This window comes from Rutidosis leptorrhynchoides, chromosome 10, assembly GCF_046630445.1.
Source record: "Rutidosis leptorrhynchoides isolate AG116_Rl617_1_P2 chromosome 10, CSIRO_AGI_Rlap_v1, whole genome shotgun sequence".
Taxonomy (NCBI): domain Eukaryota; kingdom Viridiplantae; phylum Streptophyta; class Magnoliopsida; order Asterales; family Asteraceae; genus Rutidosis; species Rutidosis leptorrhynchoides.
The window spans coordinates 339,969,986-340,042,074 of NC_092342.1; the positions used below are offsets into that span (position 1 = coordinate 339,969,986).

At 34.2% G+C, this 72,089-nt stretch overlaps 3 protein-coding genes across 3 annotated transcripts; 2 read left to right on the forward strand and 1 right to left on the reverse strand.

Moving 5' to 3' along the window:
• The first annotated feature begins 23,329 nt into the window (after positions 1 to 23,329).
• LOC139871408 (protein ALP1-like) lies at positions 23,330 to 24,511 on the forward strand. The gene has a single exon (XM_071859124.1). The coding sequence runs from the start codon at positions 23,330 to 23,332 to the stop codon at positions 24,509 to 24,511; it is 1,182 nt and encodes a 393-aa protein (XP_071715225.1).
• A 25,913-nt stretch (positions 24,512 to 50,424) lies between these two features.
• On the forward strand, positions 50,425 to 52,862 carry LOC139873294 (protein LATERAL BRANCHING OXIDOREDUCTASE 1-like). Its single transcript, XM_071861227.1, has 3 exons — positions 50,425 to 51,061; positions 52,108 to 52,438; positions 52,532 to 52,862. Exons 1-3 carry the CDS (start codon positions 50,547 to 50,549, stop codon positions 52,766 to 52,768), a joined length of 1,083 nt encoding a protein of 360 aa, XP_071717328.1. The 5' UTR covers positions 50,425 to 50,546; the 3' UTR covers positions 52,769 to 52,862.
• A 470-nt stretch (positions 52,863 to 53,332) lies between these two features.
• On the reverse strand, positions 53,333 to 59,136 carry LOC139873219 (pyrophosphate-energized vacuolar membrane proton pump-like). Its single transcript, XM_071861152.1, has 8 exons — positions 58,800 to 59,136; positions 57,225 to 57,799; positions 56,251 to 56,630; positions 56,080 to 56,166; positions 55,440 to 55,770; positions 54,367 to 54,777; positions 54,224 to 54,283; positions 53,333 to 53,796 (listed from the first exon to the last, which is right to left on the reverse strand). The coding sequence occupies exons 1-8, from the start codon at positions 59,038 to 59,040 to the stop codon at positions 53,590 to 53,592; spliced, it is 2,292 nt and encodes a 763-aa protein (XP_071717253.1). The 5' UTR covers positions 59,041 to 59,136; the 3' UTR covers positions 53,333 to 53,589.
• Between the last annotated feature and the right edge of the window lie 12,953 nt (positions 59,137 to 72,089).

Below are 72,089 nucleotides of genomic sequence, written 5' to 3' on the forward strand. Positions count from 1 at the left end.
GGTTTTGCTCGTGAGTCAAACTAGTGTTTATCATCTCTGTTGCTTCTACGTACTTTTCTACAATATTGAATCACAATATTGATACGTAAGCATTTATATCTTATCTATTATATATTAATAGTGTATCCCTGACTAGTGCTCGAGTATATAGGATTATGCATGCTAGTACGATTAATTTTGTCATTAAATAGTTTATAATAGATCACGAATTTAATACATATATTACTGATATAAGGTATATGATATGTATGTTTTTGGAAAGCTGACGAAAAATCAATAACTTTTCATTTAGAGATCGCGTAATTTCGATGAACGAATTAAAAGATATGGACAATTGAATTATGATTAACATTAATTGAAATTGCTTTTGAATCTGCAATTGATATTTAAACAACTTGTTTATAAGATTGATAATTTGGATTTTCAAATATTACTAATCGAGTAAATGAATTTCTATATAAGGCACGTCTCGATTTGTTGAACAATTGTCAAAATTGACCGTTTTATCATATTTTAAAGCTTTATAAAACTATAGTCTAATTATTCAAGAATTGGGAAACCATGTGAAATGTTAAACTATTTTCAATTACCATGATCATTCAAACTGTAGTATAGATTTTAAAAGATCATATTGGGTTAGGTTGACTTTTTGAAATGACTTTTGATAACTTTTGTATGTCAATATCGAGCATTAGGATTGTGATACACTATGACCCAACCTAGCTTATTAGACATGTATTGATCAACATATATTCTATAGGTTGAGATCTACGGTTAATTTTGCATTCCGAGTTTCGGTCACTTTTTGGTAAATGACCTTATGTGCTGCTAAGGTGAGTTTCATATGATCCCTTTTTACTCATTACATTTTTGGGCTGAGAATACATGCAAATGCTTTATTAACTGATTTACAATACTTATATGCGTGAGTTTCATATGATCCCTTTTTACTCATTACATTTTTGGGCTGAGAATACATGCAAATGCTTTATTAACTGATTTACAATACTTATATGCGTGAGTTTCATTGATCCCTTTTTAATTGCTTTTGCAATCTATATTTTTGGGCTGAGAATACATGCACTTTATTTTAAACGCAATGGATACAAGTACATACTAAATTCTACACTGAGTTTGAACCGAAAATCCCTTAGCTTTGGTAACTGTTAACTGCCAGTTATAAGAACTGGTGGGCGCGAGTAGTAGTGTATGGATCCATAGGGCTTGATATCCCCGTCCGAGCTAGAGCGCTAGCCTTTTAACGGACGTATGCTATTTGAGAAGCGTACACGTTGGTTTGTGTGTATTATTAAGATGATTATACAAAGGGTATAAATTATATATACGTTAAAGTTTAGTTACCAAGGTGCTCAATTTCGTAGAATATTTTGATAAACGTTTCTGGATGAAACAACTGAAATCTTGTGATCCACCTTTATATACAGATTATATGAAACATTAAAACTATGAACTCACCAACCTTTGTGTTGACACTTGTTAGCATGTTTATTCTCAGGTTCCCTAGAAGTCTTCCGCTGTTTGCTTATATGATAGACAAGCTATGTGCATGGAGTCTTATATGGCATATTTTTCAAGAAAACGTTGCATTCACCAATTCATCATCATGTACCTTATTTTGACTGCATTGTCAACGGAAGTACTATTGTAAACTATTATATACGATGATTGTCTATATGTAGAAATCATCAGATGTCGAAAACCTTTGATTTAAATATTCATTTATGGTATGCCTTTTCAAAAGAATGCAATGTTTACAAAACGTATCATATAGAGGTCAAATACCTCGCAATGAAATCAATGAATGACGTGTTCGTCCATATGGATTTGGAGCGATCGTCACAGTTGGTATCAGAGCGTTGGTCCTAGCGAACCAGGTCTTGCATGAATGTGTCTAACTGATAGTTGTTAAGATGCATTAGTAAGTCTGGACTTCGACTGTGTCTGCATGTCAAAAGTTTTGCTTATCATTTCTTATCGGAAATTACATGTCTATCATCTTAAGTCTAAACGCGTCTTATTGCATTGATTGCATAGATAGTGTATAGACCAAATTTCATATCTTAGCATATCTGTTACTGTCAACTTTACCTGACAGCTTTCAAAAATTTCTCCGTAATTTGCGGGATCCCTTGTACTATATATTGGTATTCTATGTAATTAGAATATCATCCGATACCCAAAAATCATTTCATACCAAAAATCCTTTATCTAATCGTGTAAGATGAATCCCGTATCTAGTTCAAATTCCTTAAACTCCGACAGCTATTCCGATATGGATATTTACCTGAATTCCGAAGACAGTGTAACCGGAATAGATCAACCAATTAGCCATCATCTATTCTGGATGAATTGGGGATGGGTTCGTAGCTTACTTAATTATTGGAGACAAGAAGAAGGCGATCCCTTCCATCCACCACATTGCCCTCTTGGTGAAGAACCTGAAGCACTTACCGGCGAACCTGTTCGAGACACCATTTTCTCTCTCATCTCCAGAATATCTCGTCATGATCATATACTCTCTCAAATTCTGGATCTTATTCATCCGCTCGTCCGATCCACCAATCATCCCGGTGTAGTAGAAGAAGTCAACGAGCTTCGCGCTCGGGTAGTGGCTTTGGAGAATACGGTGCAAAGGTTACAAGCACCAACATCATCATCGGCATCAACAGTAACATCGACAACAACACCAACAGTACCATTACCACCACCAGCAACATCCGCATCGCAAACCTTAACTTCACAATCTATTCCACGAGCATCAACATCATACGCACAGTAGTTACCAAGAAATACCAGCAACAATAACCGATGAAGTATTAACTCATTTTCCCTGAAGAAATTTTATGTATATTTAATATATATGAAATTTGAAATCAAAATAAATCTTTTCGTACTAAGCTATTACGCGTGAATCTTAACTGGTAGGTACTACTCGGTTAGTTCATATTACTAATATGCAATGATGTACATCCTTCCTTAACAACTTAACCATTGTTAACTACAATCTCTATTTCAACTTAATGAATTCCATTTCATAATAAACCAAGTGTATTATTCAATTACATAATTGATTTTACATTTTCATTTTCGATGTACTCAAAACATTCCAGAAAACATCATCTGTGCCTTGTAAGGTTCACAAAAAAAAATAAAAAATTCCACGAGCATCAACATCCTTCACCGAGGAATAAGAATAAATAATGAAGTATTGATTACATTAGCGAAATACTCCACAAAGATGATGTAATCTTTAATGTTTTAGAGATTAATCATTTCTAAGTCAAGCCGAAAATTAAATGAGCTTAATATGATATTAACTCGTTAAATCTGTGTTACATCTGAAGAAAATATACATACATATATTTTCATAAAGACGGTAATAAAAATTCTGTTGTACAAAGTATTAATTGTGAAATCTTTAACGGGTAGGTAATACCCGGGAAATATTTAAGTTCGCAATTAATATGTTACAATGTACATTCTTCAACTTTGATTCAAAAATTATTAACAATGCTCACAAAGATATACAATCATCTTCATACAAATTCAATTACATATTCTGATATTGACGGATCAGAATCCAAGTCATAACTCTGAATCAGTGACATCATCCATAGATCTCTACATCTTTCAAAGCTATACTTTGACTTCAAAACTGTGCAAGATCTTTTAGCGTTGTTAATATCAAAAATAATCTTGCCATCCTTTTCAAAGTATCCAGTTTTATCACACTTTCAACCAGTCAACTTTGACTTTTCAGATTAACCTTATTGTAACCTTGACATATACGTTTTTGTTACCGGGGAACCTTTTATGTTCCACCACATTAGCAGTAAATTTACCAACAACTTCATTAATCCTTGACCTTCTGAAAAATCATTATACTCATTAAAACCCTATCATGTACTCATCCACATCTTGTAACAATAATTGCCATAACAACTACCGGGAATTAGCAACCAGTATTTTGAATTTCGCAGCAATTCTACGCCAACAGTTATATATATATACATATAATGTCTATCTTCTAGACTTACATACTTCGAATGTGAAGTTTCTGAAAAACACCCCAAACTGCGAAACTAGTTCTCCGAATTTTGGAAAAATGCTGATGAAATAGCAAAAACTGTAAACGACCTTAACAGTCAAAAGTTTGATGATAAAGAATAGTATGGTGGTAAAGCTGAGAAAAATAGAAGGTTTGGAACTGGAAAACGGATTGAGCAAAGTATGAAGGAGGCTGTGGATAAATCACAAAGAATAAACCTGCCTTAAAAGAATCCAAATGATTCAGTATCTGCTGAAGCCATTAACGAATACCTTGCCTCCGAATCTAAACCCTTGCGGACAATATTCTTCATCATCCTCTGATATTAGAAATTCTAAGATATCATCGTATCTTTCATTATAAATATCCTCCATATTTCTGGAGATAATTCCATAGTCATTCTTATCGGAAATCAATTTTCTCCTTGCGATATCTGTGTAACATCATAAAAGAAACTATTTTAGTTTCTAAATTTTGAAACCTTCGAGTTTAAAATATGAATATTTTTGAAGTGGTGTTGGGAGCTGAAGCATGAGTTAGTATAATATAATGACACTTGATCAACGTGATTATATTACAGTAAGTCATGCTGAGTTTCTAATGAAACGTGATAAAGGTTCACAGATCTCACCCTCATCATAAACCATGTTACATAACTCTTTCATTCTGTATAATCTCTAAATATATCAAGAAAATATATTTCTTGATGATTCGGTCTTTTCCGGATATTCTGGTAATTTAACAAATCAAGATCGTGCCATTACGATTACCTTCTCAGAACATTAACTATGTTCATCCAAAACTCCATGCCTACGAATTCTGGACCATTATTCGCTTGACTTAAGGTCAGGAAGAGAAAACGAAAGCATGAAGCTCCGAAATATAATGGAGAATATAAAGCCCGATAACAACCCCGAAATTACAAACCGTGTATATCAATGCGTATAGCAATATAAAGACACGGGAGAATGAAAAACACTATAACCCCAAGGTAATGGTAGAAGAAAATAACTTCCTCTGGTGTTAGATGAAAAAGAAGAATGACAGATATAAAAGTTAGGAGTATATCAAGAATCAGAACTGGATTAAGCATTTCACAATCTTTTGGAAGTATGAAATAAGGAAGAAGATGTAGGAGTGGTGAAAATAATGAAACGGAAGTGGTTAATTTATAGCGAAATATCAGACATAGCAATCGAGGCAGATTACGCATTTAATCAAAGGAAATCTTAATTTCCGCAATTACCGAAGAATCAAATCTTATTTAGATTATGAAGATTTTCTATTCTTTAAATTTCGGAAATCAATCGTTACTACGTCAAGAGATAAGACGCATATCTATTCTCCATTTCACTCTTTTACGATAACTTCCCTCATACGCTTCGAGTAATTGGATTGTTTTATCCATATTATTCAACGGTGATAGAAATTCTATTTATCAACTCATATTCGTCATAAAAACATTTTTATTGTTAACCATGACGACCTCACTCAAATTTCGGGACGAAATTTCTTTAACGGGGAGGTACTGTGATGACCCGAAAAATTTCGACTTATTTAAACCAATTCTCTATATGATTTAATATTTTCGACATGATAAGCAATGAATTTTGACAAGTTTTAAAACTTTTAAAAATGATTTTTTTATATATAACGGTTGACCACCCTGTTTGTCCAACGATTCACGAACATCATAACATGTATTATATACATATTTTAATAAATATAAGGGTTTTCGATATATACGGAATCATGCGAATAATATTTATATACGAAATGATTAAAAATTTACTATTAAACGATGCTATTTCAAATTAAAAATTTTACGTATTAAGTCATTTTATTTTTATGATATAATTTTTGTAATTTTTTTTTAAGAAACGAAGGTAAATTAATAATGTACAATTTGTAAAGCACAACGTACAATGTGTAGCTTAAATAGTTGAATTTAAATTAATTCATTTACTATTCACATGAAAACGACATGATAGAAATTATTAATTATAAGTTACATAGAATACCCCTGAAGTATTTAATAAATACGACTTTTTAAAATTTTAATATTCGAATTTACGTAATATTTAAATATGTCGACGAAGATAAAAACAAACGAATGTGACCTGTAAAAAGGGACCATGCGATCGCATGGTTTCCCCTCACAACTTCCATGCGATCGCATGGCTAAGGGGGACAGGCCAAAGTCTATAAATTTCGACGTTTTGGTTCATTTGTGGCACATTTCCTCTTCTGATAATATATTACTTCGTATTTATGTTATTTAATTATTATTATAATTATTATTATTATTATTATTATTATTATTATTAAGATTAATATTATTATTAATCTTAATATTATTAGTAGTATTATTATTAATTAGTATTATATATAAAATACTACGACGAGGTCATGAGCGTGTTACTTTCAAAATGGGTTTTCAAGCGGGATAGAGCTAACGAAAATATGGGTTATTACTAAGGAGGTTATGGGTATTGTTCGAGGGTTTTGCTCGTGAGTCAAACTAGTGTTTATCATCTCTGTTGCTTCTACGTACTTTTCTACAATATTGAATCACAATATTGATACGTAAGCATTTATATCTTATCTATTATATATTAATAGTGTATCCCTGACTAGTGCTCGAGTATATAGGATTATGCATGCTAGTACGATTAATTTTGTCATTAAATAGTTTATAATAGATCACGAATTTAATACATATATTACTGATATAAGGTATATGATATGCATGTTTTTGGAAAGCTGGCGAAAAATCAATAACTTTTCATTTAGAGATCGCGTAATTTCGATGAACGAATTAAAAGATATGGACAATTGAATTATGATTAACATTAATTGAAATTGCTTTTGAATCTGCAATTGATATTTAAACAACTTGTTTATAAGATTGATAATTTGGATTTTCAAATATTACTAATCGAGTAAATGAATTTCTATATAAGGCACGTCTCGATTTGTTGAACAATTGTCAAAATTGACCGTTTTATCATATTTTAAAGCTTTATAAAACTATAGTCTAATTATTCAAGAATTGGGAAACCATGTGAAATGTTAAACTATTTTCAATTACCATGATCATTCAAACTGTAGTATAGATTTTAAAAGATCATATTGGGTTAGGTTGACTTTTTGAAATGACTTTTGATAACTTTTGTATGTCAATATCGAGCATTAGGATTGTGATACACTATGACCCAACCTAGCTTATTAGACATGTATTGATCAACATATATTCTATAGGTTGAGATCTACGGTTAATTTTGCATTCCGAGTTTCGGTCACTTTTTGGTAAATGACCTTATGTGCTGCTAAGGTGAGTTTCATATGATCCCTTTTTACTCATTACATTTTTGGGCTGAGAATACATGCAAATGCTTTATTAACTGATTTACAATACTTATATGCGTGAGTTTCATATGATCCCTTTTTACTCATTACATTTTTGGACTGAGAATACATGCAAATGCTTTATTAACCGATTTACAATACTTATATGCGTGAGTTTCATTGATCCCTTTTTAATTGCTTTTGCAATCTATATTTTTGGGCTGAGAATACATGCACTTTATTTTAAACGCAATGGATACAAGTACATACTAAATTCTACACTGAGTTTGAACCGAAAATCCCTTAGCTTTGGTAACTGTTAACTGCCAGTTATAAGAACTGGTGGGCGCGAGTAGTAGTGTATGGATCCATAGGGCTTGATATCCCCGTCCGAGCTAGAGCGCTAGCCTTTTAACGGACGTATGCTATTTGAGAAGCGTACACGTTGGTTTGTGTGTATTATTAAGATGATTATACAAAGGGTATAAATTATATATACGTTAAAGTTTAGTTACCAAGGTGCTCAATTTCGTAGAATATTTTGATAAACGTTTCTGGATGAAACAACTGAAATCTTGTGATCCACCTTTATATACAGATTATATGAAACATTAAAACTATGAACTCACCAACCTTTGTGTTGACACTTGTTAGCATGTTTATTCTCAGGTTCCCTAGAAGTCTTCCGCTGTTTGCTTATATGATAGACAAGCTATGTGCATGGAGTCTTATATGGCATATTTTTCAAGAAAACGTTGCATTCACCAATTCATCGTCATGTACCTTATTTTGACTGCATTGTCAACGGAAGTACTATTGTAAACTATTATATACGATGATTGTCTATATGTAGAAATCATCAGATGTCGAAAACCTTTGATTTAAATATTCATTTATGGTATGCCTTTTCAAAAGAATGCAATGTTTACAAAACGTATCATATAGAGGTCAAATACCTCGCAATGAAATCAATGAATGACGTGTTCGTCCATATGGATTTGGAGCGATCGTCACAGGATGGCAGATTTATTTCAAGATTCTGGCAGACATTACAGCAAGCATTAGGAACTCATCTAGACATGAGTACTGCCTATCATCCACAAACTGATGGGCAGAGCGAAAGGACGATACAAACGCTTGAAGACATGCTACGAGCATGTGTTATTGATTTCGGAAACAGTTGGGATCGACATCTACCGTTAGCAGAATTTTCCTACAACAACAGCTACCATTCAAGCATTGAGATGGCGCCGTTTGAAGCACTTTATGGTAGAAAGTGCAGGTCTCCGATTTGTTGGAGTGAAGTGGGGGATAGACAGATTACGGGTCCGGAGATTATACAAGAAACTACCAAGAAGATCATCCAAATTCAACAACGGTTGAAAACCGCCCAAAGTCGACAAAAGAGCTACGTTGACATTAAAAGAAAAGATATAGAATTTGAAATTGGAGAGATGGTCATGCTTAAAGTTGCACCTTGGAAAGGCGTTGTTCGATTTGGTAAATGAGGGAAATTAAATCCAAGGTATATTGGACCATTCAAGATTATTGATCGTGTCGGACTAGTAGCTTACCGACTTGAGTTACCTCAACAACTCGCGGCTGTACATAACACTTTCCACGTCTCGAATTTGAAGAAATGTTTTGCTAAAGAAGATCTCACTATTCCGTTAGATGAAATCCAAATCAACGAAAAACTTCAATTCATCGAAGAACCCGTCGAAATAATGGATCATGAGGTTAAAAGACTTAAGCAAAACAAGATACCAATTGTTAAGGTTCGATGGAATGCTCGTAGAGGACCCGAGTTCACCTGGGAGCGTGAAGATCAGATGAAGAAGAAATACCTGCATCTATTTCCAGAAGATTCGTCAACACCTTCAACAGCTTAAAATTTCGGGACGAAATTTATTTAACGGGTAGGTACTGTAGTGACCCGAACTTTTCCATGTTTATATATATTAATTGAGATTGATATTTACATGATTAAATGTTTCCAACATGTTAAGCAATCAAACTTGTTAAGACTTGATTAATTGAAATATGTTTCATATAGACAATTGACCACCCAAGTTGACCGGTGATTCACGAACGTTAAAACTTGTAAAAACTATATGATGACATATATATGGATATTTATATAGTTAACATGATACTGTGATAAGTAAACATATCATTAAGTATATTAACAATGAACTACATATGTAAAAACAAGACTACTAACTTAATGATTTTTAAACGAGACATATATGTAACGATTATCGTTGTAAAGACATTTAATGTATATATATCATATTAAGAGATATTCATACATGATAATATCGTGATAATATAATAATTTAAAATCTTATTTGATATTATAAACATTGGGTTAACAATATTTAACAAGATCGTTAACCTAAAGGTTTCAAAACAAACACTTACATGTAGCGACTAACGATGACTTAACGACTCAGTTAAAATGTATATACATGTAGTGTTTTAATATGTATTTATACACTTTTGAAAGACTTCAATACACTTATCAAAATACTTCTACTTAACAAAAATGCTTACAATTACATCCTCGTTCAGTTTCATCAACAATTCTACTCGTATGCACCCGTATTCGTACTCGTACAATACACAGCTTTTAGATGTATGTACTATTGGTATATACACTCCAATGATCAACTCTTAGCAGCCCATGTGAGTCACCTAACACATGTGGGAACCATCATTTGGCAACTAGCATGAAATATCTCATAAAATTACAAAAATATGAGTAATCATTCATGACTTATTTACATGAAAACAAAATTACATATCCTTTATATCTAATCCATACACCAACGATCAAAAACACCTACAAACACTTTCATTCTTCAATTTTCTTCATCTAATTGATCTCTCTCAAGTTCTATCTTCAAGTTCTAAGTGTTCTTCATATATTCTACAAGTTCTAGTTACATAAAATCAAGAATACTTTCAAGTTTGCTAGCTCACTTCCAATCTTGTAAGGTGATCATCCAACCTCAAGAAATCTTTGTTTCTTACAGTAGGTTATCATTCTAATACAAGGTAATAATCATATTCAAACTTTGGTTCAATTTCTATAACTATAACAATCTTATTTCAAGTGATGATCTTACTTGAACTTGTTTTCGTGTCATGATTCTGCTTCAAGAACTTCGAGCCATCCAAGGATCCGTTGAAGCTAGATCCATTTTTATATTTTCCAGTAGGTTTATCCAAGGAACTTAAGGTAGTAATGATGTTCATAACATCATTCGATTCATACATATAAAGCTATCTTATTCGAAGGTTTAAACTTGTAATCACTAGAACATAGTTTAGTTAATTCTAAACTTGTTCGCAAACAAAAGTTAATCCTTCTAACTTGAATTTTAAAATCAACTAAACACATGTTCTATATCTATATGATATGCTAACTTAATGATTTAAAACCTGGAGACACGAAAAACACCGTAAAACCGGATTTACGCCGTCATAGTAACACCGCGGGCTGTTTTGGGTTAGTTAATTAAAAACTATGATAAACTTTGATTTAAAAGTTGTTATTCTGAGAAAATGATTTTTATTATGAACATGAAACTATATCCAAAAATTATGGTTAAACTCAAAGTGGAAGTATGTTTTCTAAAATGGTCATCTAGACGTCGTTCTTTCGACTGAAATGACTACCTTTACAAAAACGACTTGTAACTTATTTTTCCGACTATAAACCTATATTTTTTCTGTTTAGATTCATAAAATAGAGTTCAATATGAACCCATAGCAATTTGATTCACTCAAAACGGATTTAAAATGAAGAAGTTATGGGTAAAACAAGATTGGATAATTTTTCTCATTTTAGCTACGTGAAAATTGGTAACAAATCTATTCCAACCATAACTTAATCAACTTGTATTGTATATTATGTAATCTTGAGATACCATAGACACGTATACAATGTTTCGACCTATCATGTCGACACATCTATATATATTTCGGAACAACCATAGACACTCTATATGTGAATGTTGGAGTTAGCTATACAGGGTTGAGGTTGATTCCAAAATATATGTCGTTTGAGTTGTGATCAATACTGAGATACGTATACACTGGGTCGTGGATTGATTCAAGATAATATTTATCGATTTATTTCTGTACATCTAACTGTGGACAACTAGTTGTAGGTTACTAACGAGGACAGCTGACTTAATAAACTTAAAACATCAAAATATATTAAAAGTGTTGTAAATATATTTTGAACATACTTTGATATAGATGTATATATTGTTATAGGTTCGTGAATCAACCAGTGGCCAAGTCTTACTTCCCGACGAAGTAAAAATATGTGAAAGTGAGTTATAGTCTCACTTTTAAAATCTAATATTTTTGGGATGAGAATACATGCAGGTTTTATAAATGATTTACAAAATAGACACAAGTACGTGAAACTACATTCTATGGTTGAATTATCGAAATCGAATATGCCCCTTTTTATTAAGTCTGGTAATCTAAGAATTAGGGAACATACACCCTAATTGACGCGAATCCTAAAGATAGATCTATTATGCCTAACAAACCCCATTCAAAGTACTGGATGCTTTAGTACTTCGAAATTTATATCATATCCGAAGGGTGTCCCAGAATGATGGGGATATTCTTATATATGCATCTTGTTAATGTCGGTTACCAGGTGTTCACCATATGAATGATTTTTATCTCTATGTATGGGATGTGTATTGAAATATGAAATCTTGTGGTCTATTATTATGATTTGATATATATAGGTTAAACCTATAACTCACCAACATTTTTGTTGACATTTTAAGCATGTTTATTCTCAGGTGATTATTAAGAGCTTCCGCTGTCGCATACTTAAATAAGGACGAGATTTGGAGTCCATGCTTGTATGATATTGTGTAAAAACTGCATTCAAGAAACTTATTTTGTTGTAACATATTTGTATTGTAAACCATTATGTAATGGTCGTGTGTAAACAGGATATTTTAGATTATCATTATTTGATAATCTACGTAAAGCTTTTTAAACCTTTATTGATGAAATAAAGGTTATGGTTTGTTTTAAAATGAATGCGGTCTTTGAAAAACGTCTCATATAGAGGTCAAAACCTCGCAACGAAATCAATTAATATGGAACGTTTTTAATCAATAAGAACGGGACATTTCAGGGATAGTTGTTTCGATTGAGGTTGTAATTGTTATTGTTGTTGTACTGGTGATTCTTGTCACTGTTTTCCTCCCACTTCCTCTTGAGTTGTTTCGTGTTGGCTTCTTCGGTCGCCTGCTCTTTAATTCTTCCCTCAATCTGATTTATGAGTTTATGAGCCATTCGACTTGCCTTTTGTATGGAAGCGGGCTCATGTGAACTCACATCTTCTTGAATCCTTACTGATAACCCTTTTATAAACGAGTCGATCTTCTCTTCTTCATCTTCGAACGTTCCCAGACACAATAGGCACAACTCTGTGAATCGTTGTTCATATGTGGTAATGTCGAACCCTTGTGTTCGTAACTCTCTAAGCTCTACCTTGAGCTTATTGACTTCGTTTCTAGGACGGTACTGCTCGTTCATCAATTGCTTGAATGCCGACCACGGTAGTGCGTAAGCAGCATTTTGTCCTACCTGTTCAAGATAGGTGTTCCACCACGTTAACGTAGTACCTGTGAAGGTATACGTAGCGTACATAACTTTGTCCTCTTCAGTACACTTAATTATGGCAAACATCGATTTGACTTTCTCGGTCCACCGTTTCAATCCAATTGGTCCTTCGGTTCCATCAAATTCCAAAGGTTTGCAGGCAGTGAATTCTTTGTAGGAGCATCCAACACGATTTCTTGTGGAATTAGTTCCACTGCTAGATCCAGGGTTACTGTTATTTTGCATCGCAACCTGTACTGCGGCTATGTTTGCTGCAAGGAAAACACGGAAGTCTTCCTCACTCATGTTCAAATTCTGACGAGTCGTCGGTGCCATTTCCTTCAAAAATAGCCCAAAAGAATTAAGTTAATCATATAGAATTTTAAGAGTAGTCAATAGTATTTCGTAGCATAGTAAGAACTCATTTATAAAAGCTTTTTCTTCATATTAGCATTTTATAGTTTAATTCGGGTAGTACCTACCCATTAAGTTCATAATTAGTAGCTAATATACAATTCAACTACTATAATTCTATATGAAAAAACTGATTATACTAATATTTCGCATTCGAACTTTTATACAAAGATTTACAAACTTACAATACCGCTATTATACATATAACACGAGATATAGCACACAATCACTATGATACAAAATAGTTGTGACAACAATCCTAGTTCATACGCAAGTTGTTCAGCAAAGGTAATAAAAACACGTAATTCATAAGCCCAGAAATAAGTCATGCATTCTGGTTTTACTAAGACGACTTCCCATCCTTGGTCTTGTGGAAAGTAACTTTTATGACCATTGGCTAGGCAGCATGTTGTAATGTCGTCAAAAGGACGAGGGTTTCGTAATGTCCAACAGCCCCGTAATAATCTAAAAACCTTGTTTCTCACCCCAACTACTGAATCCGTCACTTGTGGGAAGGTTTTATTTAAAAGTTGTAATCCGATGTTCTTTTTCTCACTTTGGTAAGAAGTGAACATCACTTGTAGTGACCCGAACTTTTCCATGTTTATATATATTAATTTAGATTGATATTTACATGATTAAATGTTTCCAACATGTTAAGCAATCAAACTTGTTAAGACTTGATTAATTGAAACATGTTTCATATAGACAATTGACCACCCAAGTTGACCGGTGATTCACGAACGTTAAAACTTGTAAAAACTATATGATGACATATATATGGATATATATATATAGTTAACATGATACTATGATAAGTAAACATATCATTAAGTATATTAACAATGAACTACATATGTAAAAACAAGACTACTAACTTAATGATTTTTAAACGAGACATATATGTAACGATTATCGTTGTAAAGACATTTAATGTATATATATCATATTAAGAGATATTCATACATGATAATATCATGATAATATAATAATTTAAAATCTCATTTGATATTATAAACATTTGGTTAACAACATTTAACAAGATCGTTAACGTAAAGGTTTCAAAACAACATTTACATGTAACGACTAACGATGACTTAACGACTCAGTTAAAATGTATATACATGTAGTGTTTTAATATGTATTTATACACTTTTGAAAGACTTCAATACACTTATCAAAATACTTCTACTTAACAAAAATGCTTACAATTACATCCTCGTTCAGTTTCATCAACAATTCTACTCGTATGCACCCGTATTCATACTCGTACAATACACAGATTTTAGATGTATGTACTATTGGTATATACACTCTAATGATCAGCTCTTAGCAGCCCATGTGAGTCACCTAACACATGTGGGAACCATCATTTGGCAACTAGCATGAAATATCTCATAAAATTACAAAAATATGAGTAATCATTCATGACTTATTTACATGAAAACAAAATTACATATCCTTTATATCTAATCCATACACCAACGACCAAAAACACCTACAAACACTTTCATTATTCAATTTTCTTCATCTAATTGATCTCTCTCAAGTTCTATCTTCAAGTTCTAAGTGTTCTTCATAAATTCTACAAGTTCTAGTTACATAAAATCAAGAATACTTTCAAATTTGCTAGCTCACTTCCAATCTTGTAAGGTGATCATCCAACCTTAAGAAATCTTTATTTCTTATAGTTGGTTATCATTCTAATACAAGGTAATAATCATATTCAAACTTTGGTTCAATTTCTATAACTATAACAATCTTATTTCAAGTGATGATCTTACTTGAACTTGTTTTGGTGTCATGATTCTGCTTCAAGAACTTCGAGCCATCCAAGGATCCGTTGAAGCTAGATCCATTTTTCTCTTTTCTAGTAGGTTTATCCAAGGAACTTAAGGTAGTAATGATGTTCATAACATCATTCGATTCATACATATAAAGCTATCTTATTCGAAGGTTTAAACTTGTAATCACTAGAACATAGTTTAGTTAATTCTAAACTTGTTCACAAACAAAAGTTAATCCTTCTAACTTGACTTTTAAAATCAACTAAACACATGTTCTATATCTATATTATATGCTAACTTTATGATTTAAAACCTGGAAACACGAAAAACACCGTAAAACCGGATTTACGCCGTCGTAGTAACACCGCGGGCTGTTTTGGGTTAGTTAATTAAAAACTATGATAAACTTTGATTTAAAAGTTGTTATTCTGAGAAAATGATTTTTATTATGAACATGAAACTATATCCAAAAATTATGGTTAAACTCAAAGTGGAAGTATGTTTTCTAAAATGGTCATCTAGACGTCGTTCTTTCGACTGAAATGACTACCTTTACAAAAATGACTTGTAACTTATTTTTCCGACTATAAACCTATATTTTTTCTGTTTAGATTCATAAAATAGAGTTCAATATGAACCCATAGCAATTTGATTCACTCAAAACGGATTTAAAATGAAGAAGTTATGGGTAAAACAAGATTGGATAGTTTTTCTCATTTTAGCTACGTGAAAATTGGTAACAAATCTATTCCAACCATAACTTAATCAACTTGTATTGTATATTATGTAATCTTGAGATACCATAGACACGTATACAATGTTTCGACCTATCATGTCGACACATCTATATATATTTCGGAACAACCATAGACACTCTATATGTGAATGTTGGAGTTAGCTATACAGGGTTGAGGTTGATTCCAAAATATATATAGTTTGAGTTGTGATCAATACTGAGATACATATACACTGGGTCGTGGATTGATTCAAGATAATATTTATCGATTTATTTCTGTACATCTAACTGTGGACAACTAGTTGTAGGTTACTAACGAGGACAGCTGACTTAATAAACTTAAAACATCAAAATATATTAAAAGTGTTGGAAATATATTTTGAACATACTTTGATATATATGTATATATTGTTATAGGTTCGTGAATCAACCAGTGGCCAAGTCTTACTTCCCGACGAAGTAAAAATCTGTAAAAGTGAGTTATAGTCCCCCTTTTAAAATCTAATATTTTTGGGATGAGAATACATGCAGGTTTTATAAATGATTTACAAAATAGACACAAGTACGTGAAACTACATTCTATGGTTGAATTATCGAAATCGAATATGTCCCTTTTTATTAAGTCTGGTAATCTAAGAATTAGGGAACAGACACCCTAATTGACGCGAATCCTAAAGATAGATCTATTGGGCCTAACAAACCCCATCCAAATTACCGGATGCTTTAGTACTTCGAAATTTATATCATATCCGAAGGGTGTCCCGGAATGATGGGGATATTCTTATATATGCATCTTGTTAATGTCGGTTACTAGGTGTTCACCATATGAATGATTTTTATCTCTATGTATGGGATGTGTATTGAAATATGAAATCTTGTGGTCTATTGTTACGATTTGATATATATAGGTTAAACCTATAACTCACCAACATTTTTGTTGACCTTTAAAGCATGTTTATTCTCAGGTGAATACTAAGAGCTTCCACTGTTGCATACTAAAATAAGGACAAGATTTGGAGTCCATGTTTGTATGATATTGTGTAAAAACTGCATTCAAGAAACTGATTTCGATGTAACATATTTGTATTGTAAACCATTATGTAATGGTCGTGTGTAAACATGATATTTTAGATTATCATTATTTGATAATCTACATAAAGCTTTTTAAACCTTTATTTATGAAATAAAGGTTATGGTTTGTTTTAAAATGAATGCAGTCTTTGAAAAACGTCTCATATAGAGGTCAAAACCTCGCAACGAAATCAATTAATATGGAACGTTTTTAATCAATAAGAACGGGACATTTCATCACTAACCCGTAAGCATAACATTCTTCTTTATGTTGCATGTTAGAAGCTCTTTCTAACTCACGAAATCCTATGTTGGGATATGTTGAGTCAAAATAGGTTCTTAACCCGTAGCGTAAAATTGCATTTGGGTTCCCCGCATTTAACGCTTTAAAGAAAACACGGCGTAACTTACGGTCTCCCCAATGTGATATACCCCACCTATCAAAGGAAAGCCTTTTATAAACTAAGGCATTTTTGGAAAGTATTTCAAATGTTTGACAAGTTAATTTCATCATAACTAATTGTGCTGATGAATTCTGACCGACTCTAGACAAGATTTCCTCAATCATATCCTATGGTAGGTCTTCTAAAATATTCGGTTGTCTACCCTTAACGTCCATTTTGTTTTTATACTGTAAAATAGACAAGGATTAGATTCGTAAAAGATAATTAACAAACAATACAAGTAATTTTTACATAGAACATAAAAGTACAAGCACACTATAATACATATAATACATAACATGATTACAACCCTCTAATCTGAATCACTGGTTTCTTATTCTTCGGACTTGGTTCGTTTTCCTAATTTTCTAGGGATATATGGTGTTCCTCTAATACGAGCCGTCGCTTTCCACAATGGTTTAGAAAAACCTGGTGGTTTAGAGGTTTCCGGGTTATTGTTACATTTTAGGAAATACGGATGTTGCCGATACATATAAAGTTCATCGGGGTTGGAATCAGGTTTCTCTATTTTTATAACTTTTCCCTTATTATTTTCTTTTGCTTTATTAAATTGGGTCGAGGTAATTTCTATAACATCATCGGAATCCTCATCGGGATCCGATTCATCAGAAAATTGGTAATCTTCCCAATATTTTGCTTCCTCGGAGGAAACATCATTGACCATTTTTAACTTTGGTCCGTTGGTTGAGGATTTTCTTTTTTTAATCGATTTACTGTAGGTATCAATATTTCTTCCTCCGGAACCTCTTCTTCTTCCGGTTCTTCCTCTTCCGGTTCCTCTTCTTCCGGTTCCTCCTCTTCCGGTTCCTCTTCATCCGGTTCCTCTTCGAAAATTTGTGAATCTTTCCAAAATATATTCGACTCTTCATTATTATTAGGTGAGTCTATGGGATTTGTACTATAGGTAGACATCTATCACACAATATCAAACACGTTAAGAGATTAATATATCACATAATATTTACATGTTACAATTTGTAGTTTCCAACAAAAAATATTAAGCAATCATTTTTAAAGAAACACGGTCGAAGTCCAGACTCACTAATGCATCCTAACAAACTCGATAAGACACACTAATGCAAATTTTCTGGTTCTCTAAGACCAACACTCTGATACCAACTGAAATATCCCGTTCATATTGATTATAAACGTTCCATATTAATTGATTTCGTTGCGAGGTTTTGACCTCTATATGAGACGTTTTTCAAAGACTGCATTCGTTTTTAAAACAAACCATAACCTTTATTTTATCGACAAGGTTAAAAGGACACCACCTAGATTATCCAGAAATGATAATCTAAAAATATCACACTTACACACTACCAATACATATTGGTTTACAATATTAATATGTTACAACAAAGTAAATCAAGAATGCAGTTTTAAACAATATTATACAAGCATGCTGACACCAAATCTTGTCCATATTTTATTATGCAACAGCGGAAGATCTTAATAATCACCTGAGAATAAACATGCTTTAAACGTTAACAAAAATGTTGGTGAGTTATAGGTTTAACCTATATATTTATCAAATTGTAATAATAGACCACAAGATTTCATATTTCAATATACACCCCATACATAGAGATAAAAATCATTCATATGGTGAACACCTGGTAACCGACATTAACAAGATGCATATAAGAATATCCCTTATTATTCCGGGAAATCCTTCGGACATGATAAAAACGAATTCGAAGTACTAAAGCATCAGGTACTTTGGATGGGGTTCGTTAGGCCCAATAGATCTATCTTTAGGATTCGCATCAATTAGTAGATCGGTTTACTAATTCTTAGACTACCAAGCAAAAGGGGCATATTCGGCTTCGATCATTCACCCATATACTGTAGTTTCATTTACTTGTGTCTATTTCGTAAAACATTTATAAAACTGCATGTATTCTCATCCCAAAATATTAGATTTTAAAAGTGGGACTATAACTCACTTTCACAGATTTTTACTTCGTCGAGAAGTAAGACTTGGTCACTGGTCGATTCACGAACCTATAACAAATATGTACATATATATCAAAGTATGTTCAAAATATATTTACAATATTTTTAATACGTTTTAATGTTTTAAGTTTATTAAGTCAGCTGTCCTCGTTAGTAACCTACAACTAGTTGTCCACAGTTAGATGTACAGAAATAAATCGATATATATTATCTTGAATCAATCCATGACCCAGTATATACACGTCTCAGGCTAGATCACAACTCAAAGTATATATATTTTTGGAATCAACCTCAACTCTGTATAGCTAACTCAAACATTACTGCATATAGAGTGTCTATGGTTGTTCCAAATAATATATATACATGGGTCGATATGATATGTCAAAACATTTACATACGTGTCTATGGTATCCCAAGATTACACAATATATTAGAATACATGTATAATACAATATAAGTTAGCTAGGATATGATTAATATAGATTTGTTACCAATTTTCACGTAGCTACAACAAGCAAAATTATCCAATCTTGTTTTACCCATAACTTCTTCGTTTTAAATCCGTTTTGAGTGATTCAAGTTGCTATGGTTTCATATTGAAATTAAGTTTATGAATCTAAACAGAAAAAGTATAAGTTTATAGTCGGAAATACAGATTACAAGTCATTTTTGTAAAGGTAGTCATTTCAGTCGAAAGAACGACGTCTAGATGACCATTTTGGAAAAAATACTTCCACTTTGAGTTTAACCATGATTTTTGGATATAGTTTCATGTTCATAAGAAAAATCATTTTTCCAGAAGAACAACTTTTAAATCAAAGTTTATCATAGTTTTTAATTAACTAACCCAAAACAGCCCGCGGTGTTACTACGAGCGCGTATATCCGGTTTTACGGTGTCTTTCGTGTTTTTAGGTTTTAAATCATTAAGTTAGCATATCATATAGATATAGAACATGTGTTTAGTTGATTTTAAAAGTCAAGTTAGAAGGATTAACTTTTGTTTGCGAACAAATTTAGAAATTAACTAAACTATGTTCTAGTGATTACAAGTTTAAACCTTCGAATAAGGTAGTTTTATATATATGAATCGAATGATGTTATGAACATCATTACTACCTCTTGTTTTGTAGATAAACCTACTGGAAATGAGAAAAATAGATCTAGCTTCAAAGGATCCTTGGATGGCTTGAAAGTTCTTGAAGTAGAATCATGACACGAAAACAAGTTCAAGTAAGATTTCCACTCGAAATAAGATTGTTAAAGTTATAAAAATTGAATCAAAGTTTGAATATGAGTATTACATTGTATTAGAAAGATATCTTACTGTAAATAAGAAAGATTTCTTGAGGTTGGATGATCACTCAAAGTGGATTTGCAAGATTGGAAGTAAGCTAGCAAACTTGAAAGTGTTGTTGGTGTGTTCTTGAGTAGTTGTTTTATAACTTGGTTTATGTATGGATTTATGAACTAGATTGAGCTAGATTTTAATGAAGATGATGAAGAACACTTAGAACAATGGAAGAACACTTGAGAGAGAGTAGTTTGATGCATGTAAGTTGCAAAATGAAAGTGTTTGTGTACACCAACATTCACGTGAATTATGATTAATCATATAGGCTCCATTAGTTTGTTATTTTGTGAGATATTTCATGCTAGATGTTAAATAATGGCTCCTACATGGTTAGGTGACTCACATGGGCTGCTAAGAGCTGATCATTGGAGTGTATATACCAATAGTAAATACATTTAGAAGCTGTGTATTGTACGAGTACAAATACGAGTGCATACGAGTAGAATTGCTGATGAAAATGAATGAGGATGTAATTGTAAGCATTTTTGTTAAGTAGAAGTACTTTGATAAGTGTCTTGAAGTCTTTCAAAAGTGTATGAATACATATTAAAACACTACATGTATATACATTTTAACTGAGTCGTTAAATCATCGTTAGTCGTTACATGTAAATGTTGTTTTGAAACCTTTAGGTTAACGATCTTGTTAAATGTTGTTAACCCATTGTTTATTATATCTAAAGAGATGTTAAATTATTACATTATCATGATATTATGATATATTAATATATCTTAGTATGATATATATACAGTTAAATGTTGTTACAACGATAATCGTTACATATATGTCTCATTTCGAAATCATTAAGTTAGTAGTCTTGTTTTTACATATGTAGTTCATTGTTAATACACTTAATGACATGTTTACTTATCATTTATCATGATTAAACATAGTGTATCAATATCTTAATATGATTCATATGTATTTAGTAAGACGTTGTTATAACGATAATCGTTATATATATCGTTTTCGAGTTTCTTAATTCAATAGTCTCATTTTTATTATATCACTCATTGTTAAAATACCTAATGAGATACTTACTTATCATAATATCATGTTAACTATATATATATATATCCATATATATATGTCATCATATAGTTTTTACAAGTTTTAACGTTCGTGAATCACCGGTCAACTTGGGTGGTCAATTGTCTATATGAAACGTATTTCAATTAATCAAGTCTTAACAAGTTTGATTGCTTAACATGTTGGAAACACTTAATCATGTAAATACAATTTCATTTAATATATATAAACATGGAAAAGTTCGGGTCACTACACGAGAAAGCGCCGAAAACGCGCCTCGAAAAAGGAGCGTCGAAAACGCGCGTCGAAATCACGTGTCGAATTCGAATCCCTTTTAAGTAAACCCATTTAGGTCTTCAAGTAATTTTCTATTATGTGATTGACCCATTTGGTCTTCAAGTAATTTTTATATTATGTGTTTGGACCCATTTGGGTCTTTAAGTAAACCCAATGGGCCCATTTTTGAAACTTTGAGTCTTGTTTGTCAGGTCTAGGTAAAAACCCCTAGGGTAAGGTTCAAATGCAAAACGTACGCAACTTCCGAGGCTCATGGAGTGGGCAGGTAACAAACAATATTTATTTTTGAATCAATATCGAGATGAAAGATGTAATTTGGGTAAATCTAAAACCCGTAAAAACTTCAACCTGGGTTACTATCAGTCCATGCACAAACTATTGTTGCAAGACGACCACACCAGCAATTCACCATCGCAATTTAGGGTTTGTGACCATATTCAGCTACAGGTATCGACAGAAAATAAAAAGGGAGAAAAAAGAGAGTGAAAAACGATTTGGGGATATAAGAAACCCTAAATAGTGGAGGGAAAAAGGTAATAAATGAAGCAAATAATTTTAACGGATGATTTTACCCATCACGTGTTTGGCACGTGATTACACTTGACGGTTGAAATAAACGTCCGTCAGAATTGGGGACCATTTACACCGGCTGTGTAAACCACAAGGACCACGAACGACGAAAATGAACATCAGGGACCATTTACCCCTTTTCATGTAAACCACATGGACCATTTATCCAATTTTCTCTAAATTAAATTTTATCAAGTTCCATCAGGTAGGAAAAATAGAAGTCACTTAGACCATTTTTAACGCGGCGTCAGAGGGGTCCCGTCAGACGCGCTGGCAGTGGGTGACGCCCCCTGACGCCCCTAGTGGGGCGTTACGGCTGATGCGGGAGGGGCGTCAGTGAAGTTTTTCACGCGTGGGTGAGGCAGCGTCAGGAGGACGTGGCGGCTTCTGATTGGCTGGAAATTTAAGCCGTTGGGTAACGGCTATATTTGATTTTTTTTTCATTTTTTTTTAAATTCTATTTATTTTTATCTATATAAACCCATCCATTCTACACTTTTAACACACAATTTTTCTTTATTTTTCTTTGAATTCTATCAATTAAATCATACAATTTTCTCTCATCATCAATTATTTTTCTTTCATGGCATCGTATTTACTTAGTTTCGATTCCGATTCGGAAGACGAGCGTATTATTGCACTAATTCAACATTTAGAAGATGCTGATGACGAAGTCGAATCCGATCGTGTTCCAAGATCACGAATTTATATTCCAAGAAATCGTGAAGAAGCTGCAGAAAACTTATGGAAGGATTATTTTAGTGACACACCCGTGTTTTCGCCATTTAAATTTAAAAGGCGTTTTCGTATGCGGATTGAACTATTTCTCCGAATATCGCAAGGTATTTCTAATTTCGATTCTCATGATACTCCCGAGCATTTTAGATTTTTTAGGGAACGTTTTGATGCTATCGGTCGGCCGACTTCTACAATATTGCAAAAAATGACTTCGGCTCTACGCCAATTGGCGTATGGAACTGCCGCCGATATGTTTGATGAATATTTAAAAATGAGTGAGCAAACCTCAATACTTTGTTTAGATAACTTTTGTAAATGTATTATTACATTATACAAAGAACATTACATGAGATCTCCCAATGCATACGATGTTCAACGTTTATATAGTAAGCATGAAGAGAAACATGGTTTTAAGGGTATGCTCGGGAGTATTGATTGTATGCATTGGGAGTGGAAGAATTGTCCCGTTGCTTTGAAGGGACAATACACTAGGGGTGACCACAAGAAACCTACCATTATACTTGAAGCAGTTGCTTCGTATGACTTGTGGATTTGGCATGCATTTTTTGGAATGGCGGGTTCCAACAATGATATAAATGTTTTGAATCAATCCTATGTTTTTGATAAACTTAAAAAGGGAACATCTCCACTAGCACCATTTGAGGTAAACGGTAATCAGTACACAAAAGGCTATTACTCAGCTGACGGTATATATCCTGACTGGGCTACTCTAGTCAAAGGTTTTGCGAGTCCGACAGATGATCCAAGGATTAAGTTTACTAGGTTTCAAGCTAGTGTCCGAAAGGATGTAGAGAGGGCATTTGGGGTTCTTCAAGGTCGATTTCATATTTTAAGGTTAGCAGCACGCACTATGTCGGTAAACAAGATGCGGAGAGTTATGGACTGTTGTATCATATTACATAATATGATTTTGGAGGATCAAGGATTTGCGTTAAGTGATTGGGAGGAAGAGTTCATTACCGAAGATATGGAGAATCGTCCGGAACGGATACCGAATAGAGGATGAGATCAAGACGTTATCATCCGAGAAATAAGAGATAGGACGGTGCACGACCAACTAACCGATGATCTAGTTGAGCATATTTGGAACCTTCCGTCCGCATTTCGCACCATGAATGGTTAAATTTATGTAATGGTTAAATTTTATGTAATGGTTAATTTTTATGTGTTTTTTAATTATATGTAATATAATTTGTACGCATAATAAAATAAAAAAGAAAAAATAAAAATAAAACTGGTGGGACCTATTTGACACTGGAGGGGCGTCAGGGTTATTTTGGTGTCAGAGGGTGACACTGCCACGTCAGAGGCAGATTGCACTTTTTGGCCAAAAAGTGAACAATCTGCCTGTGACGTCACAGGCAGGGTTAAAAATGGTCTTAGTGCACTGCCAATTTTTCACAATACCAAGGTGGATCATGGTCATCCCTCTGAAACAAACATTACTAATTATGATAAATTCCACACGAATAAATATGATCTTGCATGAAGTGGTAAATGCAATTTATTTTTTGTAACATACCTTGATGGGTAGTAAACTTTAACGTCATCCATACTGAAAAATTTAGCATAGAATCATTAAAATTTCTCAACTTTGAAAACAATACCAATCACTTACTTCAAAAAGTGATGTAAAATCAAGGGTAAACAGATTATAGACTGACTTGCTGGACAGATTTGTTAATTTAATATCAGAAACAAAAACACGAATAAAAACAGGAAACAAATTGAAGTATCCGCCACTTTAATCTATAAAGGATGTTAATTCACCACAATTAAAGATAAAGGAAACACTTCAAACCACCAAGATCATAAAACCTTTTAAAAAAATGAAGGTTTAAGGTAAATAGAGCTTGACTCCATTAGAATTCATTTTCATCAAAAACGGAGTTTCACACATTACAGCAATCTCTCTTTTATAGAGCACTCATAGTTCTAAATCCTTCTATTCCCTAGACGAAAATAAAATAAGAGCTGGAAATTACAAGAGGTTGTTACATAGTACAACCATCTTTAATCAGTAGAATATTTTCTGGGACCACTTCATGCTGCTGCTGCTCCTGATGTTGTCTCTATCTTCCTTTTTATTTTTTTGCATTCTAAGCTCATTATATTATATTATATTATATTATATTATATTATATTATATTATACTATACTATACTATACTACACTATTTACTAATTAGTGTAAATGGGTACCAATCATATCTCGTCACCTCGCAAATAAACACTGTTGTACTGTAGCAATCACTGTAGCAATGTAACTGTGGTATTTTTTTTTATTTTTTTTTTGGAAACACCTAATTTGTGACTGGTTTGTTTTTAATAATAACAATCTGAATTTTTTATAATAAAATCCTTAAATTAGTTGTAACCAATTTTGCAAAAAAACACTATTGTACTGTAGCAATCACTGTAGCAATGTTACTGTGACATTTTTTTTTTTTTTTTTTTTTGGAAACACCTAATTTGTGACTGGTTTGTTTTTAATAATAACAATCTGAATTTTTTATAATAAAATCCTTAAATTAGTTGTAACCACATAATTATACTAATTGGATAGTAATATTTTTTAAAGTGACTGATGCTATCTTGATGAAAAAAGAATAGAATAAGTTTGGTCCAGTTCAAAATAAAATAAAAATATAAACTAATACATAGTTGGAGTTTTAGACAACAACAAAAAAAAGATAAGGGTGGCGGTGTCGGAAGAGTGCGACGGCTGGCGATTTGCTGGTGGTAAGCGGCGGTTGTGTATGCAATTTAAAATAATGGTAAAAAAGTTATGCAAATTCGATTGCACTACAAATTTCATAGTCATTTTTCGAAATGGCATTGTAATTATATGAAATCGTAAACAAAATTTTTTTTGCACACCGCCGCGAAGCGCGGTCCACTTTACTAGTTACCAACTAAAATAAAACTACTACAATCAGTCAGTCAGTCACACATATATGTTGCATATCCAATACAAACATAAAACATGTGATCTGATTTGAAAGCATGTGTAATAGGAGTGGTAATGGCCCTAAGCCATCCATTTAAGTAAGGTGTAACCTTGATTGAATTTAGGTTCACCAAACAACCCATCAAAATTGAGACATTACAGGTATCACAACCATAGCTTGACTTGTATACATCAATAAAACATGCTGTGTAATTATATTATTCTCGTCTGATAATAGATTCTTATCAAAAAGGCTCATCATCATCTACGGGCTAACGGACAATGGCTATTAAATATACGATCGTACAGAAGTGAGCTATTGTGAAATCAAATGCTGAAAGAGGCACATCCATACATAACAGAATTGACTTACAGGTGTAGAACCCAATTTCGTTGAAACGGCTGCAATATGTATCCCCTGCTCGAGTGAAATCCAAATGCAAATTATCTTTCTTCAACTATTAATCCATAGCCATGAGTGAAATCCAAATAATTCAACACGGTATCATGGGTATCATACACATTTACCAGCTTCTTGCAAGATGATTGACAAAGCTTATTATAAAAAAAGATATTTAATCACGTATCTATTTATGTTCAATTTAAAAAGCTTATAAACACTTTCTTCCATATCAAAAGTTAGAAAACATATTTGTAAACGCACGTTACCATTCGTCAACTATCAATCCATAACCATCAGAGAAATCCAAACAATTCAACAAGGAATCACGGGATTCATACATATTCATCTAGTTTCTGGCAAAATATTATGAAAATATTTGTATAGCAAAAGAAATCGGATCACGTATCTGTTTCACGTACCACAAACCTATACTACCAACATCCATGTTCAAATTGTTAAAGCTTTATAAGCATTATCCCTGTGACAGAAACACTACTGAAGCATGACTGATTCCATACGAGAACACTATTAAAGTATGACAGAAACACTACTAAAGCATGACTAATTCCATACAAAAACATACAATCTTCGATGAAGTAGTAAATGCGATTTATTTTCTTGTGACATACGTCGAGGGGTAGTAGACTTTCACGCCATTCTTATTGAATAATTTATCAAAAGAATCTAATATCTCGCATCATAAATCCTCACTTTTACGCATATGCTAAAAGGCACGCATCCAAAACGAAAGTTTTAGGCATATAGATACATAATAGAATTGACTTATAGGTGTAGGACCCAATTTTGTTGAAGTTTAGTCTTAAGGTGAAAGTGTCCTGTAACATAGAAAAAAAATAAAAAATCTTGCGGTGAAGTGTTATTGCGTTTTGAAAGTCATAAACTTCACGATACCACTTCTGCTGAGTCTAACGAGGCTCAGGTGCGGAGCCTTCCACTGTCACTGTGGACCGAGACTACGCAAAGGTAGAACATCACCCACACACAAAAACCTAATTATCAGTAACGTGAAAACACAATAAATAAAAAACCTAATTATCAGGTTTCCTCGTGAGGGGCAGTAGAACTGTAATAATTCGACCAAGGAAATGATCACGTGAGTGGGTTCCGACATCGTGTTCGGTCCCCCGTAAGTGACTCCTAACCGCTGTTAAAAAAAATAAAAATAAAATAAAAGATGAAAGAAGTTAATTGTTTCTTACTTGAAGAAATAGTCCCGTTTATTTCCAAAAGAACGGAGAGAAGAGGTGCAATAAAGGAAACTCTTTTATCCCTATTCGAAGTGGTCAACCAATGAAACTGCTGCAATATTTTCGCTGCCTAGACCATCCCCTGCTCGAAATATGACTATTTGACATGCATATACCTTCAAATTCACATTTTGTATGACCTTAAAGAGTTAAATGTGCACCAACTCGTTCAAAATGGTTCTCATTTATTTTGTGCAAATGATATTCGAATCACTACTTTTAATGCAGTCCTAATCCTCATATACCACCGCCAATAATTGTAACATCCCGCGTTTTTCCGTTAAATTATTTTTAACGCCGTCTTTTTTTTTTATTTTATATCCTCGGTATCTCAATTCGTATCCTCCATTAGCTACATTCTTACAATATTTTCGTTATTGGATTATAACATCTCCCGTACTCTCGTGTAACTTAAAATAATTCGTTTGGTTAATTCCCGCACCCGATTACAAACTAGAGGGACTAGACTTGTCAAAAGACCAAACCTTTGACTAGGTCAAAGTGGTCAAACCACCTCCTCCATTCATTATCCTCTCCATTTTCTCTTTTTCTTTAATACTTCCCTATTTTTCTTAAATTCTCCCTTACAAAGATTCATCATCCATTCATGATCTAGCAAACTTCAATCAAAACAAAATACATATTTGGAATCCTCTCTTCATCCTCTTCAATTTGATACCAACTTCATCTCATTTGGGTAACTTTCTAAAATCACTAATTTTATGTGTTCTTGAGATTTTTGAGTTATAAAGTTGTTAATTAGTGTCTATGGCTCATTGTGATGTCGTGTATGTAATTTGTATGCTCGATTTGTTGTTTTTGGTGTAACTAGCTTGAATAGGAAAAATGCTTGCTTAATCTTGTGTTTTGGATGCTCATATGTTGTTAGATTGTTAAAGTCCATGTTTTAATTGTGTTACTAGTATCATTAGCTTCGTTTTGGTGTATAGGTTGATTAAGAAAACTTCAAGAACATGATTAGTGATTTTGTGAACTTGGATTAGGAATTGATAAGCTTTATATGAACTTTTGGTGCATCAAATGCTATGAATTGTTGTTGATAAGTGTTTGGTTGCAATGTGTGCTTGATTACCTTCAAAACGGCATATCATACATGTAAATTGGTTGCCCGAATCATGAAATGCATTTTTAGAACTTGAAACTTTGATTATGAACGTTTAATGCGGTTTTGGGTTGTTGTAAGTGTTGAATTGCTTGATGAAATGTGTCTAGGTGTTTTCCTCGTCAAATTACCTTTCCGATGATATAAGATACATGTTCTAATTGTTTGCGGATCATAAGATGTGGTTATTTGGTTTTAGCTCGTGCATACTTGTGAAAAACAGAAAAGCGTCTGCCCAGATGGTGGCGCGGCGCGCGGATTAGCCTGGCCAGATTCTGCTTCATTTGGCACATTTCACGCGAAATGTTTGACTAGCTATCGACCTCCGATTCACATGAAACTTGTTCTAATATACTTATATATGAATAATTAGCATAGAAAAATAGTCCGGGACCCGACCCGAACATGTTGACTTTTTCGTTGACTTTGACCGACCAAGTTTGACTTTTTGTCAAACTTAACCAATTGATTATGCAATCTTTCTAACTTGTTTCTATACATGTATCTTGCATGAAACTTGACTATTTGCTTCACATGCTTCATAATCGAGTCGTGTTGAGCCATAGGACTAATTGAGCAACTTTGACCCTTCGTGACTATCGTTATTGATACAACCTATTTGTTTAGGTCGAGGCTAGCGTTGTCCTTTGCGCACATTACTTGTTGAAGTACTTATTTACTCTTGCAATCAAAGGTGAGATCATAGTCCCACTTTTTTTTTTTTAAATCACTTTTATTCTTTACATCGTGGGCTGAGAAACACATACATTTCATACTTATATACTTTTCATGCTTTTACATTGTGAACAAATACGAATACAAAGATGCATACGAGTTTGAACAAAAGTCCTCAATCCAATTATCATTAGTTCCACTTGCAGGGTGTAAGTGTAAGCGTGTAATTATGTTGTGTGGCCATACGGGTTTAACAAACCCTCATTCAGACGGTTCGCTACCGTTAGTGAATGAAATATAATTTCAACAATGTATAGTGTAAGTTCTAACACTAAATTCAAAAATTCAGAGGGAAGATTCAGTTAAGCCTTGATAATTGGGTGCTCGTGATACAAATACTATTTTGGAATGTGAACGATGTTGGTTAAGCAATTCATAAAGAATCTTGTGGTCCAATACATTTTACTTACTAAACCTATGATTTCACCAACGTTTTCGTTGACAGATTCTTCTATGTTTTTCTCAGGTTTTGAATGCTTAAGTGATACATGCTTCCGCACTCTTTTGCTACTTGCTTGGATGTCGAGTATACATGCATATTTGGAGCATCTTTTTGGCTACTTTTAAATTGTGTCGCATAGGTTTCAATTGTACGTTTAACTTTGTAATGTAACTAGCCGTCGAACTTCTTTTGTAAACTTGAAACACCCTTTTACATTGAAATGAATGCGACATATTTTGGTCAAACGTTGTCTTAAAGACTTATGACCATGTAATGGGACCTACGTAGTCGACGCCGTCACTTGACGATTTGTCGGGGTCGCTACAATAATGGATGATGTTGAAGATCATGTTTGGATTCAATGTCAAATCAAGAAGAAGCACCAAATGTACGTTTTAGGGCTGAAATCAAAAGGCTTTCCATGTTAAGACATTCTGCACAAAAATTATGCCCCTTTAACTTGAATACATTGACTCATGATAAGCATAGGGGTTGTACGTGCATTGGGTGCTACCTAAACAACAGATATTGTGATAAAATCTAAAAAAAAAAAAAAAAAAAAAAAAAAAAAAAAAGAATTGAGTTTAGCCAAGTCCCAAGAGAATAGTAGTGATCACATTGAGGTTATATGTACATGATTTGAAATATCCTCATATCTACACTAGATTGAAATGTGCTATAAGGAAATTGTGGGATTACATACCAAAACTTCGGCCGCATCATATTTTCAAAGGCAGGTTATGTCCGTGAAATATCATATTCTCCCTGTGAGCAATGTTTTGACCCAAAGTAGTTCGCCACCAACTGTACCATAACAACAACAACAACAACAACAACAACAACAACATAACCCAATCCCACATAAGTGGGATATGAGGGAGGTAAGATGTAGACAATCTTTTTCATATTCTAGAATAAAGACTAGTCATTTCTCTACCCAGAGTGAAATACCGCAAGAGTAGAGCCTCTCAATATTCTAAGGATAGAGAGATTGCTTCTGAAAGGACATTCGATCAATAAGTAGGTTAACAAAGTTGAAGACGCCATGAAAATGGTAGCATCAAATTTTAATGGATTTTAAACCTTCCTGAAGTTCAATTTAGGCTCTAAGCGACAATTAAGACGCCAATAAATTGACGCTTGCTGTTGACTCGATTAAATATTGCATGTCATTAAATTAACGCCAATAAATATTGCTGTTGACGCCAATAAGAGAGATTTGATTAGCTTACATGTCATTAGCTCCTTAAATATTGCATATTAAGCCAAATGTAATTTTCACATGCCACAATTATTCATATATACCCTTATCAACCTTTAAAATCACATATTTACCCAAGTAAATAACATAATATCATATAGTGGTAGGATCAAGAGGGAAGTAACCAATCGGGTGGAAGCGGGGGGAAGCAAAAACTTTTTTTTTTGGTTTTTGAAAAAACTTTGTTCACGAACATTATAGATGGGATGAAAATATGAACATTTAGTAGAGACACTTTGTGATAAATGTTTTTATTTTGGCGGAAAAACGCTCGAAGAACTAATATATAACAATTATCGTGTTTTTCGAGCGTATGTTGAGGTTTTAGCTATTGGGGTTTAGATATTAGGGTTTAGATATTAGGGTTTATATGGTTTAGATATTAGGGTTTAGAAATTTAGGGTTTAGGCTTTAGATTTAGGGTTTAGATTTAGGATTTAGATTGAGTTTTTAACACGAACGGTTTAGAGTTTAGGGTTTAGGGTTTAGGGTTTGGTGTTTTGGGTATAAACCCAAAACACCAAACCCTAAACCCTAAACCCTAAACTCTAAATCGGGCTAAATTTTACTTCACAAAACATGGAAAAAAAACGTTCATATTCTTCACGAACAATATTATCTTGAATGTTATTTTTGTCGATCGTTTTCCCGCCTAAATAATAACAGTCATCACGAAGTGTCTCTTCTAAATGTTCATATTTTCGTGTGATCTTGATGCCGGGAAAAAAAAATTCCAAAAAAACGAAAAAAAAAAAATTTGCTTCCCCCCGCTTCCTCCCGATTGGTTACTTCCCCATTGATCATGCCCCATATCATATATACCCAATTTAAATATTAAAACTACCATATGTACCCATTTAATTTAAAAAATTCACTAAACCCAATTTTACACAATTTACTTCTTATTTCATCCCTACTCCTATATATACTACTACAATCTTCAGAAAAACTACAGACATTTGTTCATACACACATGTCATAAGAAAAATCATAAAAAAAACTACCAAACAGTTTTTAATACTAATTTTGAGGGAATAGTAACGTATTACTCCTATTAGTAAAATTATGCCATTACATAATTATATTCAACTGATTTCTTAAATCTGATAGAACTCGAGCAATTTTTTGTTGTTGCAACTACACGCAATATGAAACATATATGTATTTTATAGTCCCGTTTTGCCAACGAAACATACTAACATACCAGAAATGCGTAATTTTTTAACAACTTTGACTTATTGAAAATAGAGTAGGGCTCAAATTAACCACACTTAAGCTATTGGGTCGACATACCCCCTTAAACGCAACCACAAATTGCTTGAAAATGTAGATCAAACGTCATAAAATTAAAATAAGTGACTTATTTAAAGCGGATTTTGAGTAGTCGTGCAACGCACAGGCTCAAAACCTAATATATATAAACCTATATATATATATATATATATATATATATATATATATATATATATATATATATATATATATATATATATATATATATATATATATATATATATATACACACACATTATTATAAAGCGCGTGCTTTATATCCTACGTGTCAATTTCTGGTTAAATTATGACACATGTCAGCTCCACATTTTACTCTGCCACATGTCACTACATCATTAAATAATAAGATATTGATAAGATTTGTTAAGTTTTAAGTTTTGATTGATATCAATTCCTAATATATAGCCTATATTGTATGTAAATAAAATTTTTAATATATTTATCTTTCATAATTATAACTAAATCTAATTCCGTATATATCCACAGTTATATCGATATTTATTACAAAACATCCATAATAAAATTTAATTACAATATATTAAATATTTCATATATTTATATATACATTATTATAAAGCGCGTGCTTTATATCCTACGTGTCAACTTCTGGTTAAATTATGACACATGTCAGCTCCACATTGTACTCTGCCACATGTCACTACATCATTAAATAATAAGACATTGATAAGATTTGTTAAGTTTTAAGTTTTGATTGATATCAATTCCTAATATATAGCCTATATTGTATGTAAATAGAATTTTTAATATATTTATCTTTCATAATTATAACTAAATCTAATTCCGTATATATCCACAGTTATATCGATATTTATTACAAAACATCCATAATAAAATTTAATTACAATATATTAAATATTTCATATATTCCATATATAATAAACAATATATATGGAGTAAAATATCTCTATCTTCACGTATATGCATATTCCGTCCCATAAACTTTCCTTATATATTTTAACGACTCACGAAATAATAGTAACAATGAAAAAAATTAACAAGAATAAAATATTAGTAAATTTAAAATTAATATTACTAATATCCCATTATTGAAATCTTAATTTATTAAAATACTTTATTATATGTAATCTTAATTATTAAAATATATTTGCGAAACTTAAATCAAAATGTGAAACAAATAAATGTTAAAATATTGCAATCTGTTATAAAATATCTAGATTGTGTTATAAAATATCTAGATTGGATGTTAATTTTATTATTATTATATTTCTTGCATAGTAATATTTTATACTATAAATAGACATGTATGGTAACCATTTAAGGTGTACCATTTCTCTTGAAATATCAATATCAATATTTCTTCTCTCCTTCTTCTCTCTTTTTCTCTCTTTGTTCTTATAACCATTAAAGGTAGTTATAAACCTACTGAATTATAACACGTTATCAGCACGAAAAGCTTAGTGTAATTAAAAGATATCTCAAACGATCACGAATCACTAATCAAGGTATGAAATTATTAATAATTTTCAGACTCGAATATATCAAATTTTGGACTACTAACATTTATATTTATGTTATTTAAGTTATATATGGTCGGTTATACCACCTGAATTATATTTTCTGTAATCTAACTCTTATTAACTTCACTAACATTTATATTTATGTTAATAAGACCTCATGATTGTACGCAACACGTCATTTGACAACACGGTACTTTATGTACGCAACACGTCATTTGACAACACGGTACCATGGGTCGAGATTAATTCCGATCAATACGAATACGACGGGGTCTTTATATGTTATCTAACATTTATGATTACTTATGCAATTAATCATTATTTATTTCATGCATACTAATGTTTATTCTTAAATTTATAATTTTAAAAGTTAAAATAAAAAATAGTTTGTATTTTTATTAAAAGTAAATTTTAAAAGTTAAAATAAGAAAAAGTAGTTTGTACTTTTATTAAAAGTAAATCTTAAAAGTTAAAATACAAAAAGTAGTTTGTACTTTTATTAAAAGTAAATCTTAAAAGTTAAAATAAGAAAAAGTAGTTTGTATTTTTATTAAAAGTATATCTTAAAAGTTAAAGTAAGAAAAAAAAAGGGGATGGCAAAATGGAATAGTTTTTTGTCAAAAATGAAGTATTGAAAATGAAGTGGTCTCCTTCTATAACTAAAAAAAAATATATACTTTTATCAAATGAATTTTTTTTTGTGGCCGACAATTTCAAACACGAGTCCGTGTTTAGTTTATCAAGAATATCTCTTGCTTTGGTGAAAGGTCACGATCACGATATCAGGTGTTGTGAAAGAATTAAAAAATTGGTCAAGTGGCCTTTTAAAAACTAGAAAAAAAATTTAAACAAAAAGTTTTTTTTATATATTTATAATTTACGGGTAACGTAAAAAAAAGGAAGTTTTTTTTTTTAAAAAAAAAAAAAAAAAACAAAGAAAGTGTTTAAATGAGTTTTACAGAAAGGGAGAAAGCAAAGTAAAAAAAAAAACTTTTTTCCAAACAAAGGTAAATGAAAGTAGGACTTAATACAAGAAAAAAGTAAACATCTCCTAGACGTGATAAAATCTATCAATGATAAGTATTAGACTTGATGAGCTAAATGTGACAAAAATGTTTCAACATGTCTTATGTTAATTTTCTAAAATAAGTTATTATTATTCCGAGTTTAACACATATACATATGTTAATTAAAAACAACCTTTTTGTTCTTATGTAGTGTTGGGTTGCAATTTTGGTTGTATGCCATAATTCCATCCAGTAGAGTGACAATAGAAAACTTTTGATGATAATCAATAAAAAACTTTTTTCCAAACTTGTCAAATGTTTTGTTAAAAACGTGACCGTTGAAAAAAGGAGGTTGAATAATAAAACTTAAAAAACAAATTATTTTTTTAAGAGTGTGCATCAAAATGGCCCGTTTAATAATGGAGAGTAAAAATATAGTCAAATTGTTTCAACGAACAAGGGTTTAATTGGATGTCTCTTAAAAAAAATCCGCGGGTACGGGTGATGGATCCAATGGATCCGCATCCACGACCCGCGGGTGCTATCCCTAATTGTGACAAGTACAAATCAACTAAAAGTCTAAAAAATAAATGCTCTTATAGGGACCAAATGTTCACAATAATTGCCTAAGCTAGATATGAAACAAATAGTTCATAAAAAAAAAAAAAAAAAAAGGTCGTTGTGCGTTTTCGGGATGATAGCCGAAATACACTTACAAAAGTAGGTCAGCCGTCAATTCTTTATGGCCATATCAACGTAGATCAATAAAATCATTTATGATTTTGATAAAAGATTAATTAAAAATTAATTATTTTTTGGTCTTGGATTCTCGGTAACAAAAGCAAAGGTTATTTTTGGTTGCCACAACAAACAAGACAGAGGTTGTTGACTTTTGTTGTTAAACATGACACAAGTGAACAATAACAATAGATTATTGTTTTTGAAAAGAATAATGATGCGTTAATTTTATTGTATAAAATAAAATTAAAGAAAATGGTTTTCATTGATGACTATGAACAAACGCAAACAAAGTGTTTGTGGTATTTGGTGATTAAAAAAAAAGTGCATCTAAAGCTTCTACTGAAAATAATATGCATCTAAAGCTTCTACTGAAAATTAATATGCAAGGTACAACGTATAACTATATGGTCAAATTCATTTGAGCCTTCGGAGTCACAAGTATATGATGTACATATATATTACTCAATTAACAAAATAGTAAATCTAAATTAATTCATATGAATAGTAAAACGAAATTAATTAATTTACTATTCACATAAAAAAGCGCATATGATAAAAAGCGCATCGCATATGATAAGCGCATATGATAAAAAGCGAATATGATGAAAAGCACAACGCATATGATGAAAATCGCATATGATTAAAAGCGCATATGGTGAAAAACACAGCGCATATGATTAAAAGCGTATATGGTGAAAAGGATATATGATTAAAAAAAACACATATGGTGATTTATAAAAAAAAAAAAAAAAAAAAAAAAACACATATGGTGATTAATGGAAAGCACATATGGTGATTAATGAAAAGTATATTGTGAAAAAGAATCACAAATGTTTCTTGAAAGAATTCAAGGTAAGATATATGAACCAATTCATCCATCATGTGAACCATTTTGATATTTCATGGTTCTAATAGACGCATCTAGCGGATGGTCTCATATTTGTATGTTATCAAGCCGTAATATGGCATTTGCAAAGTTTCTTGCACAAATTATTAAATTGAGAATACATTATTCTAATTACACCATTAAAAGGATGAGACTTGATAATGCTGGTGAGTTAACATCTCAAGCATTTAATGATCATTATATATCTACAGGGATTGTTGTTGAACATCCAGTTGCTCATGTGCATACACAAAATTGGTTTAGCTGAATCAATAGATAAACGCTTACAGCTAATAACTAGACAATTGATAATGAGTACAAATCTCTCAATATTTATATGTGGACATGTAAATTTACATGCTGCGACATTAATTCGCATTATACCATGTGGAAGTCGTAAATATTTTCACTTAATACTTGATTTTGGCCAAGAGCCAAATATTTTCTACCTTAAAACATTGGTTGTGCAGTGTATGTTCCAATTGTATCACCACAACACAATAAAATGGTTCTTCAAAGAAAGATGATAATATATTTTGGATATAAAACATCTTCAATCATAAGATATATTGAACCCATGATGGGTGATGTTTTTACAGCACGTTTTGCTGATTGTCATTTTAATAAAACATTGTTCCCTAGATTAGGGGGAGAAATAAAAATAAAAAATAAAATGATGCTTCATGATGTGAACATCAATTAAGGTATATTGAACTCGCACAAAAGAATGTGAAACGAAAGTTCAAAAATAATGCATATGCAAGAACTTGCAAATTAATTACTTTATGCATTTACAGATATAAAAAAGTGACTAAATCATATATACCAGCGATAAATGCTCCAGCTCGAACTGAAATTTCAAAAGCTGGCAATAATGTCACTGTTGAGTCTTTGCCACGCATCAAACGTGGAAGATCAATTGGTTCCGAAGATAAAAATCCTCGAAAAAGAAAATCAGCTGATAATGAGGTAAGAGAAAGTGTTCAAGAAGAACCACAAATCAATATTCCTTCTGCAGAGGATATTGATAAATGTAAATACTAAAATTGCGATAAATTATGCAATATTATGGAACCGAAATGAAACTAAAATCTCTATGAGATATTTTCATATAATGTTACAATGACATCATGAATAAAGATGATGATCTGGAACTAAAATCTGTCATTGAATATACAAAATGGACATGATTGAGCTCAATGGAAAGGAGCAATAAGAGCTGAATTAGAATCGCTCGATAAAAGAAAAGTTTTCGGATCAATCGTTATCACTTTTAAAGATGTGAAACTTATGGGATACAAATGAATTTTTATCCGAAAAGAAATGTGCAAATGAAGTTACAAGGCAAAACTAGACTTGTAACTCAATATTTCCCACAAAGACCAGAAATGAATTAGGAGGAAAAATTATCCTCCTGTAATGGATACAATTACTTATTAGATACTTAATTAACCTGGTAGTTATTTAAATGCATCTCATGAATGTTGTTACTACTTATCTGTATGGATCACTTAATAGTGATATATATGAATATACCTAAAGGGTTAAGGTATCATAAGCATCTAATGTAAAACCCAAGGGAATATATTCCATTAAATCACAAAGATTTCTAAGTGGGTTTATACAAACGAGACATATGTGGTATAACCGATTAAATGACTACTTGATAAAAAAAAGGGTATAAATATAAACTTATTTTGCACGTATGTTTTATAAAAACAATGTTCGGATATGAGATCGTAGTTGTTTATGTCAATGTTCTTAACATCATATGAACAAATAAAGAGATCTATGAAATCATTCAACTTCTAAAGAATTATTTTGAAATGAAAGATCTTGAAAAAATCAAGTATTACCTTGGATTGTAAATTGAGCATATGCCTAATGGTTTACTTGTACATCAAACAACTTATACCGAAAAGATTTTAAAACATTTTTTTTAAAGACAAACTCATTGTTGTTAGATCACTCAATATTGACACTGATCTATTTCATCCCTGCGAAGATCATGAAAATTTTAACAGATCGGAAGTTCTATATTTTAGTGCAATTGAGGTTCTTATGTATCTTATAGATTATACAAGATCTGACATTTCTTTTGCAGTTAATTTGTTGACAAGGTTCAGCTCAGCCCCTACCAAAAGACATTGGAATGGGATCAAACAAATAGTTTGATACCTTCGGGGAACTACTGATTTATAATTATTTTATTCTAACAATTCGAAACAAGATTTGTTTGGTTATACAGATGCAGATTATTTATCCGATCTACATAAAGCTAAATCTCAAACTGGATATGTATTCCTAAATGGAGGCACCGCAATGTAACACCCCGCTTTTCCGTACACGCTTAAAGGGTCGTGCGAGACTTAAGGTTGGAGTTTAGGCGTGTATTAGAGTGAGCGTTTGGGTTGTATAGTTGTGGAAACCTCGGAATTGTGTTAACTAGTCGAAGGGGCCTGTTGCAGCCCAATGTCGCGCCGCGACAAGTGGGTCCGCGCCGCGGCCCACAAAGCAACTCCAGATCAGAAATCAACTTAAACAGGATGATTTTCCTAGTGCATCGTCGCGCCGCGACGAGTAGTGCCGCGCCGCGGCAGACCTGCAGGTCAGGTCCCGGATTTTATTTAAATTAAAGGATTTTGAGGGGCAAAATAGTAAATGGACGTATAGATCAGATGGGTGCATTAAATCTGGTCCACTAGTTCATTTATTCATTTTCCTTTTTCATTTTCTTTCAATTTCTCTCCCAAAACTCTAACACCCATTTGGATTCAAGGTGAGATTGGGAGAGGAAGGATTGAGGGTTGATCTTTGGAGCAAGTGTTAAAGTTGTTCCTTGTGACTCTAGCTACGTGGTGATAGTCTCGGTAAGTTCTAACTCTAAGTTTCGAGTTTTAATTGATTATGGCTAGGGTTTTGGTTAATAGAAGCTTGTATGACCCATTTGGGAGTAAAATGGGTGAATTTGGGTTAGGTTGTTGTAATGAAACCCTAATGGCCATAACCTAGGGTTTTGGTCTTGTAATTGTGAGTTTGAAAGTGTTAATGATATTGTAAGCATTAAACACTTGTTAGAATTGAAAGAGATGTCATTTGGGTCAAGAATGTGCTAGTTGACCTAGTTTGGGTAAAATGGGTGTAAATTACCCTAGGTGGATGTCAATTGAGGCTAGTAGACTTCAATGCACTAATGTTGGTAATTAAAGTCGAGTCTTGGCCATTAAGAGGGCGGTTGTGGTGTGGTTGGGTCATTTAATGCGAAATTGAGTCATTAAATGCCCAAGTAAATGTAATGTGGTTAATTCCACTAGTTTATGTATTGAATTGGTACTTAATGTATTAGGTACTTGGCTTTGAAGTTTGGAAGCGATTATTCATCATCCTTGCGTCAAGGTGAGTGGAATAATTATGCGTGAACGTATATAATGTATTTATTTGTGTGGTGTGAATGTGGAAGTGTCGCGGTGTTCAAGACACCACATTCTAGGTAACGAGTAGTATTGTCGCGGTGTTTAAGACACTACTCATTGTGTGATTGACTTGTGGTATTGTCGCGGTGTTTAAGACACCACAAGGTCATGAGAGTGGAAGTGTCGCGGTGTTCAAGACACCACTCATTGTATTGAACGAAGTGTGGATTCGTCGCGGTGTTTAAGACGCCACATTGTTGTAAGGGTGAGTTAGTCGCGGTGTTTAAGACATCACCCGGGGGACTAGTGATTACGCGGTGTATAAGTAACACTAGTGGATGTTATGAACTCCAACGGACTTACATGTACCGTTCTCTTGTAAACTTGGTTAACCATGGTTGTGCGAATTGTGCTTAGCATATTATATTGTGAACTATATGCTATTAGTGTTGCTAGCTTAATGTGGAACGTGGGTAGTAGTTTATGCATGATCGATTGCATGTTGTTGAATTGCTAGCTTGTATGTGGTATTGTGTAATTGTATGCAAGTAAGTAGATTATATATGATCATGTATAATTATTGCATTCACTAAGCGTTAGCTTACCCCTCGCGTTGTTTATCTTTTTAGTTGCAGGTGAGGATAAAGGGAAGGGGATTGTTGGACACTAGATGTCTTTGACGATGTGCTTGTAGGAGCTTTTGTAAGTTGACCACCTTTTGGGTAGTTTAGTCCCAAACCATGCTCGTTGGGTCGTTTGGTTTATAAACTATCATTGTATTCGGTCAAACTTGTATTAAATTAATTAATGGCCTTTGTGCCTTTTGTAAACATTGGAAATGGTTGTACGTTTTAATGGAACTTGTGATTTGGTCTACATATTTAATTGGCGCATAAATGTGTATATATATATAAAAAAAAAAATTTATCGTACGGAGTACGGGTTGGGTTGTTTCAAGTGGTATCAGAGCGTGGTCTAAGGGATTTAGGTGACTTGAGATAGGCGCCTAGACTTAGACTTTTGTGTGTGCATTGTGCGGGACTTGTAGGACTTTGGGTCGGACCGGGACTTGGTTAGTACATAGGTTCATGTGAACTAATCATGTGTTATTTGTTCATGTTGTGTAGCAAGCATCGAGCGAAATGAACGTTGTACTAGCGAGTTAACGCGACGTGCTCGCGTAGTAATGATTAGCTACCCTTACTACAGGTGCAAATCGTGTCAAACAAGCGATGTACGACGATTGTCGAGCGAGATGGAGTGGTATGGTGTATAGGTATATATGTGTCATGTCTTTAGTTTCGTTGTTTAATCTTTTCCGTTTTATAGAATGAAGATGAGAAACGGACACGACACCGATATTGGGGGCACGAGCGAGGACCCCGAGTTCACGGCCAAGGTTGAGGCCATCTTTCAACGCCAAAAGGCGGAGTTTCGCGAAGATGTTAAGAAGATGTTTATCGAGACGATTGACGAACAAGTCGTCGCTTTGGTTAAGGAGCAAATTAAGATTGCTCTTCAAGAAGAAAATGGGGGAAGGCGTGACTTTTTCTTCAAGAACTTTAGGGATGCTCAACCTCCTACTTTTGAGGGCGATCGGGACCCACTCAAGAGTGCCCGATTCATCTCTGATATGGAGGGGGCCTTCCGTACTTGTGAGTGTCCACCCGACAAGAAGACTAGGTATGGTTGTAGCATGTTAAGGGGTGACGCGAAATTGTGGTGGGATGCTAAGATCCAACTCTATGGTGAAGAACAATGTATGGACTTCACTTGGGAGGAATTTAGAGCGGAGTTCTTCGATGAGTACCGAACTTCGGCCGATCTTACAAGACTTAAGGACGAGCTACGTACTTTGAGGCAAGGGTCGATGGACTTGAACACTCTCAAATCCGTGTTCTTGTCCAAGACGCAATTTTGCCCGGAGTATGTCGGGAATGATAAAATGTTGAAAGAAGATTTCTATCGAACCTTGAATGATAGTTATCAAGAAAAGATTAGCGTAAACGTGGTGAAGAGCTTCGATGAGTTGTTTAATATGGCGAAAGGGTTCGAGGCACTTGTGATGAGGAAAAGTAGCCTTACCTTGGGTAAGAAGAAGTTTGAAGCTACTAGCCAATCGAATTTTTCTAGCAAGAAGTTTAAGAAGGGCTCCGAGAGTGTGGGGAGCGTGAAGAAAGGTGCTTCGGGGGACTTCCCCTATTCTTGTCATAATTGTGGGCGAAGGGGGCATATGGCCCGAGATTGCACCAAACCATCTTCTACTACAAAGTTCACTTGTTACAATTGTGGGAAGGAAGGACACAAGAAGACCGAGTGTCCCGAGTTGCGTAATGATAATGCTAAGCGGATAGAGAAGGCAGCGGGTACGGCTAGGGGTCGTAACTACTTGATGTCTAATGAAGAAGCTAAACAATCCAATGAAGTCGTTTCAGGTACTTTCATGGTTAATTCTAATCCGGCTCGGATACTTTTTGATAGTGGTGCTAATTTGTCTTTCGTATCTCCAAGATTTGTGCCTAAGTTAAATAAACCGCTAGTAAAGTTGAGTCGTCCGGTAGAAGTTGAAATAGCGGATGGCAAGACGGCGCTAGTGGTTGATGTGTGTAAAAATTGCAATGTTGTGTTTGGCGCCGAAAGCTTCGAAATTGATCTTATTCCGATGACTTTGGGTGATTTTGATGTAGTCGTTGGTATGGATTGGCTCGATCGTTATAGAGCCGATATTGCATGCCACGACAAGTTTATTCGTGTAAAGACCCCAAGTGGGGGAGAGATGATTATTCATGGTGACAAACGAAGGAGATCGGTGCCGATATGCACTTTTGCTCGGGCACGACGTCACGTTATTACCGGTGGTATGGCTTTCCTTGCTCATGTTGTCGACACTCGTAATGAGCCACCACCTATTCGTGAAATTCCGGTAGTTAATGAGTTTGAAGATGTCTTTCCGGATGAGTTACCGGGTGTTCCGGCGGAAAGACAAGTAGAATTTCGCATCGAGTTGGTTCCGGGGGCTACCCCCATTGCTAAAACTCCTTATCGTTTAGCACCAACGGAGATGCAAGAGTTATTGAATCAAATTCAAGAATTGCTCGAGAAGGGTTTTATCCGACCGAGTGCTTCGCCATGGGGCGCTCCGGTCTTATTTGTGAAGAAGAAAGACGGTAGTATGCGTATGTGCATTGATTACCGTGAGTTGAATAAAGTGACGATCAAGAATCGTTATCCACTACCTAGGATCGACGATTTGTTTGATCAACTTCAAGGCGCAACGTATTTCTCTAAGATCGACCTACGGTCCGGCTATCACCAAATGCGGGTCCGTGAGGAAGATATTGAGAAAACGGCTTTCCGAACGCGTTACGGGCATTATGAATTTGTAGTTATGCCCTTCGGTCTTACGAATGCACCGGCGGCATTCATGGATCTTATGAACCGGGTGTGCCAACCTATGTTGGACAAGTCGGTTATTGTGTTCATTGACGACATACTAGTCTACTCGAAAAGTATGCACGAACATGAACGTCACTTGCGTGAAGTTTTGAAGACGCTAAGAAAAGAGAAGTTGTATGCAAAGTTCTCTAAATGTGAATTTTGGCTAAGGGAGGTTCAATTCCTTGGTCACATTGTGAACGAAAGCGGTATCCAAGTGGATCCGGGGAAGATTGAGACGGTGAAGAGTTGGGGACGACCGACTACGCCCACGGAGATCCGAAGTTTTCTCGGATTGGCCGGTTATTATCGTCGGTTTATCCAAGACTTTTCTAAGATTGCTTCTCCATTAACAAAGTTGACGAGGAAGAGTGCTAAATTCAATTGGGAAAACGAGCAAGAAATTGCTTTTCGATTATTGAAAGAGAAGTTGTGTCAAGCTCCGGTGTTAGTGTTACCGGAAGGCGTCGAAGACATGGTGGTTTATTGTGATGCTTCCTTAAATGGGCTCGGGTGCGTTCTTATGCAAAGGGGTAAAGTCATTGCTTATGCCTCTCGGCAATTAAAGGATCACGAAACGAGGTACCCGACTCATGATCTTGAAATGGCGGCGGTTGTGCATGCATTGAAAATTTGGCGCCACTACTTGTATGGTGTCAAGTGTACGATATATTCGGATCATAAGAATTTGAAACACCTTTTTACTCAAAGGGATTTGAATTATCGTCAACGTAGATGGATGGATGTGGTGAAAGATTATGATTGTGAGATACTTTACCATCCGGGTAAGGCGAATGTGGTCGCGGATGCGTTAAGTCGAAAGACTCAACATCCGGCGATACGTATAACATCGTTACGTTTGATTATCACTAACGACTTTCTTGAAAAGATGGGTGAAGACCAAATAGAGGCTTATGTTCACGATAAGCACACGGAACGAATTGTGGGCCAATCGGAGTTTATTACTATGGGTCCGCGGGGTTTGTTGTCCTTTCAAGGAAGGGTGTGGGTGCCTAAGACGGGTGATTACCGGCGAGTGCTACTTGATGAAGCACATAAGTCCAAATATTCCATTCATCCGGGTGCAACGAAAATGTACTATGATTTGAAGAAAGATTATTGGTGGCCCGGCATGAAACGTGATGTGGTTAAGTATGTTGAACAATGCGTCACGTGCTTGCAAGTCAAAGCCGAGCACCAAAAGCCTTACGGTAAGTTACAACCATTGGAAGTCCCGAAATGGAAATGGGAGCACATTACCATGGACTTTATTACCAAGTTACCGAAGACGGCGCGAACCCAATACGATACGATTTGGGTGATTGTTGATAGGTTGACGAAAAGTGCCTTGTTTCTTCCCATTAAAGAAGCAATATCGTCGGAGGCCTTGGCTAAGTTGTTTATCAAGGAAGTGGTCTCGCGGCATGGCGTTCCTATATCTATTATTTCGGATCGAGATACCCGTTTTACATCTCGATTTTGGGAAAAGTTTCATGAAGATATGGGTACACAATTAAAGTTGAGCACGGCGTATCATCCTCAAACGGACGGTCAAACCGAGCGTACGAATCAAACTTTGGAAGATATGCTACGGGCGTGCATCATTGATTTTGGTGGTAGTTGGGATGAGCATTTACCTTTGGTGGAATTCTCATACAATAATAGTTTTCATACTAGTATCGGGATGCCACCTTACGAGATGCTTTATGGCCGAAGGTGTCGAACTCCCATTTATTGGGGAGAAGTGGGTCAACGAGAAATCGGAAGTTCCGATTTGGTTTTGGAGACGAATAGTAAAATTGAAATGATTCGGGCTCGACTTAAAGCGGCGCAAGATAGACAAAAGTCTTATGCCGATAAAGGTAGAAGAACGATTGAGTTTCAAGAAGGTGATATGGTGATGCTTAAGGTTTCTCCATGGAAGGGTGTGATTCGGTTTAGGAAGCGAGGAAAGTTAGCTCCTCGGTTTATTGGTACTTTCAAGGTATTGGCACGTGTTGGGGAGGTTGCTTATCGATTAGAGTTACCCGAAGAACTTGCGGGAATTCATAATACGTTCCATGTTTCCCATCTTCGCAAGTGTCTTGTGGATGACTCGACTTGGGTGCCATTGGATGAGATTACTTTGAATAACAAGTTAGAGTATGCGGAAGAACCGGTTGCAATCCTTGATGAAAAGGTTAAGATGTTGCGGAACAAGGAAGTTAGAACCTTCAAAGTGCAATGGCGACATCGAAAGGGTTCCGAGTTTACATGGGAATCCGAAGAGTTTGTTTTGGCTTATCTTCCGGCTTGTCATGCGGCTTGGATCGCGAGGACGCGCTCCGATCTAAGTGGGGGAGAGTTGTAACACCCCGCTTTTCCGTACACGCTTAAAGGGTCGTGCGAGACTTAAGGTTGGAGTTTAGGCGTGTATTAGAGTGAGCGTTTGGGTTGTATAGTTGTGGAAACCTCGGAATTGTGTTAACTAGTCGAAGGGGCCTGTTGCAGCCCAATGTCGCGCCGCGACAAGTGGGTCCGCGCCGCGGCCCACAAAGCAACTCCAGATCAGAAATCAACTTAAACAGGATGATTTTCCTAGTGCATCGTCGCGCCGCGACGAGTAGTGCCGCGCCGCGGCAGACCTGCAGGTCAGGTCCCGGATTTTATTTAAATTAAAGGATTTTGAGGGGCAAAATAGTAAATGGACGTATAGATCAGATGGGTGCATTAAATCTGGTCCACTAGTTCATTTATTCATTTTCCTTTTTCATTTTCTTTCAATTTCTCTCCCAAAACTCTAACACCCATTTGGATTCAAGGTGAGATTGGGAGAGGAAGGATTGAGGGTTGATCTTTGGAGCAAGTGTTAAAGTTGTTCCTTGTGACTCTAGCTACGTGGTGATAGTCTCGGTAAGTTCTAACTCTAAGTTTCGAGTTTTAATTGATTATGGCTAGGGTTTTGGTTAATAGAAGCTTGTATGACCCATTTGGGAGTAAAATGGGTGAATTTGGGTTAGGTTGTTGTAATGAAACCCTAATGGCCATAACCTAGGGTTTTGGTCTTGTAATTGTGAGTTTGAAAGTGTTAATGATATTGTAAGCATTAAACACTTGTTAGAATTGAAAGAGATGTCATTTGGGTCAAGAATGTGCTAGTTGACCTAGTTTGGGTAAAATGGGTGTAAATTACCCTAGGTGGATGTCAATTGAGGCTAGTAGACTTCAATGCACTAATGTTGGTAATTAAAGTCGAGTCTTGGCCATTAAGAGGGCGGTTGTGGTGTGGTTGGGTCATTTAATGCGAAATTGAGTCATTAAATGCCCAAGTAAATGTAATGTGGTTAATTCCACTAGTTTATGTATTGAATTGGTACTTAATGTATTAGGTACTTGGCTTTGAAGTTTGGAAGCGATTATTCATCATCCTTGCGTCAAGGTGAGTGGAATAATTATGCGTGAACGTATATAATGTATTTATTTGTGTGGTGTGAATGTGGAAGTGTCGCGGTGTTCAAGACACCACATTCTAGGTAACGAGTAGTATTGTCGCGGTGTTTAAGACACTACTCATTGTGTGATTGACTTGTGGTATTGTCGCGGTGTTTAAGACACCACAAGGTCATGAGAGTGGAAGTGTCGCGGTGTTCAAGACACCACTCATTGTATTGAACGAAGTGTGGATTCGTCGCGGTGTTTAAGACGCCACATTGTTGTAAGGGTGAGTTAGTCGCGGTGTTTAAGACATCACCCGGGGGACTAGTGATTACGCGGTGTATAAGTAACACTAGTGGATGTTATGAACTCCAACGGACTTACATGTACCGTTCTCTTGTAAACTTGGTTAACCATGGTTGTGCGAATTGTGCTTAGCATATTATATTGTGAACTATATGCTATTAGTGTTGCTAGCTTAATGTGGAACGTGGGTAGTAGTTTATGCATGATCGATTGCATGTTGTTGAATTGCTAGCTTGTATGTGGTATTGTGTAATTGTATGCAAGTAAGTAGATTATATATGATCATGTATAATTATTGCATTCACTAAGCGTTAGCTTACCCCTCGCGTTGTTTATCTTTTTAGTTGCAGGTGAGGATAAAGGGAAGGGGATTGTTGGACACTAGATGTCTTTGACGATGTGCTTGTAGGAGCTTTTTGAAGTTGACCACCTTTTGGGTAGTTTAGTCCCAAACCATGCTCGTTGGGTCGTTTGGTTTATAAACTATCATTGTATTCGGTCAAACTTGTATTAAATTAATTAATGGCCTTTGTGCCTTTTGTAAACATTGGAAATGGTTGTACGTTTTAATGGAACTTGTGATTTGGTCTACATATTTAATTGGCGCATAAATGTGTATATATATATAAAAAAAAAATTTATCGTACGGAGTACGGGTTGGGTTGTTTCACGCAATATCATGACGTTCTCAAAACAAACACTTGTTGCAACATCATCAAATCATGCCGAAGTGATTGCATTACATGAAGCTACTCGGGAATGATTTTAGTTAAGATCAATGATACAAATCATTATTGATTCTTGTGGACTAGAACTCTATAAAAGCGTAACAACTATCTATGAAGATAATACAGCTTACATAATACAAATGAAAGAAGAGTATCAAAAATGACAGAACAAAACATAAATGCTGACGAGGCGCTAAAGCTATAAACGGTCTTAACGGTCATAAGTTTGATGGAAAAGAATGGTATATTGGTAAGGCTCAGAAAAAGACTGAAAGGGAATAGGAACTGAAACAACGGTTTGAACAAACCATGAAGGAGACTGTAGACAAATCACGAGGGCCAAACTTGTACATAAAAGATTTAGATGATACAGTTTCAGATGAAAACCTCAGATTTTTCTCATATACTCAAGATATCGTAAAAGACAACCAGATTAAAATGAGATACGTTCAATCAACAACTCTGCTGATCTTTATACCAAAGCACTGCTAACTGCTATTTTCAGAACACACGTTCATAATATTGGCATGAGGCATGTTCAGAAGATGTAACAACTCAGGCGTTGCCTACTTGAGGGGGAGTCAACTTTATGCTGCACTCTTTTTCCCTTAGCTAAAGTTTTATCCCAATGAGTTTTCTTTAGCAAGGTTTTTAACGAGGCAGTACTAGTTATTCTCTAATAAAATTGTCATCCAAGGGGGAGTGTTATAAAATATCTAGATTGTGTTATAAAATATCTAGATTGGATGTTAATTTTATTATTATTATATTTCTTGCATAGTAATATTTTATACTATAAATAGACATGTATGGTAACCATTTAAGGTGTACCATTTCTCTTGAAATATCAATATCAATATTTCTTCTCTCCTTCTTCTCTCTTTTTCTCTCTTTGTTCTTATAACCATTAAAGGTAGTTATAAACCTACTGAATTATAACACAATCAACTATTTTAGGTTAAAAAAATTATTAATAATGTTTTGCACAAGTAAATTGTTAAATACTATTTGCACTTAACCACTCAACGAATTTTTTACAAATAAATTATTCAAATTTATGTACTACCATATTTTCAAATTTATACTACATTACGAGCTAACAATAAAAATGTCCAAATTCAAGTTTATGAACAAGTATTAAGATCCCATGATGATTGTATTTTGCTTAATATAAAGCTTTATAATATTCGTAAACATCACAATTATACATGTAACTATTCTTTAATTGATTGTCATACGGGCTCATATATAACAACAACATAAATATTGAGAGACTATCCTAACACAAGCTAATACCCTCAATTGATTCTTTGGTAATGTTACTTGAAGTTGATAAATTAGCGAGTTTATTAGAATTTGTAAAATTTAAATTATGGTAAAGTTTAAGTTTAGTGCATAATACATTTTTCATTCTTTTTACCTAATATTATTATGCATGACAAATTATAAGTCTGGTATTATATTTGCATTTTTTAATCTCATATATTACATATATCAAGTCTAGCAATCTAAATAACTGTTATAATATAAATATGATTTTGTTACAATATTAAAAAATTTGTAGATGTTAAGTTATTAACAACGCCTAAAACCACTTTTATAATTTTCAACATCACGGGTTCTTAAACTCAAATGAACTTTTAAAATTTGTTAACACTACGAACTTTTAAACTCAAAAAACTTTTAAAATTTATTAACACTACGGGCTCTTAAACTAAAAAGAATAATTGTTTGAAAAAATTAATTAATTTTACACGATTATTTTACTCACCGTGCAACGCACGGGCTCTAAAACCTAGTATATATATATATAAAAAATAATAATAAAAAAAGGAGTTGAAGTTATATTATTATTTTAAGGATGATTAAGGGTATTATATGTAACTAAATGTATATGGATCAAAAAGTTATGCGTTAGTATCACCTAAAAAAATACCGAGTAAAAGGAAAACCAGCCACCGTTTTTGTGAAACAGAGGGCGCCACCGTTTTTAAACAGTGTCCGGTGACGTTTGAGTTTTCACTTCACCAACTATAGTAATAAAAAATTAATTTAACTTCGTTCCGTCGCCGGAGACAAATAATTCACTTCCTAAATCCCATCTCTGATCGCATTTTGTTACCAATCTAACTACTACGATGAACACACCTACAAACCCATCTCTAATCGACCTAGACAAGGCAGCACTTTCAAAAACTGTCCAGGAAATGGCCGTCGACGGCGACCAACCACCGTCAACTTACATCGTTAAAGAATTCAAATTCGGTCCTCTCGAAACTTCACTTCCATCAGCTCCGATTCCCATTATTGACATGAGCTGCTTTTTGTCCACGTCATCCATGGAGGTACAAGAAATTGAGATAGCTAAACTTAGATCGGCTCTTACTACTTGGGGCTGCTTTCAGGCTGTGAATCATGGGATTTCAACGTCGTTTATTGAAATTGTACGTCAAGTAGTTGCCGGGTTTTTTCAACTACCGAAAGAGGAGAAATTGAAGAACTCTAGGATGCCTGGATGTGGTGAGGGTTATGGAACAGATACTGTTGTGTCTGATAAACAAGTTCTTGATTGGAGCGATCGCCTTGTCATCGATATCTTTCCGGAAAGCAGAAGAAACCCAAAGCATTGGCCCAAGAATCCGTCGAATTTCAGGTAAAGTGCATCATCATGTTTTATGGAGTACTTCAATACTTTCTTTTATTGCATGTCAAAAGTTATACAGAGTACGCCGTATATATTTTATATTTAATATTTTTACAAGGTAACCGGTTGTCAAGTTGGGTGACTAGGTCTAGGCGGGACCCGTGCAGGTCAAGTTCCAGTTGTGGGTGGGGCTGTGTCCGAATCAGGGCGGGTCGGGGTTTCGGTCTCGTACGGGTCGAGGTCCGGGTTCTGGTTGAGGAGGGTCGGAGTCCCAATTAGGGCGGGGCGGAGTCCCAATTGGGGCGGGGCGGAGTCCCCTGTTAGGTCTCGGTCTGAGTCCCAATTGGGGTGGGTTGGGGTCCCTAGTTGGGTCGGGGTCTCGATTGGGGCGTGTGAGGATTTCAGTTCCGTTCGGGTCGAGGTCCGCGTCCTCAATTGGGTCTGGGTCTCAGGCGTGGTGGATCTTGGGGTTTCGGCCGCGGCTGGTCGGAATCCCAATTGGGGCGGGTTGGGGTCAGTGTGCTGATCTACAAATTGTAGTCACGTGGTGTCATTAGTTAAAAGCTTCAAAAAATTTATATTATCAAATGGTGTTACAAAAAAAAAAAAAAATTACGTTATCACTAGATAAAAACTCAAAAAAATTTCTACTCCACCACGTAATGTAGCGATAGCACGTGCTACCAATGGGCTTATACTAGATCCGCCCCTTGATTGGGGTCCCAGTCGTATCGTGGTGGGTGAGTGTCCCAAGTCCCTATCCCAGTCTAACAGTATTTTCTGTTACCTTTTTCAACCTTTTTCCGTGTACACCTTATATGCATATATTTATATTTATATTTATATTTATATATAAATACTAAATCACACAAGTGTAAGTACACTTGAATATATCACCTTCCTGTATAAATAACACACATACTTTAAAGTTAAAACCCAAAGTTGTGAATCAGTCAATTTTAAAATTACCTTGTATAAAAAGCATAACTAGTTAAGATATATGAACACTTGTACAATTTCATTAAAAATTCCTGAGAAGAGTTGTCTCGATGAAGTGAGACCGTAGAGGAGTATGGATCAAAGATACGTTTTGTGATGGCGACTATACTTAAGGCGATAGCCAAGACGCTGAATTTAGAGGAGGATTGTTTCTCGCAAGTGTTAACAGAAGACGGGGCTCTTTTGCAAGGTCGGTTTATTTACTATCCACCATGTCCTATGCCCGATCAAGTGTACGGTCTAAAACCTCATACGGATCGATCAGGCATGACAGTACTTCTACAAGATACAGATGTCCAAAGCCTTCAAGTATTAAACAATGATAAATGGTTCATGGTACCTCTTATTCGTGACGCTCTGTTTGTTAATCTCGGTGACCAAATGCAGGTAGGTGTAATTAAGCGCGTTTTTCTTTTCTTTTCTATACAACAAAAAAAAAAAACAAAAATGTTCTTGGCTAATACTTTTTAGTAAATGCAGATAATGAGTAATGGGATCTATAAGAGCCCTTTGCATAGGGTGGTGACGAACCCCGATAAAGGGAAAATATCGATAGCGCTGTTGAACGAGCCCAATCCAAACAGAGAGATCGGGCCAGTGGAAGCCCTGATCAATGAGGAGAGGCCTAGACTGTACAAGAACCTCAAGAATTATGGGTTCATCAATTACCAAAGTTTCCAGAAAGGCGTTGTTGCAATTGATTCTGTGAAAGTCTAATGTTTTCTAAGTTGTTTATGTTTATGGTGTAGATGCTTGGACTAAGGGATTTGAATTTAGAATGAACTGCATATAATAAACATGCTTATGAACTTGGCTTCAATGTAAATAATTGGGTCGGTTTGCTTTAGTTGGTTTTTGTCCAATTTTATTTGTAGCTGTCATTTTAAGTGTTCTATATCAGTTAAATTCGGTACAATCTGTAGTCGCCTAAAATCCTACGCTATGTGACGTTACTTTCAAGTTTCAACTAATGATAGACCGTATGGATTCTTCAATTAAATTTATAATTAAATTTAGTGATGTACTAGTTTGAATAATAATATAATAATACTTGTAAAAGGAAAATTCAAACTAGTGTGGTAACGAAACTGCACTGGCTAACATCCAGAGAGGCCTCTGGGGAGTAGTTTTGACAGTTAACAATATTTCGTGAATCGCAAGCACCAAGTAAAGCTTCCATATAGCAACACATGAAGGTTAGACTTAGTATCATAACGGTTAAGATAACAATGACAAATCGCTACATGAGGAAAAGTATTAGAACAGCACATTTTGGAGGTGTTGACGAAATAGACTACTTCATCATCATTATCATATCAAAATCCCATAAAGAAAAATGAAGTTGCTAATCAAGTGCCGAAACAAAAAAAAAAAAATAAGACATCCCCACAAATTTTAAAGCAGTGACAACATACGCTAAATGACTCGGAAAATAAACAAAGACATGATGCATGTGAATAATGTGATATAACTAAGCAGATGAAATGATGTGGCTACTACCATCCCAAGCCCATAATCTTGTTTTCGGATGAATCTATCTATAAATACTTGAACAGAATGCCTCCATGGGTGGCAAAGAACGGAGCAAACACCAATGATTCAACGGCCATTAGCTTAATCAGAATGTTTAGTGATGGCCCAGATGTATCTTTTAAAGGGTCCCCAACTGTGTCACCAATCACAGCCGCTTTGTGAGCGTCCGACCCTTTTGGTCCCAGCGCCCTTGCCGCCTCAGAAGCCCCAGCCTAAAATTACAAAAAATGAATGAATGTGAGACATGCTTAATCATTAACACAACAATAAAGTCATATAAGAAAAGTAAGTGAATAGGAAATTGTTCAAACAAGTCAAACTGGTCAAAATTATACCTCACAGATATTACTAGTAGTCTAGTACTGAAATAGTACAGATTATTTGACATGAAATTAAAAGGACTTTCTAAGTAAAGGCTGTTGTTAATTTCATAAAAAACAATATCTGATTAGCCCATATCAATCATTAAAAAAAAAAAAAACACTAAGAGAAAAGGTCTTTGTGGCAGAAAGACATTGTAAAGTGACGGTGATTGAATTGTACAATACATTTTCACGTCTTAACATAAATGTTATGACAAAAGTGTATGTCAACTTAACCCGAAGGACCATTTTGACCCAATACCAAACTATTTCTTACCTCGATGTATTTCTTGGCGTTGTCCCAAGCACCTCCAGTGTTTGAAGCAGAAATAGCAATCTGCATCAAATAAAATAGTTAAAAACTTGGTCATATTAAAAATTAAAAACCAACTAAAAAAGAAAGATGAATATAACAACTACCTGTACACCAGAGATGAGGGACCCAGCAAGGACACCGGAAAGTGTTTCGACACCGAATAAAATCCCAACAATAAGTGGAGTTAACATAACAAGACAACCAGGTGGGATCATCTCTTTAATGGATGCATCAGTTGAGATTTTAACACAGGTGGCGTAATCGGGTTTACCGGTACCTTCCATTAGACCTGGAATGGTGTTGAATTGTCTACGGACTTCTTCAACCATTGCTAGTGCGGCGGTCCCCACACTCTTCATTGTCATGGCTGAAAACCAGTATGGAAGCATGGCCCCCACTAACAAACCAATGAAAACTTTCGGGGTCAAAACGTTTACGGTTGTAATCTCGGCCCTGCTTACAAACGCACCGAAAAGAGCCAAGGATACGAGAGCTGCAGAACCTATAGCAAAACCCTAATACAGACAAAAAAACAAAAATCAAAATCGGGTTGAAAGGTAAATCAGAACCGTTAAAGTCAAAACCAACTACTCTCTGTTAATCGGGTCACAAATAATTTAAGTAGCTAATCCATCAACCTCTTGCCACGTGTGTCACTGAACTATCATTTGACGACCCAACCCGTTTAGACCCGACTAAAAAACTGACCCGTCTGGCCCATAACCCGTTTTGACCCAACTATACCCGTTTGCTAGGTATATTGATGTGCAACTGTGTAAGTCCACAAATAACTGTTGGCAAAGGGACTTGATGAAACTAAATGACAACTCAGTGACTTGCATAATATAGTGGATTGGACACTGATATTAGTAACGAAATGACACTTGTTTGCTAAGCAAGTTATTTATGGCTTGGACCCCTTTAAAAGTTCTGACCCGTTTTGACACAACTCAACCCGTTTGCCAGGTATATTGATGTGTAACTCTGTGTAAGTCCTTAGATTACTGTTGAAAAGTGACTTACATAACATAATAAAGTTGTGGATTGGACACTCATATAGTCATATTAGTAACAAAATGACACTTGTTTGCTTATACTATGCAAATGTAATAACAAAAGTGTCTTTTTAATGACCTTTGATGATCAAGTTATTTCTAAAAATGGAAAAAGTTAGTACCTTTCCAATAGCAGCAGTAGTGTTACCAGCAGCATCAAGAGCATCGGTTCGTTCCCTGATTCGGTGGCTCATACCAGCCATTTCGGCTATACCACCAGCATTATCACTGATGGGACCATATGCGTCAATGGCTAAACCAGTGGCTATGGTGCTCAGCATCCCAAGTGCAGCTACAGCAACACCATACATAGCAGCAAAGCTAAAACTAACAAAAATACTGATTGCTATTGCAAAAATCGGGATGATAACTGATTGATATCCCAATGCAAGACCAAATATCACATTAGTAGCAGCTCCTGTACGGCAAGACTCCGCAACTTCTTTCACGGGGCTAAAAAAGAGTCAAATAAATTAATATTAGTCCATGCAAAATAATAAATAGACAAGTCAACTTATTAGTCTTTACATTTCTAGCAACTATCATAGAGTCTAATAGTTCATAAAAAAAAATCCTTTTTGAAAAAAAAAATATATCTTTTATTGGATAAGCAGTAAAAAAAATTCTTTTATTGGATAAGCAGTAAAAATATATTTAATTGGATAAGCAATAAAAAAAATCTTTTATTGGATAACCAGTCAAAAGAAAATCTTTTATTTTAACTAAACAAATACAGCAAATGCATATACAATGAACTTGTACCTGTAAGCATTACTAGTGTAGTACTCTGTTATGAATCCAATAATAAGACCGGCCCACAAACCAACACTAACACACAAGAACAATTGCCTGCACCAAATTACCAGTGTGTAAACTTTCAAGGAATTTTTTCATATTCTATATTAAATAAATAAAAAATCAAGAATATCATACCAGTTCTTAACTACTTTCTGGGTTCCAAAATCGAAGATGGTGAAGCTAGAAGGAAGAGCAATCCAACTAACAACTGCAATACCGATTGTCATCAGCACGGTTGAAATAATAAGTTGATTTTTCAAAGATGGCTCGATTTGGTCAACACGTTTGACTTCTAAGAAATCGGTGGCAAACAAGGTAGTGATTAAACACACGATTATTCCCACGGAGCTCACGATAAGTGGGTACATCATTGCGGTGAAATCGTGCGAGGTCCCGAATGAAGAAATCGAAGCAACAACGAGTGCAGCACATGATGACTCAGCATATGAGCCAAAAAGATCAGATCCCATACCAGCAATATCTCCAACATTGTCACCCACGTTGTCAGCAATAACCTGCAGCAGATTACAATTTCATTACTAAGTTAACCCCAAAAACAAAAGAAATGGTAAGTTCATAATTACAAAAGTTTTCCTCAAATAGTGTGTGTGTGTGCGCGCGTGTACACATAAAACTACTTCCTCCTTTCCAAAAATACTGTCCCGCTTTGACTTTTTAACGTCTTTCTTGTGCAACTTGGACTTTTAATATTTTTATTTATGTTATATGAGATTAGTTATACCAATACCAATAAAAAACACATTTAAAAGTGAATCCATTCATATAATTTTAATCAAATATTATGTAGCAAAAATAAAAATATTGAAACTCAAAAAGTAGAAGGAAAGAATTTGAAAAGTCAAACGGGCAGTTATTATTATGCGAGGGATGGAGTATAACAAAAGTGACATTTTCAACCACTTAGGTCGGATTTAGGTTGTGTTTTATGTCAGGTGGGTCAAATCAAAGAATTAACTAACAGAGGAATGGGTTGAAAGTCATCCAATAAGGTTATTGTAAACCAATTTGCACCATTACCCAACCCTTCCATTTGCAGTATTATTCAGAAAGTAGATACAAGATTTAATTAAATAGGATAAGTTTTTTACAGCTGGATTCCTTGGGTCATCTTCCGGAATGTTCCTTTCGACCTTGCCAACAAGATCAGCACCAACATCAGCCGCCTTTGTATAAATACCGCCACCAACTCTACCAAAAAGTGCCATGGATGAACCACCAAGTCCATAACCAGTAATAGACTCAAAAAGACCTTCCCAATCATCACCATAGTAAAGCTTAAACAAATTAATAATAATATACAATACAAAAAGACCGTTTGCAGCTAAAAGGAACCCCATAACTGCACCAGATCTGAATGCAACAATAAACGCCTTTCCGACACCCTTTCTAGCCTCAAGGGTAGTTCTGGCATTTGCATATGTAGCAATTTTCATTCCAAGAAAACCAGAAATAACCGATGTAATAGCACCAAGCACAAATGCAACAGTGCTGAAGACAGCTGTCATTAGAGCCGGTTTGCACATTTTGGTGACATCATATGTGCATACTTTACTACTTGTGCTGAAACTTTCAACTGAGCCAAGGAATACAAAGATCAGAACAGCAAAAATCACCATGAAAACACCAACATATTGGTATTCAGTGAACAGGAAGGATGTTGCTCCTACAAAAATCAAAAGAAATTAATAAAGTTAATAAATTTCCACCCATGAAGATAAAATGTAACATGCTTACAGTTGTTTACGAATCCATGCAAGTAACTGTTGTTGTCACTTCATATAACAAACTTACTGTTTTTTACCATTTGATATAGAGTACACTTTGGATACTACGGTAAGACAGGTAAAGTATGTGACCATGAATGGTAAAAGTAGGTAACTATGTTGCATGTTAGGTCAGTAAAAATTGTACTAGTGTCACATTTTCATTCAGTCTGACCCATTTAATATCATCACCTTTATATTCTTCTTGAACCAATCATATTATCAAGAGGATATGCAATATTACTGGTGACCCAACCACATACTACCAAACAACTCTTGTTTTCATTACAGCTTTAACCACATTTTTTCATATCTTGTTTTATTCTTTGAACACAAATCTTAAATAAATTAGTACCAGTCATCATAGTATCCCATTTTCCATACTAGCAGATCTAAAAAACAACATTTACTGAATAAATAAATTTAAATTAATTAATTAATTACGCATATTAAACTAAAATTATAATTCCACCGACTACCAGCAAGATCCCAGATTTAAACGAAGTCTAAGCTAAAAGCTACCAAATCTTTTTCTAATTTAATATATTATAGATTATAGATTATAGATTATAGATTATAGATTCATATTTAGAAACTTAAATCAAACTCTAGCTACACGTGTGCATTAATAAAAAACATTTAATTGTATTTTTAATTATATATATAAATAATATATATATTTTCCATGGATTCAACAGCCACCGCAATTACTAAGATGAAATTAGTATTTACCTAATCGAAAACCAGATCTCAAGTTAGAAGCAAATTCAAACATACTTACAATTAACCAAATACTATACAAAATTACAATTATTACTATAATTTAACTAAGCATTTCTACTTATTACTCGTTAATTAAATAATAAATTAACAATTAATGTAATTAATTCAAAATTATACCTTCTGAAATAGCGTTTTGGATTTCAGCACATTTCTGAACGACTGTATGGTCGTTAACACCTTCTTCTTCTTCAATCAACGAATCATTGAAACCGTTTTTACCGTCGCCGGAAGGTTTTTCCGGCGAGAGTTTGACTTGCGAAACTAGGTACCATTGAAATAGAGAGAATACGATTCCAATAATTGCACAGATTGGGATAATGATTTCAGTGCCGAGATCTGAGAGGATTGTGGTCCCCATTTTGGCCGGAAAATTAGATCAGAAAAATTAGATAGATATATGTGTGGTGTATCTATATATCTCTGTTTTGGGCAAATGAAATGGTGAGACCTCGAAATGATAAATAGAGATGGGTTTTAGATTGATGATGAGACAATTGGGCGGGTGTGTGAAGTTGATGATGTCTTCTACAGAGTGAAAAGTCTTAAATACAGAGTGTTGTTTTATTAATATGTTGTATTTTATGCTTTAGATGATGTATTTTATATGTTTCGGTGCTTTAAAATCTGGATAAAGTAATGCTGACATAGGTAGTATGGTATACCGTAAATTTAATAGTACGTCCCACCAGAAGTGTCCACTTTGACTTTTGACAGTCTTTATTTGTCAACTTTGACTATAAATATTTATGTTCGTGTTATATAATATTTGATAAAAATTATATGAATGGATTGAGTTTTAATTGTGTTTTCATTGATATAACTTTCATCAAGTATCATATAATACCAACAAAAATATCTAAAGTCAAAGTTGAATAAGGAAGATTGAAAAAATTCAAAGTGGACACTTCTGATGGGACGGAGAGAGTATTATCTTAATCTTAATTCTTTTTTGTTAGATAAATAAAAATAATAAATAAATACAAATGTTTCCATTTTTACATCTAGGAGCATATCTTATCTCTTGAACTCATTATTATCTATGAATAATTTGGTTGAGTTATGATCTTGATAAGTTGAGATGAAAAAATTGAAAGGAAAATGAAAAAAATACATTTATAAACTTTGCACATATCAAAATAAGGTACAATAAGATTAGCTTAATATACAACTTATTTAACGTATATAGTGATATATAGGATTCAGGATAATTCACTTAAACTGTATATATGTAAGTAAAAGTATATTTTCTTCACAAATAGTCTCGGTAGATAAAATTTTATGGAGTATGTGATTATATTAAGTGACGTGTAAAGATAATTGATAAGATAATTCTCAATCTATTTTAAGTTATTTAGGATTTAGGATATTAAATGTGATGTAAATAATTTGTACACTGCTAAAATATGTCGTACATCACTAAACTTGTTTTAGAAAAAAATATACTATAGTATTGCATATCATTATAAAACATATTTAGTATTGTACAAATAAATTATAATAGTGTACATATTATCACCCTAATATTATTAACTAAGATAAGATGATATCTACCTTTTTAATCCACATAAAGTTAGGATAAAGAGCTTCTATTGTATGTTTGAACGTTAAGTTATTAGATTATAGTATGACTTTATGTGAGTTTAATCTTTTTTTTTTCTTTTTTTTTTTTTTTCATAAACTCGTGTTTATAGTCAAATTTATAGAGTTTTATGGGAAACATAAGTTATACTCCCTCCGTCTTAAAATGATTGTCATGTTTTGACTTTTTGAGTTTTTTTTCTTCAACTTTGACTTTAAATATATTTCTTTGTGTTATATATTTTGGAATGAAAGTTATACCAAATAAAAACACGTTCGAAAATCAATCTATTCATAACAATTTCATCAAATATTCTATAGCAAAAACCAACAAATATTTAAAGTCAAAACTTAATAAATTGACTTTGAAAAGTCTAACAGAACAATTATTTTAAGACGGGGGAGTATTTAGATATAAACATGTGCATAAAAACTAGTATCAACTGATAGTATTAAAGGAAGTGTATTATTATGCTTTGTAAGTGATTTAGAAAATTGTAACATGTGTGGTAAGGTGTTGTAATATGCTACTGTTCATAACCATTTATGATTTAGATAAAGGGATTAAAATGAAGTATACTATTTACTATTATGATTTGTAAGTGATTTAGAAAATTGTAACATGTGCCTTCAGGTGTTGTAATATGCTACTATTCATAACTCTTTATGATTTAGATAGACTTTATGATTTAGATAAAGGGATAATAAAACAAATTTAGGTGCTTATTAAATGTGAAATTACATAACTATCCATTATATCCTTATGTTTAACAACAAACACGTACTTCCTTTTTATCTAGGACAAGATTTGAATTCACAACTTTAAAGTTGATGAATTCTCTTGATACCTCTAGAGCAAAGGCCCTTTGGTACTCATTATATCCTTATCTCAATAACTTTTCTTCTTATATGTCATTTTACATCCTTAAGTTCCAGATAATTTATCAAACATTTACACCGTTATTGATAATTTTGGTTCAGATAAGTTTTCAACAATGAAATTACCATTAATAGTATTTTGTTATTATATATAAATATTTAGATATAATATATTCTATATAGTACACAACAACAAAAACAATACTCAATTACGCGCTTGTGAGGTGTGGTGATGTCAGATGTAGATAATTTTCTTCAAACCTATAATAGAAGAGAATTCGTTTCTCCACTCACTTTTAGAGAAAGATTTCTCCACCCACAACACTTCGTGATGAATGTTATTATTTAGGCGGGAAAACGATCGACAAAAATAACATTCAGGATAATATTGTTCGTGAAGAATGTTAACGTTTTTTTTTCATGTTTTGTGAAGTAAAATTTAGCCCGATTTAGAGTTTAGGGTTTGGTGTTTTGGGTTTATTCCATAAACCCAAACACCAAACCTTAAACCCTAAACTCTAAACAGTTCGTGTTAAAAACTCAATCTAAATCCTAAATCTAAACCCTAAATCTAAACCCTAAACCCTAAATTTCTAAACCCTAATATCTAAACCCTATAAACCCTTATATCTAAAACCTCAACATACACTTGAAAAACACGATAATTGTTATATATTAGCTCTTCGAGCGTTTTTCCACCAAAATAAAAACATTTATCACAAAGTGTCTTTATTAAATGTTCATATTTTCATCCAATCTATAATGTTCGTGAACAAAGTTTTTTCAAAAAACGAAAAAAAAATTGCTTCCCCCCGCTTCCCCCTGATTGGTTACTTCCCTATTGATCCTACCACTATATATATATATATATATATATATATATATATATATATATATATATATATATATATATATATATATATATATATATATATATGGAGAATTTAGGTAAGGAGAGAACCTATAGAACCCGAATACGGAGTTCAGTTTGCCCACAGATTGAATTCAAACTACTCACATATTGAACTCAATCTGCCACGTATTGAACACAACATGTGATAATAACATCATAAAATTTACACGAAATGATTAAAGCACTCATGTTATTATTGATCTGTATGGACTTATTAACAGTAACATCATATTTCTCTCAAATTTAGGTGTATATGGTAGATGCATCGCTCAAATTCAAGCCTATGGTGAAAGTAAAAACGTAGATCTGTTATGATTTTTCTCTTGAATCTATCTGCAAAGTTTCAGATTCTAATTTGTATATTTGAGCTCGAATTTGTGAGTCAAAGATTAAGGAAAAAGTCAATATTTTCATCATAATTCAATTTCAAATCTATATAATGTTTCAGGTTATAATGACCATTGAAACGTTCTATATTTCATTTTTTTGATTACGAGTTAATTTAACAATATTTGATAGCATCGAATATGTTAAAAAAGAATTCTTGAATCACTTTTTCAAACCTGTTTTTCAATCACTTTTTTCAAACTTTAAACCTTTTAATCAATATTTCCAAAATCAAAAACATGTTTACATTTCCTTCTTCCCCTTTTACTCCTCCTTTTTCGGCAAAAACCAGTCGATTCACCATCTTCAACCAAAAAACAAAAGATGACATTGAAGAAGGTGAATGGATACGAGTTGAACGAAAACGCAAAACTTCCCCAAATCGAAGATATCGTGAACTGATTCATAAATATGGAAGCCAAAAGTATCGACCTTCACCCTTCAAACAACCAAGCAAAAACCATGCCACCTTCCCCAACAATATCCCAATCCATAACCTGCAGCAAATAAACCTAAACTCCCCTACTTCCATAATGTTTTTCAATTTCCCGGACCACTGGAAATACAACGATCTCCTTATCTTTTTTAAAAGATATGGAGAAATTGCAGACTTGTATATTCCATTCAGTAAAACTTTAAGGAATGGGAAAAGATTTGGTCTTGTCAGATTTGCATACATCGATTTTCTTCTTAAAAAGCTAAACTCTATCTATTTGAACGGTTATTGGTTACGTGCATATCGAGCCCGTGAAAGAAAATATGTTTCAGACTGACTCCATCGCCAAACCACACATCACACTGCCACCAATCCACCTTCCCATCCTCATGTTAACAAAATTCTTAATCAGACCAAAAGTTACTATATTCCAAAGACAAACATCCCAACATCAAACACCATAAATACCTCAAATGGAAACTCAACAAAACATCCATCAAACGAACAAAACTACAGAGACATTCTCCAACAAAAACACAATACCAGTGACCCTATCGATCCCAGAACTAAACCTAGAACTATTACCCTTGAACCGGAAGAAACTAACAAAAGAATTCTCAAGAATGCAATCATTAGGGAAATTATAAACATTGACTTAATTGAAGATTTTCCGACACTTTGTTCACCCGAAGGTTTATCTAAATTCAACATCAAATATTTAGGCTGTCTAGAATTATGTCTCACCTTCGAAGACGAAGAGACGGTTGATAACATCATAAATAACAAAGAACATGTTCTCATAGATTAGCTTAATAAAATCATACGCAGAAAGTAAAAGCTTTAAATCGGCAAGATTATCCTGGCTCACAATAAAAGTTGTTCCCATTAATTACTGGTTTGAAAAGAATTTTAGAAAAATAGCTGGGTAGTACGGGTCCATTCACGATGTCCACAATTGTAGCTTTAACGGTAATCAAAATCTAATCACAAGGAAAGTACTCGTCAAGCTATGGGGCCTCGAATTAATAAACACCATTGTACATGCGAAGGTAGATGATGAAACTATATTCTATGTTCAAGTCATGGAGGATGTCAATTGAATTGTGGAAATCGATATGGAGGAAGTCGATGATAAAAACGATCATACTGACTCTACCAGTAACTTTGATGATGAAAACAAGTCCAATCAAGATGATTATGAAAAAGAGGACTATGAAGGTTGGTTACCGAAAAATGGAAAACCGATCTTCACCGGAAAAGACGAAGAATCGAAAGCTTTTGCCACATCTTCAAATTTCCAAGACATTAATGACGAAAAAAGTATTCCCAATGCTAACGATTCAGAGAGCAACAATAATTGAGATTTTCCTCATGATCGAGAACAAATTTTCGTTAGAAAAAGTACAAACATTGAAGATGGAGGTGGCGACGATTCTATCTCGGTGAACAATTCCCCAAATGACGTTTCAACCCCCAAGGTTAACCTAGAAACAAACCAAGGCACCCCTCCAATCGTTAACATTAATGAGCCTTCTGTCCCATTAACCAAACCCCCTACCCACAAGCCCAAGTCCATACAAAATCCACTTACCATACCCAAGACCCATTACCTAATAGCCCAACCCTACAAGCCCAGGTCGAAAACAATCTACCCTTCCTAAGCCCAACAGAATATATTATTGCTCTTGCAAATCCATGTTTTAAAGAAATTATTTCCCCCAGCCCATTCGAGTCTTCTAATTTGACTCTCAAACATTTGACCCTACGACATTCATCCTTAATTCATTCACAAATCAACCGAACAACACAAATCTTCCATCTTCTAATCGTCGCCCATTATACAACGATGAGACCTCTGATTTCCCAAACAAAAAAAGAAAGACTCTCAACAAATCTTCAAGTGAATCCCCCTGGACATATATTAGACGATGGAATACCACTTCAAGAATCCTAAAAGCCAAATCACAGGCCAGGAATCTGAATAGAAGAAGGTTTAAAAGCAAAGGCAATCCATCTTCTACCTCCAGTCAAGGTAAAATTAAAAGCACCCAATTAGATTGTGAAGAAGTTGGAACAGTCCTCAGATTGTCAAGGAAAAAATCCCTTATCGAGATTTAGGTACTCTCTGTATTCGTTTCTATTTTTTCGTGATCATAAAATGTTTCCATAATGAAGATCATATCACTTAATATTAGATGTCTAGGGTTAGACGATAAAAATAAATTTAATTGGTTCAAAAAAGTCTGTTTTCAACATAAGCCAAATATTTTAGCACTACAAGAAACGAAAGCTGAGAAATTTTTTGAACAGTTGGTAGAATTAGGGGTGTGCGTGTTACGGTTTCGGACCAAACTTGTTCGGTTCGGTTCTGTCCCGAATCCCAATTTGAAGCAAAAACATGGACCGAGGACCGGATCAAATATGATCGGTTCGGTACTGTTCGGGTATTTTTACTATTTTTTCGATTTTGGTTCGGTTCGGTCCGGACCAAAGACCGAAAATTCGTAAAATTATGGACCATGGACCGGATCGAAAAAGCTCGGTTCGATTCAAAATCGATTCGGTCTGATACGGTCTCTGGTTCCTCCCGTACCATGCACACCCCTAGGTAGAATCGATATGGGGCAATAACGATTACAATTATGTTTTCGAAAAATCAAAAGGAAATTCGGGTGGTATAATAACGGTTTGGGATTCTAATCTTTTTAATGCTAACCGTATTGTTGAACGTGATTCCTTCATCGTGGTGTAAGGTTTTTGGAAAGATGTAGGTACTGAAGTTATCTTTGTTAACACGTATGAGCCTCGGTCACATGTGGAAAAAACAAAAATGTGGCAAGACCTTAGTGAAATATTAGAATATGACGGGACGATGTGGGGTTTTTTTGGGGATTTTAACGAAGTTAGATATGTATCCGAAAGAAAGAATACCGAGTTTTGCGAAAGAAGAGCAAAGTTTTTCAACGAGTTTATCAAAAACAACTCACTTTTAGATTTACCGTTAGGTGGAAGAACTTATACGCGTATTAGTGATAACGGCAGAAAGTTCAGTAAACTTGACAGATTTCTTGTTTCTGAAAAACTTTTTACATCAATGGCCGAATATTAATGTTATGGTTCTAGACAAAAAGCACACGAACCATTGCCCGCTACTCCTAAAAGAAGGCAACGTGAACTTTGGCCCTAAACCCACTACAGTTTTCGACGAATGGTTAAATCAAAAGGATTCCTATGATGTCATTAAAGCTGCTTGGAAGACAAACGTCAAAAGAATTAAACTCGATTTGTATCTTTTGAGATAAACTTAAAGTTGTCAAGCTAAAATTTAAAAAATGGTTCTCAACCTCCCATGGTAAGTTGAATTCGGAAATAGAAGATCTAACGAATATTGTGATTAATTGGGAAAAAAAGGCCGAGCATACGGATCTCTCGAAAGGACAACTTAGGACATGGATGAATGATCGTGAATTGCTTTTCCAAAAAGAGAAAACACAAGTTGAGATGCTTAAACGGAAATCAGGATTTAGATGGGCCCTTGAAGGAGACGAGAATAGAAAGTTTTTTCATTCTTACATCCGATGAAGAAATCAAAAAAAAAAAAAAAACATACACGGAATTAATGTCGGAGGGGTATGGACTTCTAACCCTTCTAAAATTAAATTCGAAGCTTTTAACTTTTTTCAGGGCCTTTTCACAAGAATCAACTCAGAGGCGTGGTTTCTTAATAATTGGGATGGTCCAATATTGGAAATTAATATGGCCGAAGCACTTGAAGCTCATTTTACAGAAACGGAAGTCTTTAATGCAATCAAGGGATGCGGTAAAAACAAAGCTCCGGGCCCGAATGGGTTCAATCTTATGTTTTATTCTAAATTTTGGGACATAATCAAAGGCGACCTCCTAAACACACTTATTTGGTTATGGGAAATGGGTACTATATCTAACGGTTGTAATGCTTCCTTTATTACTCTTATCCCTAAGGTTAAAGACCCCCTTAATTTTTCCAACTTCCGCCCAATTAGCCTTATCGGGAGTTACTATAAAATTCTTTCAAAAATCCTTATTGTAACATCCCGCCTTTTTCCGTCTACTTTCCGTTTTATTATTTTAAGGACCGTTATATAATTATAACATCTTCCGTTAATACGCGTATTTAAAAATATTTCGTTTAGGTAATTTACGCACCCGCTTCTAAACTCGAGGGACTATTTGTGCCAAATGGCCAAACTTGACCAACTAGGTCAAGGAGTCAAACCATCTCCTCCTCCACCCATTCACCTCCTCACCCTTTTGATACTTTCAACTTTATGCTCTCAAACCCTCAATCAAAAATTCATCATCTAAATCCGATCTAGCAAGCGTTCTTAAAAACAAATTACATATTTGGAATCCTTGCAACTTTCTCTTCGAATCCATACTAACTTCATCTCATTTGGGTAACTTTCTAAAAACACTAGATTTTATGTTCTTGATGTTTTTGACTTATAAAAGTGTTAGTTAGTGTCTATGGCTCGAGTCTAACATGAATATATGATTTGTATGCTCGATCTTGTTGTTTTAGTGTAACAAGCTTGAACTTGCAAAGTGTGTATTTAATCTTGAATTTTGGATGATTAAATGTTGTTAGATGTTAAAAGTCCATGTATTAAATGTGTTACTAGCATCATTAGCTTCAATTTGATGTGTAGGTTGATTTGAAAAACTTCCATAACATGATTTATGTGTTTGTGATTTTTGGTTAGGGTTTGGTAGTCTTCAATGTGAATTTTGATACATTAAATGCTTGGCAAAGTTGTTTGTAAATGTTTAGTTGCAATGTATGTTCAAGTACCTTCAAAGCGACATATCATACATGTAATTTGGTTGCCCGAATCATGAAACGCATTTAATGAACTTGAATGTAATAAATGATGAGCATTTAATGTGGTTTTGATTGTTGTAAATGCTAGAATTGATTGATGATGTGTGGTTAGTTGCATTCCTCGTCAAAATACCTTTCCGGTGATATAAGATGCATTCCTCGTCAAAATACCATCCAAATCATTTGACGCCGTCCAGTCCTTCATTGCTGGACGCCGTCCAGAACATTTGGACGCCGTCCAAATGAACTGCCAGGGACTGTCCAACTTGGTCATTTTTTGTTTAATTCCAACTATGCTACGCACCTCCGATTAACATGTAACTTGTTCTAGCATGCTCATATATGATTATAAAACTCAGAAAAATTGTTCGAGACCCGACCCGAACGTGTTGACTTTTTTGTTGGCTTTGACTTGACCAAAGTTGACCTTTACTCAAACTTAACCGAATACTTATGCAATCATTCTAACATACTTTTATACTTGTACCTTGCATGAAACTTGACAATGTGATTCACATGTTATATAATCGAGTCGTAACGAGCCATAGGACTAATTGAACAACTTTGACTGACTTCATGTTTACCAATATTGATACAACCTATTGTTTAGGTCGAGACTAGCATTCTTTCTTGCACACGTTTACTTTGTGAAGTACATTTTCATTCGTGCACTCAAGGTGAGATCATAGTCCCACTTTTACTCTTTTAAACTTACATTTGGGATGATAAAACATAAACGTTTCGTTTTATAAAGTGAACACAAGTACGGAAACAAACATTCTACATACGAGTTAGAACAAAAATTCTCAATTCGATTATCATTAGTTACACTTGCCGAGTGTAAGCAAGAACTTATGTTGTATGTCCATATGGGTTTGACAAACCCTCATTCGGACGGTTCGTTACCGTTATGCGGATGAAATATATTTTCGAGAATAAGTGTATGTTCTAACACTATGTGATGGGGTAACGTTAGTTAAGCCTTGATAATTGGGTGCTCGTGATAACAAATTTTAGAATGATCTTACTATTACTCCAACGTTATAAATCTTGTGGTTCAACTTACTTACTTACGTACTCACTTACTAAACCTATGATTTCACTAACATTTTCATTGACAGATTTTCTATGTTTTTCTTAGGTCCTTGAACGTTAAGTGTTACATGCTTCCGCACGCTATTTTTGATACTTGCTTGGATGTCGAGTATACATGCATACATGGAGCATCTTTTGATTTACTTTAAATTGTGTCGCATAGGTTTCAATTGTACTTAAAACGTTGTAACATGCTTAATCGTTGAACTATTTTGTAAACTTTGAAACATCCTTACTTTTGAAATGAATGCGACATATTTTGGTCAAACGTTGTTTTAAAGACTTATGACCACGTGACGGGACCTAAGTAGACGGCGCCGTCAATGACGATTTTGTCGGGTCGCTACAGATGGTATCAGAGCATTGGTTGTAGGGATTTAGAGTTCATTGGTGTCAACCCCGAGTCATAGGGTACATTGGTGAGTCTAGACTACAACCGGCATATAGACTTGAAGTAGGACTTGCTTGACTACTTGTTCATTTATACTTAAACTATTCTATTCGTATCTAGCTATTATTTCATCTTAATCTCACGTTGTTTAATTTGATTGACACGCAATCTACACTTTATGAGATAATGTCGAATGCACATATGAATTAGGGTAATATAATTGCCGGGATTATATTACGGTGACTCATATGGATGTTCCGACATTATAACATAAAGAATTTAGGGCGAGTCAAGGAAAATTTTCTCTCTATCTTTATTCCATATCACGATTAGTATTATTGAGAATACTAATCAACGATATTCTTGTGTCTTGAAGGAACAATGCCTCCTCACCGTGTCCCACGCAATGAAACTCCCGAACAAGCTCTTCAACGAATGATATCCACCGTCGTAGATGCGGCCATGGCCGGTCACTCATCCAACAACAACAACAATATCAACAACCACAACAACAGCAGCAATGGAGCCGGTAACTCAAACGAGGGATGCTCCTACAAAGCTTTCATGGGGTGTAAACCTCATACTTTCGATGGGATCGGAGGGCCGGTTGCTCTCACTCAATGGTTTGAGCAAACAGAAGCCGTTTTTAGCATAAGCGGTTGCCGGGACCAAGACAAGGTCAAATACTCCACCCACACTTTTGCAGGTATCGCTCTCACGTGGTGGAACATGTATGTACAATCGGTGGGTACCGATGAAGCCCACGCTCTCTCTGTGATGACCCGGGAATTTCCGACCAAATTTAAACTTAATCTTTATATGATTTCGATACGATAAGCAAAGTATGTAATGTTGAGTCTAGAAAACATTGAAACGATGTTCATATATTCAATTGACCTTCGACTGCTCTCGACGATTCACGAACAATTAATTGTAAATAGATATGTGTGTATGTATATATAAATAATAATTTGAAATATAATATAAAATATTATATGTTGTTGTTATTAAATATTAATAAAATAAAAATAGGGTATTAAAATAATTATTATTTAAAATATATCTATATATATATAAATAATGTATGTTGAAAATAAATAATTAATGATTGTAATACTCGTTTGATGTCCCGATTGAGATTAAGCAAGTTTAATTCAAACTTATATGATTTTAAAATAAACGGTGATCTGAAAATGAGTTATATAAGTTATAGTCTTATTAAAAGTATATTTAGAATCTAATTATTTAATTTTAATATTTTTTATATTTTACTCATAATTGAGAGGGACAGTTGATGTACTTTTTATTTATTAAATTAATGACTAAATTTTATACCATAATGACCTAATTAAATAAAGACATTTAATTTAAAAGTTTGGGATTTTTCTGAGACCTTTTTATCCATCACTGATTTAGAACGGGGCACGGAATAACAAATTGTCGGTAGAATAAACCAAAACATTAGGCTGCTAAACTGTTAAATCATTTTTTTTACTTTAAGTAATGGGATATACTGTTCTTGACTAATCCTATATCTAATTCTATATATACATTTAAACATGCACATAAAATATCACGACCACTTTCTTATTTTTTTTCTTTCTTCATGACCCATCTATCTATCTATCTAACCTCTATCCAATATATATTATATACATCACATATGTACTACAAACCCACTTGCTTCCAATTCTCTAATAATTTAAATTGGACCACTGTTTATGATTGAGTTAATTGATACCGTGCTCGAGATATTTATTCACATTGATTACTGTTTGTGTTTCATCTATAATAATATATAATATATATAAATATATATGCTTATGCATATAGATATACACATTTACACACTACAGAAACCAAACTCATCTAGTTTATGGGAACTACAACTGTATCTATTGTTTGTATCATAGTCCTATATATGTACATGATCTGATATCAATCAAAATACAATTTCATAATCATCTTTATATCCCATATCTCTTCCTCTTTCTTTCTTTCCATCGTTAATTCCCCACCGCCACCACAAAACCACAAACCACCTTTAACAACCACCACCTTTCACCATCATTACCTCTTTTTTCTGTTTCTTCGACCTTTGCAGGCAACCATCAAACCGAACCCAAAGTTGTTTATTGTTTTTCCTTCGTAAACACCACCACCAACACCAATTCAATCACCACCATCTTCGTTACCTGCATAGGGAGACCATCACCATTTGTTTTCCTCCTCTTGCAACTTGCTCGATATGTTACTGCTATGCTGTTCGGATGTCGACGAAGAACACCACTAGACCACCTACTTCGATAACCATCGATCACCAATGAAACCTGCTCGTTTCCTTTTTGTTTTCTTACCCGATCAAACAACCAACCATGATCCACAACCATCATCATATCCGTTCAAACCAAACCACTGCCATCTTTTATTTTTCTTCTCTTCTTGTTCAAAGTATATGCTTCCGGCTACTGCAGTACTGTTATCGCTGCTCTTGTGTTTTGTTTTGCTCCAAACCGACACCTGCAAACCCTTGTGAACCAGGGTCTTTCTTAATGCAGCTGCTATGCTGTTTTTCTATTTTGTTTCAGCTTAAACCAAACCCAACACCATTGTGATAATTGCTGTGAGTTATTATTATTATTTTTTTTCTCAACGAACCTCTTTAAACCCTACATGTGCAATTATGGTGATTTAAAGTTATTGTTAATTATTATGTGGAGCCAGACAAAGACAATATAATACGCACACCATCTATTACTTTTGCATCGGGCTTCAACTAGGACTTGTGAAGAAATTCGTGCAGCATGTTTTATTTCTATTATTGGGCCAAATTAATTTAACTATTGGGCTGTGGTTATTGGTGAGTT

What these genes read in the sequence shown, in the direction of transcription:
- LOC139873219 (XM_071861152.1), bottom strand. Translation starts at nt 59,040, where the DNA reads ATGGGGACCACAATCCTCTCAGATCTCGGCACTGAAATCATTATCCCA. An exon ending in CAGAAAGTAGTTAAGAACTG is followed by an intron (nt 56,167 to 56,250) that starts GTATGATATTCT and finishes AATTTGGTGCAG; the next exon opens with GCAATTGTTCTTGTGTGTTA. An exon ending in TACACTAGTAATGCTTACAG is followed by an intron (nt 55,771 to 56,079) that starts GTACAAGTTCAT and finishes ACTCTTTTTTAG; the next exon opens with CCCCGTGAAAGAAGTTGCGG.
- LOC139871408 (XM_071859124.1), top strand. Translation starts at nt 23,330, where the DNA reads ATGGCATCGTATTTACTTAGTTTCGATTCCGATTCGGAAGACGAGCGT.
- LOC139873294 (XM_071861227.1), top strand. Translation starts at nt 50,547, where the DNA reads ATGAACACACCTACAAACCCATCTCTAATCGACCTAGACAAGGCAGCA. An exon ending in AAGAATCCGTCGAATTTCAG is followed by an intron (nt 51,062 to 52,107) that starts GTAAAGTGCATC and finishes GTCTCGATGAAG; the next exon opens with TGAGACCGTAGAGGAGTATG. An exon ending in ATCTCGGTGACCAAATGCAG is followed by an intron (nt 52,439 to 52,531) that starts GTAGGTGTAATT and finishes TAGTAAATGCAG; the next exon opens with ATAATGAGTAATGGGATCTA.